The sequence below is a fragment of the Scardinius erythrophthalmus genome (genome assembly GCF_964197995.2).
Source record: "Scardinius erythrophthalmus genome assembly, chromosome: 16".
Classification (NCBI taxonomy): Eukaryota; Metazoa; Chordata; class Actinopteri; order Cypriniformes; family Leuciscidae; genus Scardinius; species Scardinius erythrophthalmus.
Window position 1 is genome coordinate 39,748,668 of NC_138236.1, and position 72,089 is coordinate 39,820,756.

The 72,089-nt window shown below is 40.5% G+C and overlaps 3 protein-coding genes across 4 annotated transcripts in view; all 3 read right to left on the reverse strand.

The window, feature by feature from the left end:
* Window positions 1–13,306, reverse strand: part of popdc1 (popeye domain cAMP effector 1) — a 19,014-nt gene extending 5,708 nt beyond the window's left edge. For both annotated transcript variants that reach the window (XM_081388262.1, XM_081388263.1), the window contains exons 1-7: window positions 12,690–13,306; window positions 11,608–11,824; window positions 9,076–9,200; window positions 8,528–8,715; window positions 8,330–8,438; window positions 6,970–7,137; window positions 5,826–5,967 (exon numbers count right to left, since the gene is read on the reverse strand). In XM_081388262.1, coding sequence (XP_081244388.1) covers window positions 5,826–5,967; window positions 6,970–7,137; window positions 8,330–8,438; window positions 8,528–8,715; window positions 9,076–9,200; window positions 11,608–11,824; window positions 12,690–12,800 — 1,060 coding nt within the window. In that variant the 5' untranslated portion in view covers window positions 12,801–13,306. The remainder of the gene's footprint in view (window positions 1–5,825; window positions 5,968–6,969; window positions 7,138–8,329; window positions 8,439–8,527; window positions 8,716–9,075; window positions 9,201–11,607; window positions 11,825–12,689) is intronic.
* Window positions 13,307–13,444: 138 nt separating this feature from the next.
* On the reverse strand, window positions 13,445–19,127 carry popdc3 (popeye domain cAMP effector 3). Its single transcript, XM_081388264.1, has 3 exons — window positions 18,422–19,127; window positions 13,941–14,049; window positions 13,445–13,865 (listed from the first exon to the last, which is right to left on the reverse strand). Exons 1-3 carry the CDS (start codon window positions 18,913–18,915, stop codon window positions 13,617–13,619), a joined length of 852 nt encoding a protein of 283 aa, XP_081244390.1. The 5' UTR covers window positions 18,916–19,127; the 3' UTR covers window positions 13,445–13,616.
* A 13,322-nt stretch (window positions 19,128–32,449) lies between these two features.
* Window positions 32,450–46,317, reverse strand: stx12l (syntaxin 12, like). The gene is made up of 10 exons (XM_081388901.1): window positions 46,269–46,317; window positions 45,813–45,917; window positions 45,476–45,545; window positions 43,997–44,096; window positions 43,014–43,147; window positions 42,881–42,949; window positions 42,311–42,407; window positions 32,822–32,894; window positions 32,646–32,728; window positions 32,450–32,555 (listed from the first exon to the last, which is right to left on the reverse strand). The coding sequence occupies exons 2-10, from the start codon at window positions 45,910–45,912 to the stop codon at window positions 32,463–32,465; spliced, it is 819 nt and encodes a 272-aa protein (XP_081245027.1). The 5' UTR covers window positions 45,913–45,917; window positions 46,269–46,317; the 3' UTR covers window positions 32,450–32,462.
* Between the last annotated feature and the right edge of the window lie 25,772 nt (window positions 46,318–72,089).

Consider the following 72,089-nt stretch of genomic DNA (forward strand, 5'->3'; position numbering starts at 1 on the left):
CAGAGGAGATGAGGAACGAGCGTTAGAGAGGTTTAGGACAGAGATGAGTGCTGTGTTGTATATCAGCGTGTGTGGGCATGAGGGGTCTAAGGTCAGGGCACACAGTGGTTAGTAGGGTTGGGTATCGCTTCAATTTTAACGATTCCAATTCCAATAAGGTAGGAAAACAACAACTTCGATATCATTCACATTTAGTCTTATTGCAAAACATTTAATTGTAGCTGATTATCATGAACACAAATCTTCAGGCTAGAGAACACTTACATACGGATTTAAAAATACCACAGAAGAACAACTAGCCGAACTAATATAAATATCAAGCATTATTTTCCGGACTATAAGTCACACTTTTTTTCAGAGTTTGGCTGGTTCTGCAACTTGTATATCAAAATGAATTCATACTGACTGACATGAAGTGAGAGAAAACATGGCCGTCTACAGCCGCCAGAGGGCGCTCTATGCACTCCTGTAGCCTAACCCTGAACAGTGTTACTGAAAACAACTGAAAACTGAAAAACTGTTGAGAGACTGAACTGAGAAAGACTGAAAACAAACAAAATGCCCCCAAAAAGAAAATCCCATCCTTGTTCAGAAGCGACCCCGAGGATGGAGAATTCAGTGAATTCAGTGATGAGGAGTGAGATCGGGAGCTTGGTGAACTTGCTTACCGGGAACTTGCTTGTTGGACTCGCTGGCTTATGTTAATTTAGGCTATTCATCCTCCCAGGTATGTTCTTTATGCTATTGTGTAGCTGAACAACTGTTAATGTGTTACGTTAACATACCGGTCACCCATTCAGCCTGTTGTTCTGTGTGCTGTTGTGTAGCTGAATAACTTGCCGTTTCAGATTAAATGTCTGTTCTTGGTCTTGGATTTTGTGAAATAAATGTATTAATAAATGCGAATAATACTCCGGAGCGACTTATAGTCCGGAAAATACGGTAAACACTAAGTAATTAAAGTAAGTAAAAAATTAGCAATCGCAACAAATAGATACAACTGAACAAAGATATACGATTGAAATAAACAGTGTTTTAAGATTTTCAGGTAGAAACTGGAATCAAATGTAAAATAACACTGCAGTTTATAAATAAAATATATATTACAAATATAGTTACAAAAGTTATTCAGTGAAAAATGAGTGAATTTTGTCTTGTGTTGTTTGATTAGTGTTATAGAGACGGCAACAGGAATATTAGGCTGCTGTCACTTTAAGTCAAGTCAAGTCAAGTCAAGTCAAGTTTATTTATATAGCGCTTTTCACAACACAGGTTGTATCAAAGCAGCTTCACAGCAATAAATTAGAACAATACATCAATGTTTGTTTCTAGTGGAACGTCTACGTTTGGTAATGCTGATCAATAGTATAGTTGATTGATTAATTAAATTAAATATCCCCAAATATCCCCAACTGAGCAAGCCAAAGGCAACAGTGGCAAGGAACCGAAAAACTCCATCAGGTGACCTAATGGAGAAAAAAAAACCTTGGGAGAACCCAGGCTCAGTCGGGGGCCAGTTCTCCTCTGGCGTTTATGAGCTAGAGGTCGGATTTAACTGTAGGATTAAAAGTATTATATGAATGCCTGGCTGAAGAGATGCGTCTTTAATCTAGTTTTAAACTGGGAGAGCGAGTCTGAGCAACGAACAGTATCCGGAAGACTATTCCAGAGTTTTGGTGCTAAATGTGAAAATGCTTTCCCTCCTTTGGTGGACCTAGATATCCTAGGTATGACCAAAAGCCTCGAATTTAGTGACCTTAAAGAGCGCGATGGATTATAGGGCGATAGAAGATCCGTTAAATAGACTGGAGCTAAGCCGTTTAGGGCTTTATAAGTCAGTAGCAATACCTTGTAATTAATACGGAACTTTATAGGTAACCAATGTAGGGATGATAAAATCGGTGTTATATGATCATATTTTCTTGATCTAGTTAGAACTCTAGCGGCGGCATTTTGGACTAACTGTAGCTTGTTTATTGAGGATGCAGGACAACCGGCTAATAACGCATTACAGTAATCTAGTCTCGAAGTCATGAATGCATGAACTAACTTTTCTGCGTCAGAAACTGATAGCATATTACGTAGCTTAGCAATGTTTCTAAGGTGGAAAAAGGCTGTTCTTGTAACATATGAAATATGATTTTCAAAAGACAGGTTGCAGTCTAATATAACACCCAGGTCTTTTACTGTAGAGGATGAAGTAACAGGGCATCCTACTATGTTAAAGTTGTATTGTGAGAGGTTTTGTGGGTGGTTTTTTAAACCGATGATTAGTACCTCTGTCTTGTCTGGATTTAATAAAAGAAAATTACGCGTCATCCAATCTTTTATATCTTTAACACACTCTGTCAATTTGGATAATTTAGCGTATTCATCCGGCCGTGATGAAATATAGATTTGAGTGTCATCAGCATAACAATGGAAACTAATTCCATGTTTCCTTATAATATTTCCAAGTGGCAGCATATATATTGAGAATAATAGAGGGCCTAACACAGATCCCTGCGGCACTCCATAGTTTACTGGAGTTATGATAGATTTTTCTCCATTTAAATAAACAAAATGGTAGCGGTCAGATAAATACGATCTAAACCAGCTTAATGCTTGTCCTTGAACACCAGTATAATTTTGTAGTCGATCTAAGAGTATTGTATGATCTATAGTATCGAACGCAGCACTAAGATCAAGTAAACTAGTATTGAGATACAGCCTTGGTCAGAAGCTAAGAGTAAATCATTTGTGATTTTAACGAGCGCAGTTTCAGTGCTATGGTGCGGCCTGAACCCAGACTGAAACTTTTCATAGATGTCATTTTCTTGTAAGAAAGAGCCCAGTTGAGCGGACACAACTTTTTCTAGTATTTTAGACATAAAAGGTAGATTTGAAATGGGTCTATAATTTACTAGATTATTCGGATCTAATTGTGGTTTCTTAATGAGAGGTTTTATAACTGCCAGTTTAAATGTTCTTGGAACATAACCTAAAGATAAAGACGAGTTAATAATATTGAGGAGAGGCTCTTCCACTACAGGTAACACTTCTTTCAATAGTTTAGTTGGTATGGGATCTAGTAAACATGTTGTTGTTTTAGATGAAGTAAAAAGTTTATTTAACTCTTTTTGTTCTATAGTTGTAAAGCACTGTAATTGTTCTTGCGGGGTGATAATTGAGGCTGAATTATAAGGCGCGATTGAAGATTGAACGTTTACAATTGTGGTTCTGATGTTTTCTATTTTCTCAGTGAAGAACTTCATGAAATCATTACTACTAAACTGTAACGGAATATTTTGTTCAGGTGACGCTTGTTTATTTGTTAGTCTAGCCACGGTGTTAAATAAGAACTTTTTGTTATGGCTGTTTTCTATTAGTTTGTGGAGATGCTCAGCCCTGGCCGCTTTTAGGGCCTTTTTATAACGTGACATACTGTCTTTCCATGCGATTCTAAAGACCTCTAAGTTAGTTTGTTTCCATTTACGCTCTAAATTACGGGTTTCTCTCTTTAGAACATGCGTAGTATTGTTGTACCTGTTGTAATGGTGCTTTACTTTTCTCTCTGACCTTTTTTAGTCTAATGGGTGCAACAATATCCAATGATCCAGAGAGAATGGTGCTCATAGTGCTAGTTAATTCCTCAAGTTCATCTGTTTGTTTGGGTTCACTGAGCAGCTGAGACAGATCCGATAAGCTGTTTGAAAAATTATCTATGGTGGATGGAAGGATTGTTCTGCCTAATCGATAACGCGGCGCAGCATGATATATTACAGGAGTACGTAATATGCAAGTTACCATGTAATGGTCAGTGACATCGTCACTTTGTGGAATGATATCTATTAGGGTTGGGCGATGTCCCCTAAATTGGCAGTTGACGATGTTTACAGTAAAACATCGCGATGGACGATGATATCGTCGGGGGGGGGGTGCTGACGATCACGAAGAGACAGGGATAGTGCACATTAAGAGACAGGGATAGTGCACATTGTAGCTACTTACATCTACTGTGTTTACGCCACGGGAATACTCGGCTTGGCATTTTGAAATATTTCTATGTTTATTTGGCCGTTCAGGCGCGCAACCGAAGACAAAGACTACTTGACCATGTTGCGCTCGGAGCGCGCGCGCACCATCCTGTCAGTAGAATTCAGTTCTCTTTCGCGACTTATCGTGCTTTTAATATTTCTTTTCAATAGCACATCCTGCTCTTTTCTTTCTCATTAATGTTTTGTTATGAACTTTACATAATCGTCAACTGAAATCTGTGCGGATTATCAACGATACATTTATGACATAAAGGTCTCTGCGGCAAAAGTGAAAGTACCAGCGGCCAACGGGTGAAATGTTTCTCTTTGCACAGCAAAGCACCCGTTTCAATAAAAGGATATATTAAAGTTTATAAAGCCTACTTTTACATTTTCATTGCTGTTTTAAAATGAATTTCGCCATCACCTTAAACAAGCTGTTCTGCTTGAATCCCAGTGCAGGAGCTGTAACTGTTAGGTTACCACAGAAACGTAAGCGTTTGGTTGATTACTGTGGTGACTCGTGACACTCGCGAACAGCACTGAACACACACGTCTTCATTTTTTTTATCGTTTGTTGGTAAAGGGTGAGAGACCTTGCGAGCCACACGAGCCATAGGTTCCCAACCACTGGTGTACACACGAAAACGAACTGCCGTGAGACTGGGCTGGTCTGACAGGGTGGGGGGCGTGGCATCACGATAGTGGCTCTCCATCGTGATGTCGGTCAGCCATCACGATGGACGATGATATCGTCCATCGGCACAACCCTAATATCTATATCGGTTGGATCGGTTCCATGTGATATAATTAAATCGAGTGTATGATTAAATCGATGAGTCGGTCCGGTAATGTTTTGCTTGACCCCAAAGGAGTTTAATAAATCTGTAAACGCAGCCCCTAACGCATCATTTTGATTATCTACATGGATATTAAAGTCTCCAACAATTAATGCTTTATCGAAGTTAACTAATAGGTCTGAGAGAAGATCTGCAAACTCTTTTAGGAAATCAGCGTAAGGCCCAGGCGGTCTATATACGGTAGCCAAGGCTAGAGATAATAGGGATGTTTTTCGAACATCTAAGAGCGTAACATTTAGTACAAGTACTTCAAATGAAATAAACTTATAACCCGTTTTCTGAGTAACATTGAGAAAATCTCTATAGATTGTTGCAACACCGCCGCCACGACCAATCAGACGGGGCTCGTGCTTATAGGAGTATCCTGATGGAGTAGACTCATTTAAACCAAAATAATCATTTGGTTTAAGCCAGGTTTCAGTAAGGCAAAGTACATCAAAGCTATTATCTGTGACTATTTCATTTACAATAACTGCCTTAGGTGTGAGTGATCTAATGTTTAGAAGACCTAGCTTTAAAAATTGTTTTTGATTACCAATAGCAACATTTTCTGGTTTAATAACAATTAGATTTTTTCTAGATCCTGCAGTAGATTTATGATTTGATATCACTAAACGAGGAATAGACACAGTTTCTATGCAATGTTCTACACTATTTATATCAGTTAAATTGGTGCAGCAGAGACTATGATTTGGACTTTTGTTTACTAGTCAAAAGGTATTTAACATTTTGGAGATGTTATCTGACAGAAGACTTTAAGAGCTGCACAGATCCAGTATACTGATACACAGCACAGAAAACAGAGTCTCGTGCACTTAAATTATTTAAAGTCATATTGAAATGCGCACAAAGGAATTGATAAGAGGAATCAAAATTTCGATCCCCAACCCTCGTGGTTAGTGCTTGAAATCCGGCGGTTAGTGATGATCCTGTAGCGCGAGAGACTTACGTAGTGAGGATCCGGTGGACCCGCCTCGCAGGATCTGGTTGAGCACATCGTCGGTGTCGCTGGTGCTCGCCATACTGTTCCTCATCTGCATCATGGAGAGCTGAGAGCACAGGCTGGGCTGGCGGTCCATCTTCTTCACAGCCTACGGTACAGTCAGCATCACTTCAGTTAAACCCAGCTGACACACACACACAAACCCAGCTGACACACACACCAACCCAGACAGCAACATAAGCCGCGTTTCCACCGCAGGAACTTTCCCAGGAACTAGGCACTTTGGGCTGCTTCTCGGTGTGTGTACACCACAGGGTCTAAATGAAGTTCTGGGTAAACATTTCCACCCCTGAAAGTTGAGCTTGTGAGGTAGTACTTTTTCAAAGTTCAGGAAGTTTCAGGGGTGGGGCTTGGGCGCTGAACATGCTGATTGGTTGAGCTCATGCCGCATTTTGATTGGTTGACTCCACGCAGCATTTTATTTCAACCACCATTTTTTTTAATCTGTTGCGGCGCGTAAAGTAGCAGTCCAATGTCACCGGACTAATTTGCCTAATCTTCCAGGTACTTTAGACCGCGGTGGAAACGCAGACAGCGACAGTTCTGGGGAAAAACAGTTCCTGGGACAAACTGTTCCGGGTAATTTCGGTGGAAACGCGGCTATATTGTCGGCCCATGCATGCCGGATCTGGGCCGACACTATGATGCTGTCTGTGTAACAAGTATGCATTGAAAACATTTTATGAAAACGCTATTTCTGAATGTTCTCTGAAAACCAGTTCTTTGAAAATGAGGGACCTAGGGATGCTAGGGAACGATATGAACATTTATTTCCGATGTATTGGCCAATAAATCTAAGTTCAGATTTTTATGTAATTTTTGAGCGCCTGATTACAAAAACAAAAGTCTCACCATTTAAAGCCATGACCCAAACACACAATTATATATATAATGTTCTCATTATAATTGTATGTAGCTGATATGACATATAAAACAGCTGTTTTACTTTTTTACATGTATATACTTTAACATTTTTACTGTATTTTTTATCAAATAAATCAGAAGAAGAGACCTTTTTAAAAAAAAGTTTTTTTAAAAACATCTGTATTATGCCAAAGGTTTGACCAGTGGAATGTCGCTGAATCCTGACCTTGTCGCTCAGGGTTGGGTCATTGAGCGAGTAGAGCTTGTTGGTGATGTCTTTGCCGATGAGGTACCGGAAAACCTCGTTCAGGAACGACTCGGACTCCAGGAAGTACGTCAGACGCTCCCTCGACCAGCACAGGATCTTGCAGTTTTCCTCAGCACTGATCGTCACCTGGATAGTCACGCGACAGATCATTATAGAGACTCGAGAGTGTGTATTACAGGGTTCGTACAAGGTGCTTGATTTTGACTTTTTGAAATTGAAGTCCTGGAAAACCCTTGAAAACAACTATATTTATAAAAAAAGGTACTTAAAAAGTGCTTGAATTATTTAAAGACAATATGTATAATTAGTGTTTAATTAATAAAACATACTTTTCACGCTAAATTAACACTGGAGCCCGTCTGATATAGATATAGAGGCATTTCACATGGCTATGAGTGTGATATTGCTCATAAATATCCAAGTATATGATTCAGCTTTCATTCTTCAGGTCAATCATATATCCATGCGGAAAAAATGAATCTGTTGCACTTTATTTGTACCATTTTGTTTTATTAGTTTATTTTTATTTATCCATTTACCTTTTTTCATAATTTGAAAGATAATAAAGATATTATTTAATAAGTGACATCTCTGATTGTAATCCTGTAAAACCCAAAAAGTAGTTCTTGAAAAGTCCTTGAAAGTCCAGGAATTGTATTTTACAGCATCTGTACGAACACTGGTATTAGTTTCCTCTTCCTCAAAATGACCAGAAATGTCAGGAATGTGATATTGTCACATATCTAACATACTATATATATAGTGTCGGCCCACATCTGGAACACTTCTCACATTATCAGTTTATTCGCTATAGTTTATAAAATGGTAATAAAATATGAGCAGAACTCAGTTGATATTTGACTGGTTTTGTCCGTCCTTCTGTTAGACTGTCTCACACATGAATTATGTTGAATGTCTGTCAGCTGTTAAATTTAACTACACAATTAGATAATACCAGTTTAGCTCAACCAATCACCAAGCAATGCTTCATTGTGTTAAGTCTGTGTGTAAAAAGAGCATTAGCAATTAAAGAAAACACACTTCAGCAAAACATGATCAGCTCAAAGTGTCCGAATCACTTCTGGTCCCAGATGTGTATAAATGTCACTGGTAGTCTCTGAATGAAGAGTGTTTGGGTATAATATCTCACAGTTTACTGTATTTTGCTCTCCTCACAGAAATGAATATAGTGTCCTGATCACACTAGTAAAACAAATATAACAAATTATCAATAATTTTTGGTTTTACTGTAACTATGCCAAATGTTGTGGTAATAACAAGAAGCACATATTCAATGAATATTAAATATCACTCTTACCTGAAACCTCTCACCCCTGTTCAACTGCGTGGACCTGAACTCAGGAGAGTCGATGAAGGCATTGGTGTAAATGTTATGCAAGAAATGACCGCGGTACGAAACCTTCATCCTGTGTGTCGAGCGCATAAACGTGGTCATGAGTCATGCAACACACAGTATAACAGGAGATCTCCACTCGTGGGGAAGTAAAGCACGTACTTTCCCTTGAGGAGAATGCTGAGGCGCTCGTCCACAGACGTCTTGTCCTCCGCCGCGTAGATCTGGCTCTTCTTCAGGGTCTGGATGGTGCAGAACTGGCCCGTGAGTCTCTGGAACAGAGCTTCTCGTACGTGTAGAGGCTCGAACATGCGCTTGTACACCGACTTCAGCTCCCTGTCGATCTTAATCTGGAGTTAAACAGCACAAACACTCAACTCACATTTATGTATCGCGCTTTTCACAATACACATCGTTTCAAGACAGCTTTACAGAAAATACAGTCCACTTTACAATTTACAGTGATCTGTTATCAGAGGAAACTGTATAAGTTATGTATTTCAGAAATGTACTATACTACTAAGTGTAATAGTGAAAAGTGAGTAATTCTAGCAGTGAACGCATGCACTCTCAATGTCCGATGTCAAAACAGTGTTAACAGGATGAATACTGAGGGTTTAAGCTTTCGAATAATACCTCATTTATGAATAAATATAATGTGATAGGATAAAGAGGCGCGAGTGTATGGGTGATATCCAGCCTGAACTCACCGGTCTGCGTTTATAAAGCAGAAAGAAGAAGTGCATGAAGTTGACCAGCAGGAAAACCACGTTCCACACCATCACATCCAGTGTGCATCTGTACAGCGCGGCCCAGGCGATGAGCAGAGAACAGCCTGAGGTCACAGATCACATGATCAGAGAACAGCCTGAGGTCACAGATCACATGATCAGAGAACAGCCTGAGGTCACAGATCACATGATCAGAGAACATCTCAACCCGCCACATGTGCTCTGAGAAACCTGGGAAAAGCTGTGGTGTGAACTCTGCTATTCTTTCATATTGAGAACGATTTTTAGAACTACAGTATATCTTCATCGTTATCTTCATCGTTATCTTAATCGTTATCGTCCTTGGTGTGCACGGGCCTTTACAACATTTTATTTCTAAATAATACAATTGTTTCAGTAGACTGCGTATGTTCGTTTGGCCGGAAGTTATAATTTTACTTTGTAACGTGTTGATATTTGTCTTACAAAAACCCATCGCTTTGCTTCAGAAGGCCTTTATTAATCCATTTATCATGAATAGATGCACTTTTATGATGGACAGATGATGGATAAATGCACTTTTATGATGGATAGATGCACTTTTATGATGGATAGATGCACTTTTATGATGGACAGATGCACTTTTATCATGGATAGATGCACTTTTATGATGGATAGATGCACTTTTATGATGGATAGATGCACTTTTATCATGGATAGATGCACTTTTATGATGGATAGATGCACTTTTATCATGGATAGATGCACTTTTATGATGGATAGATGCACTTTTATCATGGATAGATGCACTTTTATGATGGACAGATGCACTTTTATGATGGACAGATGCACTTTTATGATGGATAGATGCACTTTTATGATGGATAGATGCACTTTTATGATGGATAGATGCACTTTTACGATGGACAGATGCACTTTTATGATGGATAGATGATGGATAAATGCACTTTTATGATGGACAGATGCACTTTTATGATGGATAGATGCACTTTTATGATGGACAGATGCACTTTTATGATGGATAGATGCACTTTTATCATGGATAGATGCACTTTTATGATGGATAGATGATGGATAAATGCACTTTTATGATGGACAGATGCACTTTTATGATGGATAGATGATGGATAAATGCACTTTTATGATGGACAGATGCACTTTTATGATGGATAGATGATGGATAAATGCACTTTTATGATGGACAGATGCACTTTTATGATGGACAGATGCACTTTTATGATGGACAGATGCACTTTTATGATGGATAGATGCACTTTTATGATGGACAGATGCACTTTTACGATGGATAGATGCACTTTTACGATGGACAGATGCACTTTTACGATGGATAGATGCACTTTTACGATGGACAGATGCACTTTTATGATGGATAGATGATGGATAAATGCACTTTTATGATGGACAGATGCACTTTTATGATGGATAGATGCACTTTTATGATGGACAGATGCACTTTTATGATGGATAGATGCACTTTTATCATGGATAGATGCACTTTTATGATGGATAGATGATGGATAAATGCACTTTTATGATGGACAGATGCACTTTTATGATGGACAGATGCACTTTTATGATGGATAGATGCACTTTTACGATGGATAGATGCACTTTTATCATGGACAGATGCACTTTTATGATGGACAGATGCACTTTTATGATGGACAGATGCACTTTTATGATGGACAGATGCACTTTTATGATGGATAGATGCACTTTTATGATGGATAGATGCACTTTTACGATGGATAGATGCACTTTTATGATGGACAGATGCACTTTTATGATGGATAGATGATGGATAAATGCACTTTTATGATGGACAGATGCACTTTTATGATGGATAGATGCACTTTTATGATGGACAGATGCACTTTTATGATGGATAGATGCACTTTTACGATGGATAGATGATGGATAAATGCACTTTTATGATGGACAGATGCACTTTTATGATGGATAGATGCACTTTTATCATGGATAGATGCACTTTTATGATGGATAGATGATGGATAAATGCACTTTTATGATGGACAGATGCACTTTTATGATGGACAGATGCACTTTTATGATGGATAGATGCACTTTTATGATGGACAGATGCACTTTTATGATGGATAGATGCACTTTTACGATGGATAGATGCACTTTTATCATGGATAGATGCACTTTTATGATGGATAGATGACGGATAAATGCACTTTTATGATGGACAGATGCACTTTGATGATGGATAGGTGCACTTTTATGATGGATAGATGCACTTTTACGATGGATAGATGCACTTTTATGATGGATAGATGCACTTTTATCATGGATAGATGCACTTTTATCATGGATAGATGCACTTTTGTCATGGATAGATGCACTTTTATCATGGATAGATGCACTTTTGTCATGGATAGATGCACTTTTGTCATGGATAGATGCACGGGTGCGGGCAGTTGAAACTGCAGTGTTGTAGTGTGTGTGCACGAGCGTGCGCTGTACCCGTGATCAGCAGCAGTCTGAGCAGGATCATGTGCAGTGTGAGGGTGGTGGGGATCAGCAGACCCACTCCGAGGCTCAGGTGGGCCAGGTGGAACAGCAGGTGATGAGACTGGTCCCAGTCCTGGCATGACGTGGCGTTCGCATCATCGGGGAGCACGGGCACGCTGGAGAGCAGTGGAGATGAAGTGTAGGACAGAGACACGGACATTCTCTCGAGCTGAAGAGGAGATGCAGGAAAACTGTTACAGCTCACACACGCATACAGCTCAAAACACGCAGTTCCTTTCAGAAGAGGCTTTATGCTGCATTTTATTACATAAGAGTGTGTGTTTCATGTCAAATGGTTCTCGTTGCTTGATCTAAACTGATTCAACTTCACAAACATTTATCTTACATGAAAAACACATATATACTCATATTTACAACTGACACATTCATAAAGCAAAAAACATGACAGAATGGTTCTTACAGAAGAGGTTTTGTTGCATGTGCTACTTTTATTCAACTCAATTCACATTTATTTGTATCGCGCTTTTCACAACATCATTTCAAAGCAGCTTTACAGAAAATGCATGGGTCCACTTTACAATTTACATCTGTTATCAGAGGAAACTGAAAAACTACGAAGTTATGTATTTCAGAAATGTACAAAATCACAGTTAGCTAAAAATGTAAACAATGTAATCATTTAAGGCAGAAACAATGAGCTGATTGAAGTAGCCTAATGAATATTATACAAGAGTGTGCGTTTCATGTTAAATTGTTCATGTTGTTTGATCTAAATTGATTAAACTTCGCCAACATTTATCTTACATGAATAACACACACATATGCTATAAATGTCAGTCTGCGCTGCGCAATAGTTAGTGACGTGAAAACACTGAAAAGTCACAAACCGAGAACGCGCACAGAACTATCCTGGAGATTTGAGGTCAGTCAGTGACCTCCAGTCAACTTTCTACGGACACACACATGCATCTGCTATACTCCGTGTGAATCTCACACAGCTCCAGTTAAAAAATATATCGATGGCACTTTAAAATACGTTATTATAGATATTAATTACAGTATTGTCTACTCACCGGAGTTGTCGGTTGAAGCTGTAATGTGCGCAGTCTGGAGGAATGTCCAGCAGAAGATAACAGACTCTGTGTGTGTGTGTGTATGTGTGTGAGGAGCGCAATGACAGGCATTGACTTAAAATGGGCACAAACCAAGCGGCCACTCCTCTGCGCGTGCACGCGACTCCACCGCTAGAGGGCGCCTGTTTTTCCTCAATAGACTATAATAGGTTTATCTAATCTAATTTACACACACACACACACACACACACACACATACTACTAACCCCCACACACTCCCCCAGAAACAGAACAATCTCAGGTCAATAACAGTGTTCTGTTTCATATGACGGACGTTAGATGATGTAGTGATAATACAGAGGAAATTAATATGAGAGCTTATAATATATATTCAGCTAAATGCTGAAAGTGAATCTCTCATCCATCCAAACACAGCGTTTCCACAGACAAACGTGATGGTTCGTGATGGTTCAAACTTTGATTTCTGATCATACAATTAAATAAGACAAGGACAATATTTTTTGTGCATCCCACAAAACTCATCTTTGATCACCAGAATGACATATTTAAAGTTTTTTCCATAAAAAACAATTCTTCATCCGTTAAAATAGAGATAAAAGGATGCGTGTCAGGTCTGTGTAATGTGTGTCAGGTCTTAAAGTGACAGCAGCCTAATTAACTTGCTGTTGTGTGTGTCATTAATGTTAATTAAAGTACAAAGACAAAGAGAAAATCACTCACTGCTTTTGACTGAATCACTTTTGTAGCTTTAAAGGTGCAGTAAATGATTTCTGAGAAACAATCTAAACAGTAAACAACAAGGACAAGATTTTTTTGGGAAAACATCCCAAGTGCATTCAAGATTAAAAAACAAAACGCTTCTCATGAGTCTCTCTCCGCCGGTTTGGCTTCACTCTCTTCCAGCACTCAACAGGATTCGCTGGTGTTTTCTCCTCCCGGCTCTGGCGCGTGACAGAAGCTCGGTAACCGCAGATCATAGCGGAACCCGCGCTCGTCGAAAGCCCTGTCGTTCAGAGAGAAGAGTTTCTCCGCGATGTCGTTGCGCACGAGCAGTGCGAAGATCTTGGCGATGTAGCGGTGGCGCGCGAACAGCAGGTAGAGCTTCTTCCTTCGCCACGACACGAACCTGGAGCGCGTGTCCGCGCGCAGCGTCACCTGAACAACACAACACGGCCCGTTACAAACCACACATTGGGAACGCATAATATGAGCTATTTAATAATCATTCACCTGGAAAAATCCTTCTTCTGAGGGCCTGAGGGAATCCCACTCTGGAGAGTCCAGGAACTGAAATGGATGGATGAAGTGCAAAAACTCCCCGTTCACCGTCACCCGCATCCTATTGTAGAGAGAGATATACGATATATATCGTCTACTATAATATGCTGATAGTTGTTTTAACGATGAGCGATGTGACATTAGCGAGTATGTATACTTTACAGAAACACACCTAGAGCCCGCACACATACACTACATGATAGTATAGTTTTGTTCTTGCGCATTTAGAGTGCACGCTTTCACTGCACGATTTAGTCTATTAAAATGCATTTAAATGCACACAATATTCAAGATAAGGGGGCAAAAATAGCTCTGTATTTTATATAGTGAATCAACATCACAAAAAGAGTGCCGGTTTTTCTCCACATAGTATCAGCATGATTAATGTGACATTAATTTTATCCATAAGTTCAATAAACAAGAAGTTACTATTATTAGTGATTTACATTCTAGACACAATATCGCCTGTTTTTGCTCTATTTCACCAACGAAAATAGTTCCACACAAAGACACAGCAATGTTTTGTGTCTCTGTTTCATTACTGAATGAACGATTCAATGACTCACTCTTTAAGACAAATGCTTTGTTCCTGAATGATTCAGCCGTGGTTTGAAACTTAATGACTCCCATCTACTGGCGGGTTTAATTTCACTTTTATAGTATTATTTTATTTTTATTTTTTTGACCTTTTCAATACATCAATATTCAACTTTTTATGTTTTAAGGTGCTCTAAGCGATGTCACACGTTTTTTAGGCCAAAACATTTTTTGTCACATCCAGCAAACATCTCCTCACCATCCGCTAGCTGCCTGTCCCCTGAACACACTGTAAAGACACGTGGTGTCTGTAGCCAGCCCAGGCTCTACAAACGGCAACAAAAACAAACTGGCCCAGCCTGGACCACGAAACATAACAGTGTTCCAGCCGATAACTGACAAGAATGATGTGGGGGTGGGGGGTTAGTGCGCGTGCACATGAAGGGGGGTGTGGGGGGGTGGAGGAGAGAGAAGCATGAAGAGGGAAGTTAGCTATAGGAGAGATGTCCTAACATGACTAATGTTAAAATTGCATATTCTTGAGAATTTTGATATGGCCGACACATGACCAAAGAGACGACGTTCCGATAAATAAATAAAAAAGAAAAGGGAAAAGGATAAGGAACGAGAAGTCCCGAATTTACTCCGCCGGCAGAAGGGCTTCCAATCCGACATTCAGGAGGCTCTGTTTCTGCTGGACAGGTATGTAAATCCAGTTTGGTTTTTCTAAATGGTTCATGACTGTTTCAGGAAGCACGGAAGGGAGGGGAAGGGGACGGGATGAGGAGGAGGGAGGGTCGAGCTAGCCTCCGTTTTGTTTGACAATACTTCGAACGTCAACAAGAAGTGACTTCACCCAACATCGCTTAGAGCAGCTTTAAAACATCAAAACATTATTTATGCATGTGTAACTGCAGGTGAAATGCATTCATGTTCCTCTGAGCGGCATTAAACAGTCTGTGGAAATGCTTCTGTGCATTGCCAAGATGAATTTTGTTGATACTTATTTAATTTCCCAGACAGCAACATAGTGTTGGCCCAGATCCGGGCCACATCTGGACACTATGTTGCTGTCTGGGTTGACTGGTAACAGTCCTATTGTTTCTTAGCTGATTAACTGTAAGAATTTGACACAAAATATGATGCATACTTTTAAATAAGTTAAAAGAAATGTCTTTAAAACGTTGTTTTTTTTTAATCCTATAAAAGGTAAAAAAGCGATTTAAACTTGTTGGAGAAGATCATTTCTGTCACTGCTCCGACCTGACCACCGCACACAATATGAAGAATATCAAAAACTGTTCACAGCAGTCCTAAACCTGCCAAAGTACCAATACAATAAACACACTCAGCAAAATATAGTCTAATTATTGTTATCGATAAAATCCCAGAAAATATGAAGATATCATTTTTTGTCAATATCAAACACCCCTACATACAGTCAGAAGCATCTTAAAGGAGTATTTCACTTTAAAATTAGCCCATGATTTACTCACCCTTAACTCATCCTAGGTGTATTTCATATTCTTCTATCAGACAAATACAATCAGAGTTAGGCCTATATTAAAAATGTCCTGGTTTTTCCAAGCTTTATAATGGCAGTGAATTGCTGTTTCTGTTTTGAAGTCCATGCGTTTGTGTAAGAAAAATATGAATATTTAAAACTTTATAAAGTAAAATAATTTGCTTCCGGCCAAACGAACATACGGATTCAAGTCTAAAGCGCAACTTATGCGAGTAATGCAACGTACTGCTGATATTTACGCTACGCACTACGCTACTTCTGATGTCATGAGTTGCGTAAGTTGCACTTTAAGCGTAAAGTAGACTGTGTATGTTCATTTGGCTGGAAGCTAGACTTTTACTTTGTAACATGTAGGGTTGCAAAATTCTAGGAATTTTCAAAGATGGAAACTTTCCATGGGAATTAATGGGAATTTAAGGGAATTAACAGGAATTTATGGGAATAAACGGGAATAAACTGGGAATTTTCAAAGTTGAGGGTTGGCTCTTCATAGGGAGATTAAATATAGTTGAGGAAAGTATATTTTAGCATAATCTTGACTAAAACAAACAGATGCCATTCAAATACACTTGAATATCCATGCCATTCCTCAATCACATGCACACTGCACACTGCTTACTGCATGGCTATTGAGACCACACCCCCTACTGGCACTTTGCATGCCTCCATCACATGTACAGAAGCCCAAAGCACAAGACTATTGAAGGCACACATTTGAGCCTGTGGACTAAAGAAAGTGAAGGAAGTTTTGATGATATTATGGGGAAATATATTTATTAAATGTTTAAATTGCAAATATCACATACAAATGTATTCATCTAGTAGATAGCAAGCTGATAAGTTAGATGCTAAATAAGCTAGCATAACTTTATTTACCACCTAAGTAGGGCTGGGCGGTATGACGGTATATATCGTTACCGCAGAAGAAAATGTCAACCGTAACATATTTTTTTATTCCGTGTATACCGCAACATGTAAATAAGTAGGCGTGGTTAACTCACGTGCAGCGTGCGTGAGACTGAGACACTGATATTTGTCAAAGAAACATGAAGAAAGACCAAGAGGATCCACAAAAGGAATTATGTTTTCAAAATTAACGTGATATTTTCAGGGGGAAGGCGCAGAAGTCAAGTAGAGCAGTGCAGCACACTGAAAGTTTAGAGAACACAACGAGGCTTACTTGACAACAAGTTCATATATCAATATTCTAACGAATAGAAATAACCTTAAAAAATGTATCTATCCATCTCTTGCGGTTGTCGTGGTAATAAATATTTCCAAAATTCCCCAGCTTAACTTCCCATGGAAATTTACCGAAAATTTTTCGCCCCTTTGCAACCCTAGTAACGTGTTCGATATGGATATTTTTCTTACACAAACGCATGACTTCAGAAGGCCTTTATTAAACCCCCAGAGCCTGTGGAGCACTTTATTGATGGAGAGATGCACTTTTATGATGGATAGATGCACTTTTATGATGGATAGATGCACTTTTATGATGGATAGATGCACTTTTATGATGGATAGATGCACTTTTATATGATGGATAGATGCACTTTTATGATGGATAGATGCACTTTTATGAAGGACAGATGCACTTTTATCATGGATAGATGCACTTTTATGATGGATAGATGCACTTTTATGATGGACAGATGCACTTTTATGATGATGGATAGATGCACTTTTATGATGATAGATGCACTTTTATGAAGGACAGATGCACTTTTATCATGGATAGATGCACTTTTATGATGGACAGATGCACTTTTATGATGGACAGATGCACTTTTATGATGGACAGATGCACTTTTATGATGATGGATAGATGCACTTTTATGATGATAGATGCACTTTTATGAAGGACAGATGCACTTTTATCATGGATAGATGCACTTTTATCATGGATAGATGCACTTTTATGATGGACAGATGCACTTTTATGATGGACAGATGCACTTTTATCATGGATAGATGCACTTTTATGATGGATAGATGCACTTTTATGATGGACAGATGCACTTTTATGATGATGGATAGATGCACTTTTATGATGGATAGATGCACTTTTATATGATGGATAGATGCACTTTTATGATGGATAGATGCACTTTTATGAAGGACAGATGCACTTTTATCATGGATAGATGCACTTTTATGATGGATAGATGCACTTTTTTGAGCTTCAATCTGATGGTTGCAATGGTTGCAATGGTTGCAATCCACTGCCGTTATAAAGCTTGGAAGCGTCAGGGTGTTTATTAATATAACTCTGATTGTATTCATCTGAAAGAAGAATATCATATACTTGAGGGTGAGTAAATCATGGGCTAATTTTAATTTTACAGTGAACTACTCCTTTAATACTCACCTGCCTGAGAGCAGAACTGAGAGTTTGTCGATCGGGGTTTTGCCCTCGATGGCGAAGCATTGCTCTTTATCTATAGTGTGGATATCGCCGTCACAACACTCAACGATCTTCCCATAGTGAGTTAAGGACACCCCCAGCTTTTTGAACATGTAATCGTAGAGATCTTGGAACTCCTTCTCGAAAGTGACTTTTCTCAGTCGGTAAGACACGTGCACGAGCTGCGCGAGACTGAGGGCGAAGAGCGCGAAGGCCCACGAGAACGAGTCGCTCGTGCACGGGTCGGACCACGACCAGATCGAGTAGCACAAAAACCCCAGCGACAAGAAGCAGAACATGTAGAGTAATCCATAAAAGCCACTGCCTCCCATGAACCCTAAAACCAGCAGGATATGAGCGAGATGAAACATTGATCCTTCGGGATCTTCCTTCCATTCTGCGCACACTGGATATTCCAGAGACTTGGTCGCGTTTTTGAAATTAGACAAAGGATCCATGATGGGAAAGAAGAATCAACACGCACGCTGTATATTCCTCTCTCTCTCTCTCTCTCTCTCTCTCTCTCTCTCTCTCTCTCTCTCTCTCTCATGTGATCTGCTGTGAACACACACACACACACACACACACACACACACACACACACACACACATACATACACACACACATAGAAACCCGAGCCTGCAGACACACACAGGACAGTTTTACTGCGCACAGATTTGGAAACGTAATGGACTTCAAGTTCTCAGTTGTCATTAGTTCGAGTGTGTATGTGACTCTGTCTGGGATGTGTTTCTCCTGAAATCCCTGCTTGAGATCTAGGCTAAGTTGTGAATACTTTTGGAATATTAGATCTAATTTTAGTATGATGGCATGATTTAAATCATCTGAAGTATATGTTAAATCACTGTCTATTTCTGTTATTATGTAGCAGTGAATGAAGTTATAGGGCTGTCAAAAATAACTTGTTTTTTCTTTGCAATTAATATTTTCAGTTTAACACGTTAAAAATAATGGTAACAAAAGGTTCAGTTTGTTAACATTAGTCAACATGAACATGAAAAAATATTCTAAAGCATTTGTTCATCTTAGCTAATATTAGTGATGTAGTAGGCTACTCGAGTCCGGTCTCGAGACCGATTTCTGCTTTCTCGGACTCGACTCGGACTTGTTCCTTCAAAGACTCGGTCTTGACTCGGACTCGGCATAGGCGGTCTCGTCCCCATCACTAGTCCACTAGAATACATACCACTAGAAAATTTTTATTTGCTCTGCATGTCCTAACTATGATTAAAAAAGTCAGGATGGGCTTAACATGTTGATGACAGAGCAGCACTGTTGAAGCAGTTTAGAAAAATAGGCAGAAGATGATGCATGTGGTAGGGATTTTTTTAATGATAGTAAAAGCATAGTCCATATTAAGACGTTAAGACTGCTCCTCTAAACAATTCCCAATAGGACAGCGCTTAAACCAACCAGAGCGTTTTCCCAACAGCCGAGCTAGTTGATAGATTCAACTTTTGCCATATCTGGCTGGCAAAACGACGAACACATCTTCCTTTTTTTAAGAATGACTTAAGTGCCGTTCTTTGCTCTTTTCTCAAAGAAAAGCTTAACTCCAAGTCCTCCAGAGTCGCGGCCAAAGCCGATTCGAAAGACCGTTGTTCTCCATCAGCAGCCGCCATTCTTTGTTTTCAAGTGGCAGCAGCCAGGTAACCGTCGCAACTCTGTCGTCATTATGTTAAGCCCGCCCCCGCCTACTCTATACACGACGTGATTGGCCTGACCCAATTTAGGTTTTTGCAGCTAGAAGGTCTATTGAGAGTGTCTAGACCCACCTGGCTGCGAAATACATTTTGCTGCCGCTAGGGTGCGTCTAGATTTCTAGGCTAAACTGGGGTGATATTAAATCATGAATATGAAAACTGACATGTTTTTATGGTCTTGGTCTCGACTTCTAAAGACTCGGTCTCGACTCGGACTTGCTTCCTCAAAGACTCGGTCTTGACTCGGACTTGCTTCCTCAAAGACTCGGTCTTGACTCGGACTCGACTGAATTTGAAAACCAACGGACTCGGTCTCGACTCGGACTCGACCCTTCAAAGACTCAAGCCAATGCCCATCGTTATGCGAATGAATCCGTTGAACGCGACGCGACTATCCAATAGAAGTAGAGCACACGGAGACTGGGCGAATCATGAGCGCTGGCTCAAAACCACGCCCATAGCGGTAAACTTGAGGAATGCCCATCAACGTACGGGAGGCGTCGCAACATCACGTTCAGTTGTGTCGCAAAAGTGGATCCGTACCATCTGTGTCATTATAGTTAAAGAACAAAATACAAAGAGAAAATCACTCACTGCTCTTGACTGAATCACTTTTGTAGCTTTAAAGGTGCAGTATGTGATTTCTGAGAAACAATCCAAACAATCAACCCAAACAAACACACCAGATGTAGATGCTTCCCTGTAGTAGTGGTGACAGAGTTGAGATAATCATGCTTATTTAAAGCCGAGACCTGGAGATGGTAGCGGTACAGTAGCTCTTTCAGGTGAGCGTTGTCGGCCGATGCCCTTCCTGGTTGACTCTGCTCGTCGCTTATCTCCTTTGTTGCCCCTCTTTCTGCATTTTAGCTGAAGGTGAGAGTATGAACTACATGCTTTCATGTAACAGGTATGGCGATGAAGTAAGAAGTGGACGGAAGTTGCCGGCAGACGCAATTGACCTATTGGTAAGCCCCTCCCCTCGAACGCAGATCAGCCAATGGCAGTCGAGTATCAGTTGCACGGGAACTTGGACATCTTTAGGTTTCAGTGCCATAGAGAAACATTGGAAGATCTGAAGCTCTCGTCGGTTTGATGGTGTTTATGCTACAAAAATGGTAAAACGATGTGCGTTGGGTTCTTGTAACACTGATTCCAGGATCCTGAGAGGGTTTTCACGTATTGAATCACCGTACTGTTCGTGTTCACCAGCGCGTTTCAAAATTGTGATAAGATTTGAGCGAACGGACCAATTATCTGCGCATTACGACTGAAGCCGGTTTATTTATATCACTGATGAGGGCGCAGTAACCTGGTTCCCTAAGGATTCAACCCCAATCCCAACAAAGACGAAAACGTTCATTTTCTGGTTGTCACACTCTCATTAAGTTACAATTTAAGTTAGTGAGTCCATGCTAACGTACAAACCTAAATAGCTAACTGTTCTCACGTCATGTACAGTGTAGGTCCAAAACACATAAACAAAGGTCTACATGTCAGTGCCTCATATAAACTGGTTAAATGTAAATTAATTTAATCTAACCCTGCAGTACATGAAGAGTGTTGATCCTGGATGTTGTTCATCTGAGATTGTGAAGAGTGTATCATGAGCTTCTCCCACTTGATCTGTAAACCCTCACTTCCAAATTATTCTTGTTACCCACCATATTTATTTTAAAATCTTTTATATATCCCTCCATGGCATATTTATGTCCCACTTGATGCTCCTCGACGAGAGGTCAACATCTTGGGACGAGGTTTTCACACTGACGGCTGTCATTGTAAGACAGTTAGCAACTCCGTTTGTTTTTCCGAGTTACTACAGCAACAGTAACTAAGGGAGGCGGGGCTTACTGATAGTTCAACTGTAGCTGCGGCTCCTTTCTATCCTTTCTCTGCTGCCTCCTTCAGCACTGTGAGGTGAAGGTGAGAGTGTGTTGTTCATGCTTTCCTGTTACAGGAATATGTTCGAGGTGTTGATAACTAAGCTGAGGATGGTCGCAACTAGGGTTGCCAACTTTGTCACTATGAAACAAGGGACAACAGGTGGCCTGGTTTTGTGTGAATATACAGTGTATGGTTTTAAGCCATTTGTCATAATGATAGCTAACTTAATAAAATATTAATACATAACTCTCATGCCTTGGCAACGTACAGTAGGTTTAATAATAGTTTGTTAATTTACAGCAGCTTTAACCAGTCCTTTAATTGAACCATTGCCTATTACCTTTACTATTTGACTAAGACAAAACACATGTGACTCCTGCACTGTAGGTTATCCCCTTCATGTTAATCTCGCATGTGACAAACTAAAAATAACATAGCTTCTGTATGCTGTAGTTTTGCAGAGGAATCAAACAGGAATCAAACAGCAGACTCAGAACGTGCAACCTCTGTGAACACAAACAGTGGAGGGCAATAAATGCTTCACATTCTTATTCACTCAAACTATAAGTTGGAAAACAAAACTTGACAAAATAAAACATTTAAATGCAAAAGAAGAAAAGAGAGGCATGACTCTGCTCACCAAGTCTACTTTTTCCATGGATATTCTTGGCTGCGTTTGACCGATTCAAGCAGTCTTTTGTCCTTTTGTGCAGCCAGAGAAAAGTCCTTACATGACAGGCCACAGTTCACAGATATTTGACAGGCCACAGTTCACAGATATTTGACAGGCCACAGTTCACAGATATTTGAAGTTCATTTTTGATCAGCTCTGTGCTGCATCTGTTTCTGAGTCTGACCATTCAATGGTCATCAGAGAGAAAATCCTCTCTACAAAGACATTTGAGCCTGGCACACAAATGAGACAATCCTGAACATGTTGATCAAGTTTGCTTTGGTCCATACTCACTGTCTCTGTCATTTTGAGGGAATCACCCCCTGCTCCAGGTCAGGGAAGCAGAGCTCCTCATGTACTGTAGGCCCTCTGGCTTCAGCTCCATCATCACATTTTCTGATGAGAAATCAAACCGTTTGTCAATGTGTGCAATAACAGTCATATAACTTCAGAAAATGCTTTTTCTGCTTTGCTCTCTGACACTTGTTTGTCCATCAGCTGCTTGGACTGGTATCCAAAAAAGCTGTCTTCTTTCCGCTGAAGCATCTTCACTTTAGATTTTCACACCTCCTCGTAAACATCTCGTGTCAAACACACACCCCACGTTGTGGAAAAAGCACAGATAAATCTCAGCAGCTGCAGTTTTCTCTTCGTCCTCAAAAATCCTCCTCAGTGGCACAGGACAGGCCTCCCTAAGGGAGCTGAAGTATGAGGTGAGAGCTGGCCGGCTCTGCAGGAGACGATCAACAGCTGGATGAAGAGACAACCATCGTGTGCAAACGTGACGCAGGATTTCACGCCACTCAATGTCAACAAAGGCAAAAACTGCACGCAGTTCCTCTCTTCTGGAAGCAGAAACTGAGAAGTGGCTGTAGATCTTTAAAGCCAGAGACTCAATATCCACTGAGAGCTGATCACAGGCAGGTGTTATGTGAGCCGGGCAATTAGCTTTCAAAAAGCGCCTGTTGGCACTGCTCAATAACTGGTAAACAGAGTGGTGTTTTTCAAAGTTAACATTGCCATTATCTGCCGCTTAGGCTGTGATGTGTTTTATATCCAGTTTGTACATTTTCAGGCAGTTCATCAGAGCTCAATGAATACCATTTGCAGTTTCATCATTATCTTCGTAAAAGTCAAGTCAAATCAGTTAGGCCCAAAATATGGGACGTCCCGGCTAATATGGCAACCCTAGTCGCAACTGACCCTGTTCTCTTGAAGTTGCCTTGAAGATCTCCCTATAGTGAAGGAACAAGGGAAGACCCTTCTCGGATATCCTTTCCTTTCTGTTCCTGTCATATTTTATGAACTATAGCGAATAAACTGTGATAATGTGAGAAATATTGAAGGTGTCTGAATAAATTTTGGTTTGACTGTATGTAACCCAGTGGCGTGGCGTGGGGAAAATTTCTGAGGAAGCCAATTAAGACATAACCTCTTAGCTGTGTGTTTTAAGGGGTGGGGGCAGAAAATCATACGTTACCATTTATATGTTGCTATTTGGATGAACTATTAGAGCGCCCAGCATCATCTTACCGGGACTTATGCTTGTTTCAATCCAACACTTTGAACACGTAGATACCTAAAATAGGTTGCGCATACAGCTCAACTAACGTGATTGTTATAAAGGTGTTTGAAAAACAAAACACATCCTCTTGCACATATTTGACAATCGGAATATCAGATATATCCTGCTATAGCTAATAAATTTGTGAAATTTTGAATAAAAAAAGGAAATAAAAGCTGATCATTCAGCGCTATTGTGCCTGCGGTGTGACAAGCAATGAAAGACGCGTCTCCATGGGAACCATAAAGTGATACTACGATCAATAACGGTCGCCTTGAAAAACTTACGTGTGAAAAGGTTGTTTGTAAGGCTTACATTTAAATGTGTCTTTGTTTTGTTTTGAGTGTATGGTCAATAAATAAAGGAATTAAAAAGATGGGCACAAAACCACAAATCTTCCGCTATTTCATTCATTCATTCATTGACGATGATAACGTGATGTGATTGGCCTGATGCCAACAAGTTCATGGCTTCCCTTGAAACTGTCCTGACCAATCACAGGGGAGCAGTGTCGTGACAATAGCGTCACCTGATTGGTTAATCATTCTTTTTTTTTTCTATCAAGGGATGCCAACTCAGCCTGGCCTCCTCACAGACACAGGGTGCAGTACCATGTTTTCAACGCTCATTCACCATGTCACTTTTATAGGGGCGCTGTTTTACACATCATAAAACACTCAGTAATGAATGAAGAGAGACGATGAGGAGATGACAGAAGGATTACGTAAACTGTGAAAACAAAAGTGTTTATTAAATGACGATTATATTCTGAAAAAGTGAGGAAGCCTGGCTTCCCTTGGCCTCCGCAAGAAAACGCCACTGATGTAACCCCGGTTCCCTGAGAAGGGAACTCAACGCTGCATTGCTTTGCCATACCGCACACACACCTGTGTGTCTTCCTTCAGACAGTTAGAATCTGATTGTGACTGTTCGTGTGTCTGTTTCTAGTCTCACAAACTCGCTGACCTGTCATCACATGACCACTTCAAAGGCCAGTTTCATTGGTGTGTTGCACACATGCTTCATACACCGGCTCGCGGAGAGGCATTCGCATAGCGTCAATCAGACATGCAAAACCCTTGGATGATTTGTTTGTTGTTGTTTAACAAAGTGCATAAAAAATCATGCTTATGGTTAAGGTTCTAATTTAAAATACACAAAATGACTAGTTCCTCTATTATCTTAATCTTACTGATAGCCAACAACATGGGTTAATTCATTCTTAAAGTCCCCTTGTGGTGAAAATCCAGCTTTTAATATTGTTTCTATGTGGTGTTTTTAATACGCTTTAAGACACACCATGTGTAAATTCAGACACCACTGCTGAGTATTTCCTCCTTAAAACTGCAGTGAACCAAAGACAGTCTCAGAAACACACTTTGAAATCGCTGGTGTTTCTGACGTCACAAACTACCTTGTAACCAATCAGATCAACGTGTGATCGTCAACCAGTGGATCTCTGTTCTGAGTGAGTGAGTGGAGGCGGGGCTCATCTGCATATTCATAGAACCACACATACTAAATGAAGCAAGGGTGTCGAGTTATATTTAAATGATTTAAAATGATTGACTATAGGGGGACTTTAATTTATGTGACTTTAATAAATTCCTTACTCTATTAAAAATAATGGAATATTTCATGCCCATGGTTATTTACATTTCTTTTGGTGTCTATATAAGAAAGATCCATGAGATATTCTTAGAATACAACAAAAACAGTTGTCCCATGCTTAAAACCCCTAATATATTCAGTTTCACGAGTTCACACGGACATGAAATCGAATGTAGAAATTTATGCGTATTGGCGTGCTGTCCGGGAGAAGGCTCCGAGCTCGGAATCTGGCCCGAACCCAGAGTACCCCCCCCCCCCTGACTGGGATAGAAAACCAGCCGAGAGTGAGGTGACGGGTGCTGGAGGGGTGCTGTGAAACTGTCATGGGAAGGGAAGGCTATTTATACCGGCTTCCTCGTGCTGATTGGTTGATTACCTGAACGTGCTCCTCCCGAACTGTGTTACATAAAACTTCATTTAAAACCTTTTCAACTGACTAAAAAACATTTTGTTATTGGTAAGAAGTATTCAACAATTCATCGATTTGGAATGGGATTTACATCACAAAATATTCCCAATTCCCCAAATAGGCTACTTGAGAATAGTAATGAAGTAAATCGAGTGCTTTATACCCCCAAAATTACATACAAAACATATAAACATATTTTTGTTAATAAAGGTTGCATGTACAATCCAACGTTTTTCAAGGACTTTGCTTCAGGTGTAGAGGAGAATGTCAGGCAGTGGCTGAAACATCTCAGTAATGAGGCTTGAGATCAGGACACCGGGACGCTACGTTTCTCCTTGGGACGCAAATCAGGGTGTTTCAGTTTTGTTCTGGTTGAAAATAACTCCTGGTTAACAGCCAATCTCACACACACACACACACACACACACACACACACACACACACACACACACACACACACACACACACACACACACACACACAAACACACACACACACACACACACATCACACTCCACAGTCTGGCAGCTGAAGGTGCCTTTCACATTCTGGGGTAAAACACACTTCACCCGAGGAGGAAATTTAGGACAAACCGTCTCTATGGACTCAGGGATCAGTGGAAGTGCTAATAAACATGGCATCCTTTGAATCTCTGTGCTTTTCCTCTGTATAAACATGGAGATCGTAGTAGAGTGTGTTGACCAGAGCTGAGTGTGTTGTTGAGAGAGTGTGTTAGAGGGTCAGACATGAACTGGCTATCAGACACCAGCACATCTATATATAGATCCACACCCCAGACCCCGGATCCTTGTGTGTGTGTGTGTGTGTGAGAGTGTGTGTGTGTGTGTGTACTTGTACAACTATCTTTGTGAGGACCAGTTTGAGTTTTAGACCATTGGAGTGAGGACAAAGAGAGTAAAGGGAGGACATGTTGGCCGGTCCTCAGTCTCTGAGAGCCTTTAAAGGCCTGTTTGAGGGTCAAGACTTGGTTTTAGGGATCAGGTTATAATGAGGTCAAGGGTCGGTTTAGGGTCAGGGGTCGGGTTAGGCACTTAGTTGTGATGGGTAAGGTTAGGGTAAGCGGCTAGAGATCGCATTGTGTCAATGAATGTCCTCATAAAGATAGATGTGCAAGAATGTGTGTGTGTGTGTGTGTGTGTGTGTGTGTGTGTGTGTGTGTGTGTGTGTGTCTGTGTGTGTGTGTGATTGTGCCCTAGTGTCACATACTCCAGCAGATCTACAGTCCACTCTTAAAGCTGCTGTTCGATACAGCAGGACGGGCTCAGATGTGAATATCAAGAAAGCAGAAGTCCTCTGCCAATGGTCATTGGATCCCCTACAAAAACCTCCAGTATTTACTATCCATGATTCCCCACTCGCCACCGTGCCACACTTCAGATATCTTGCCAGTTATTTTTCTGGTGGTTGTGTGTATCTAGATAGTGATCTAGTGAGCACAGGATCAGTCAGGCTGCATCTTCATCCGGGAGACTGAGGAAAAGAGTGTTCAGGAATCCTGATTTACATCTACACACAGAGATTGCTGTTTATCAGGCAATGTGCCTCACCACTCTCCTGCATGGCTGTGAAACATGGACCATCTACGCTCGACATCAGAAAATGCTGGAATCTTTCCACATTAGATACAGCGCATCCTCAAAGTGACATGGCAAGATCGAGAGCCACATATTGAGATCCTGAAAACAACAGCTGTTGGAGTGTAGAAGCAACCCTAACGCTCCAGCAGCTCAGATGGCTTGGTCATGTTGGTCATGTTGGCCATGTTGGTCATGTTGGCCATGTTGGTCATGTTGGTCATGTTGGTCATGTTGGTCATGTTGGCCATGTTGGTCATGTTGGTCATGTTGGTCATGTTGGTCATGTTGGTCATGTTGTGAGAACGCTGCCAAGTCGCCTTCCACGTAAGATACTCTACGAGCAATTACATCTTGGCTCCTGATTTGTAAGAGGCCAAAAAAAGAGTCTGAAAGACCAACTAAAAGGCTTTCTTAAGAAGTGTGTGATGAAGCCCACATCCCTGGAAACCAGTGCAGCGAATCACACACTCTGGCAGAATGGAGAACAGAGTTACTGAACATCGCCTGACTAAAAGACACCAGAGGACACAGGCCATGCTTGTGTGCGAGTGTGTGTGTGTGCCATGCTTGTGTGCGAGTGTGTGTGCAAGTGTGTATGTGCCATGCTTGTGTGCGAGTGTGTGTGTGCAATGCTTGTGTGCGAGTGTGTGTGTGCAATGCTTGTGTGCGAGTGTGTGTGTGCAATGCTTGTGTGCGAGTGTGTGTGCGAGTGTGTGTGTGCCATGCTTGTTCCCCCTTAAGACCATCAGGAGAAACCCTTATATGCCCTGTCTGTGAAAGACAGTGTGTGTCCCGCATCGGACTATACAGTCATCGAAGAACACACAAATTATAGGAGGAGTCATCAACGGATAACGATGGACTACCCAGGAGAAGAAGTGTGTGTGTGTGTGTGTGTGAGCATAGCAATTGTGGTGTGAGGTCTGCAAAATGTATCCAGAACTTCCATGATAATGAAACACTACGACAGCATGTGTGAGTGTGTGTGTGTGTGTGTGTGTGTGTGTGTGTGTGTGTGTTTCAGTGACAGATGAAGCACCTGTTCGCTCATTAATCTCCAGAACCGCTCTGAGTCTCGGGCCCGAGGACACCTTCGCTGAGAGAGAAACACACACACGCTGAAGCCTGTGCGATCCTCAGAGTCTCTGACAGCGCGAGTGGAGAGTAATAACGCTTTAACACACGCCTGGATCTGACAAAATTAAAAAATCTGTATGGCCTTTGTATGGTATATGTGTTTACAACAGTGTTATTTCAGTGTCATTGAGATACTATTGGTTTCTGTGTATATTATTCATACTGAGATTTTTTTGTGTCTTTTTTAAAATATGTCTATAGTTTTTATTATTATTTTTGTTTCAGTTTTACTTTTAGGTGTTTTAGTACATCAAGTTAGAGAACTGAAAATGAGAAATATTTACGTTTTTTATTTCAATTATGAAATAATAATAATGATCTTTTTACTTAGGCCTAACGATAATAACCCTGGTATACACACATAATGACATTCAATTAGAGATATACTGTGATCATAGACACTGGAAATATATAACAGCGTAATTTAGCTTTATTTACATAATACTGTAATGTTTCCTCAGTCATATTTCCAGTTGTGAAGTTTTGTGTCAGAGTCAGAGACACATGTTGAGTTTAGACTAAAATACCCCACTACCCGTGTGTGTGTGTGTGTGTGTGTGTGTGTGTGTGTGTGTGTGTGTGTGAAACCCACGCTATGGCTCTTCATGACACATGATCTCAGGCAGATGAGAAACACACTTCAGACGGCCGTTACTAATGAGTGAATCCTGCGTATTCATACAGTGATACACATTATAAAATGACTAACAATATAATTACAAATTAATGGTTTTACTAGCATGCAACTGAGGGGGAAATGTAACGATAAGCCTAGAATAAATACTGCGTATTAATTTTAATTTGTCTCATTTAATGTAACATCGATTTAAAAATCTAAAGTTTTTATTTGGACTCAAAAACCTAATTAAACACACACACACACACACACACACACACACACACACACACACATACACACCCACCCTTTGTTCTCATGTTTTCTGCAAAAATAATCTCTGGAGCAGGAAATGAAAAATACTGAAGGGAAAAGTATAGTCTCATATGAAAAGGAATATGAGAAACAGAACAGCAGAATATCTTTGACACAATGATGATATTTTATAACTGTGTAAAATGAGGCACAGAAGAGCCTAAGCCAAACCAGTTCCCTATTCCTGGAATCTGATGGCTGGTATAAATGTTGCTCCAGGGCCAACAAGGATCCTTCTCGGTGAAACAATGGTCAGTGATCATTTTTAAAATAATTTTACATAAAATTAAGGACATTTGTGCACTTGTGATGTATCAAACTAAGGCTTGAGCTGAGAAACAATGCAGAGTCTCCAACTCCTACACACTCGCTCTACACACACTTCAGCCGCTGCAATCATAATCAAGACTGTCCCAGAATGCCGAGTGCAGTGTGATGTGTGTGAGGTGTGTGAGGGTCAGTGGTGTTAATCAGTGGAGGACAGCGGGGGTGTTCGGACTTCTGATCATGCATATTATTAATGACGCACAAGAACCACTCGAACATCCTTCAACAGGCTCTTCAACTCAGCATTACCTCCAGTCATTATTATAATGTGTGATGCTGAGACAGACCTGAGCAACAGAGCACAACCTGGAGTATTCCGCACCGTGACCTTTGACCCCGGAGGAGCGGTCACTGATGTTTATTGTGCGCCTCCTGCTGGCCGAACAGTTATATGGCGCTTTGCTCTCCTACTTAAAACAGTTTATTCCTAAGAATATAGGACCAAGACATGATTTATTATTATTTATCATGTAAATAATATTTTTTTTAATAAAGCCATTACAAGTAAAACCTATATTTGAAGGATATAACCTGCACTACTTTTCAAAAGTGAGATGTTTGAAAGAGTCTCTTCTGCTCTCCAAAGCTGCATTTATTTAATCACAAATACTGTAAATATAGTGAAATATTATTCCAGTGTAAATCAGCTGTTTTCTATGTGAATATATAGTAAAGTGTAATTTATTCCTGTGATCAAAGCTGATGTTCAGCATCATTACTCCAGTCTTCAGTGTCACATGATCCTTCAGAAATCACTCTAATATGATGATTTGATGATCAATAAACATTTATGATTATTATCAGTGTTGAAAACAGTTCATATTTTTTGTGGAAACTGTGATACATTTTATTTTTCAGGATTCTTTGATGAACAGAAAGTTCAAAAGAACACCATCTTGATGAATAAAAGTATGTATATATATATATTTCTGACCCCAAACTTTTGAATGGTCTATTGTATAATTAACAGTTTATTTATTTAGTTTCTACTTTATAATGGCACTTTTGGAGTGTAAAGTCTTAATCACGATCATAAACAACATTTCTTTCTCTAATCTACTGAAATACAAATAAGTAGATAAGAAGAGCTGAAGAACAATGTATTACAACGTACTTGATCTTTATTATACTACCAAGAAATACATTTACTTGTGAGAATCAAAGCACTGTGCATCAAATCATACACAACTTTAAAACATTTTATTTGAGTTAATTTAAAGAAATAAATATTTCTTAAGATATGTATTTTGCATAATTTCAGAGAAAGATGTACCAAGACCTGCAACAAAATACAAGTTGTAAAAGGAATTACATTCATGCAAACTGAACTCTTGTTTTAATGCTGTACTGTATTTGCTCCAGATAATTCACAGACAAACATATTATATAGAAACTATTCTCTTACTATCAGTGTTTGACACATGAGTGCAGATTTACACACAATTTATATTTCACACACACACACACACACACACACACACACACACACACACACACACACACACACACACACACACACACACACACACACACACACTCTCTCACTTTCACACAGACACACACTCAACAGATACACTCTCTCACACACACACACACACACACACACACACACACACACACACACACACACATACACAGAGACACACACTCACAGATACACATACTCTCACACACACAGATACACACGCACACACTCTCACTTTCACACAGACACACACACACACAGACACACACACACACACACACACACACACACACACACACACACACACACACACACACACACACACACACACACACACACACAGATACACTCACAGACACAGACACACACTCACTCACACACACACACACACACACACACACACACACACACACACACACATACACACATACACAGAGACACACACTCACAGATACACATACTCTCACACACACAGATACACACACACACACACACACACACACACACACACACACACACACACACACACATACACAGAGACACACACTCACAGATACACATACTCTCACACACACAGATACACACACACACACACACACACACACACACACACACACACACACACACACACACTCAACACCGGAGCAGGATCCAGTACTCCTGTCAGCTTCAGCTCTCATCTTATCTGATTGCTTGCCAAATGATTATAGCAAAGATGGTTGCCACTAGCGACATGACAAGAGCCAGAATACACATCCTCTTGTGGGATTTTCTCTTAAAAGGAAAAAAAAACAATCATGAACAGTCTCTGCCAGCACTGAGACGTTAGCATCTGTCACAGGTGTGCAGGTGTGATGGTCATACCTGATAGTAAGCGGCGTGTTGGATCTGCTCGGTCCCTCGCTCCACATGCACCTCTGCGCTCTCCACGTTAGCTTCAATGCTATCTGTGCATGATGACATAAGGAAAGCAGGCTTTAACATGTGTGAACGACTGAACCTGTGCAGAAAAATGAAGAGAGAGAGCTAGTCTGACCCACCTATCATGTCACCTTGGTCATGGATCATGACTGCGAGATCCTTGAAGATCTGGTTCACATCCATGATGTCTGACTGAATCAAGAGCAGAAGGCGGTTGAGACACTATACAATAACTCATCACTCAATTACCATTATCAATAAGTGATGACAATGTATTAAAGTGTGCGTTAAAATAACACCAGGTTATATCTAACTTAAGCTTGCCCAGACGGCAACATGCATAGTGACGGCCCAGATCCGGGCCACATCTGGGACATGCGGATTCCACGCGTACCAGATGTGGGCCAGGTCTGGGCCGACTCTATGTTGCTGTCTGGGTGGGGTCTTCATTTATTTTTAATTTGTAGCTGCTGCTTGGTAAATTGACTAATTTACTATTTTTTTATTTACAGTAGTTGTACGGTAGTTGCTAGATTATCAGCGAGAGCAGTTCAAACTGTTATCACGTAAATAACGTCTCTATGCTGATTGGCTGATCAGTGTTGCCAACTATTTTCAATGGAGAGTAGCTAAAGCCTGCTCAAAAAGTCGTTAAATGTCTCTAGATGATGCAGTGCAGCAGCCGTTTTCTCTGCTAATCCGTGCTCATATACTGTATTTTAATATTATAGCCGAGTCAACAAAAATGCTTTTCTCATTTGCATATTTTCTGTCAGATAATGGAACAAGTATGATATAGTGACTGACTACATGTTAACCAGAAGTTCAAAATGTTGCTAGATTTGACGTTTCCCAGACAGTGTCGGACTTTAAACAAATTTTTTTTTAGCAACATAGTGTTGGCCCACATCCGGCACGTGTGGAATCCACATATACCAGATCTGGGCCGACACTATGTTGCTGTCTGGGTAGTCGCTTAAAAAAAAAAAAAAAGTCACTAAAGGGGACTGAAAAGTTGCTAAGTTGGTAGTTTATATACCTGTCACAAACTGCTCAGAGACACACGGGTTGAGGATCCAAATGCCGCTGTTTATTGGGGCAATCCAGAATCATAATCCAAAACACAGGCACATTTTCAAAACCATAAGGCAAACAATCCAGATAACAACAGGGTAGAAAACACAGGCAAACAGGAAAATCCAGAAAACCAGACAGAAAATCAAAAACCATGACACAGGAAACCAGAGCGATCACTCAGACATGCAGTGACCCTAACAAGACTTTGCAATGAATGAGAGAAAACATGAGGATACATAGGCAGAGCTGAACAATATAATGAGACACAGCTGAACTTAATCACAACATAAGTCCAAGCAATGGGTAATGGAAATTGAAGTTCATGATGAGATAGCCCAGGAGTCTAGAGGAGTGCCCTATGGTGGAGATTATGGACACTCCAACCGGTGGATGAGACATAGCCACACCTTAATGAGAGTATTCCAGACGCTCCTCAAACATTGACAGAAATCCAAGAGGGAGGTGGAGCGGAGGGGGCCCGAGGGCAGGATGGAGGGCCAGGTACATGGGACTGGTGAATACCAAGGTGGAGCAGATGACCACCACAGCAGAGTAGATGTGACTGCGATTCTAACAGCAGAGCAGGACACCAGCACAGCAGAGTAGACGACCACCATGGTGGAGCAGGTGGAGGTGGCGACCACTACAGCAGAGCTGGCGGTTCAGAACTCTAGCCTGGCATCCATAACGGCTGAAGACTCTGGCCCGGTGTCCATAACGGTTGAGAACTCTGGCCTGGCATCCATGACGGCTGTAGACTCTGGCCTGGCGTCCATGATGGCTGAAGACGCTGGCCTGGCGTCCATGACGGTTGAGAACTCTGGCCTGGCATTCATGACGGTTGCGAACTCTGGCCTGGCATCCATGACGGTTTAAACTCTGGCCTGGCATCCATGACGGTTGAGAACTCTGGCCTGGCGTCCATGATGGCTGAGAACTCTGGCCTGGCATCCATGATGGTTGAGAACTCTGGCCTGGCATCCATGATGGTTGAGAACTCTGGCCTGGCATCCATGACGGTTGAGAACTCTGGAGTGGCGTCCATGATGGCTGAAGACTCTGGCCTGGCATCCATGACGGTTGAGAACTCTGGAGTGGCGTCCATGATGGCTGAAGACTCTGGCCTGGCATCCATGACGGTTGAGAACTCTGGCCTGGCATCCATGACGGTTGAGAACTCTGGAGTGGCGTCCATGACGGTTGAGAACTCTGGCCTGGCATCCATGATGGCTGAAGACTCTGGCCTAGCATCCATGACGGTTGAGAACTCTGGCCTGGCATCCATGATGGTTGAGAACTCTGGCCTGGCGTCCATGATGGTTCAGAACTCTGGCCTGGCGTCCATGACGGTTGAGAACTCTGGAGTGGCGTCCATGATGGCTGAAGACTCTGGCCTGGCATCCATGACGGTTGAGAACTCTGGCCTGGCATCCATGATGGTTGAGAAATCTGGCCTGGCATCCATGACGCTTGAGAACTCTGGAGTGGCGTCCATGATGGCTGAAGACTCTGGCCCGGTGTCCATAACGGTTGAGAACTCTGGCCTGGCATCCATGACGGCTGTAGACTCTGGCCTGGCGTCCATGATGGCTGAAGACGCTGGCCTGGCGTCCATGACGGTTGAGAACTCTGGCCTGGCATCCATGACGGTTGCGAACTCTGGCCTGGCATCCATGACGGTTTAAACTCTGGCCTGGCATCCATGACGGTTGAGAACTCTGGCCTGGCATCCATGACGGTTGAGAACTCTGGCCTGGCATCCATGACGGTTGAGAACTCTGGAGTGGCGTCCATGATGGCTGAAGACTCTGGCCTGGCATCCATGACGGTTGAGAACTCTGGCCTGGCATCCATGACGGTTGAGAACTCTGGAGTGGCGTCCATGACGGTTGAGAACTCTGGCCTGGCATCCATGATGGCTGAAGACTCTGGCCTAGCATCCATGACGGTTGAGAACTCTGGCCTGGCATCCATGATGGTTGAGAACTCTGGCCTGGCGTCCATGATGGTTCAGAACTCTGGCCTGGCGTCCATGACGGTTGAGAACTCTGGAGTGGCGTCCATGATGGCTGAAGACTCTGGCCTGGCATCCATGACGGTTGAGAACTCTGGCCTGGCATCCATGATGGTTGAGAACTCTGGAATGGCGTCCATGACGGTTGAGAACTCTGGCCTGGCATCCATGATGGCTGAAGACTCTGGCCTAGCATCCATGACGGTTGAGAACTCTGGCCTGGCATCCATGATGGTTGAGAACTCTGGCCTGGCGTCCATGATGGTTCAGAACTCTGGCCTGGCGTCCATGACGGTTGAGAACTCTGGAGTGGCGTCCATGATGGCTGAAGACTCTGGCCTGGCATCCATGACGGTTGAGAACTCTGGCCTGGCATCCATGATTGTTGAGAACTCTGGCCTGGCATCCATGACGCTTGAGAACTCTGGAGTGGCGTCCATGATGGCTGAAGACTCTGGCCCGGTGTCCATAACGGTTGAGAACTCTGGCCTGGCATCCATGACGGCTGTAGACTCTGGCCTGGCGTCCATGATGGCTGAAGACGCTGGCCTGGCGTCCATGACGGTTCAGAACTCTGGCCTGGCATCCATGACGGTTGCGAACTCTGGCCTGGCATCCATGACGGTTTAAACTCTGGCCTGGCATCCATGACGGTTGAGAACTCTGGCCTGGCATCCATGACGGTTGAGAACTCTGGCCTGGCATCCATGACGGTTGAGAACTCTGGAGTGGCGTCCATGATGGCTGAAGACTCTGGCCTGGCATCCATGACGGTTGAGAACTCTGGAGTGGCGTCCATGACGGTTGAGAACTCTGGCCTGGCATCCATGATGGCTGAAAACTCTGGCCTAGCATCCATGACGGTTGAGAACTCTGGCCTGGCATCCATGATGGTTGAGAACTCTGGCCTGGCGTCCATGATGGTTCAGAACTCTGGCCTGGCGTCCATGACGGTTGAGAACTCTGGAGTGGCGTCCATGATGGCTGAAGACTCTGGCCTGGCATCCATGACGGTTGAGAACTCTGGCCTGGCATCCATGATGGTTGAGAACTCTGGCCTGGCATCCATGACGCTTGAGAACTCTGGAGTGGCGTCCATGATGGCTGAAGACTCTGGCCTGGCATCCATGACTAGGCTTGGGAATCGGTTCCAGGTTCCGGTTTGGAACCGGTTCCAAACATTCCGATCCATCGGAATCGTACACGTCCACACGTTAACGATTCCACTAACGATTCCGAACGTTCCGTTCCGTTCCGTCCATTCCCGCGTCGCGGCACGACGTCACAGTATGTGACTGGATTTTTAAATCCCCCAAAAGCGCCATTCCCGCGTGCAATATTTTTTTCCCCCAGTATGGTAGGAGAAGGTACCACCTTTTTCACCTCTGCTTGGCTAGAAGGGCTCTCCTCCGATTGTTTATTTGATTTGGCCGTGAAACGTCATCTCTGATGAGAGAGAGAGAGAGAGAGAGAGAGATGGTAGTGGTGGTGATGCTGTCGGCTCGTGCGCTAGTCTGTTTTGATCTTCTTTACCGCCAACAGAAGTAAACAAAGTCAATCCAACAGTGTGATAAGTGCGTGCCGTCAGATTTATATTCCAAGTTCACATTTTCATAGCTGTTTAGATCGAATCCATGAACCGCATTATTACACCGTTTTCTAAGGCTACGCGATCTATTTAAAACAAGTTACAATCATAAAATAGCAGAGTGCTATCATGAAATCGTAAAGGCTGTGATATGCGCAAAAAAGATATGCGCTGTTTTTTTTTTACATAGAAGCACGAGGCTTTAATTATTTATATATGTGCAGATCAGCTCCGTTCATAGTAAACGCTGCCCCACATATACTCAGTCTCCTCATGTGCTGTTTGTTTAGGTTTCCGATAATGTACGTTTGGGAACGCAAAACCTCGGACGCATATTTCATATAACTGTCATCATTTATGCGTGTCAGCATCTCAGGGGGGAGCACAACAAATATGCTCAAACATTTAAATAACATCCATGGCATTAAATACCAGGAGTGCACTATATTTGACAGCCTGCGCTCCACAAACAATGGTAGGTTGGCTTATAAATTATATCAAAACATTAATGCTAGATGTAAGTAACCAATGATCAGCCTGGAGAGATCAAGGATCCTCCCAGAAAAAGCAGACATGCTTGTTTTTCTGCACAAGAACTGCTAGAAATTTTTAAATGTTAAATGATTAATTGAAGTTTTTGTGAAAACAATAAAAGTTAAAGTTAAAATGTAAACCATGATGCGTTGTTTACTCTTTTATAGTTTAGCACACAGGACTAAGTGTGTTTACAATACAAAGCTTTGTTTTAGAAATGTTTACTTTTTTTAGAAATGTCAAAGCATTCAACTTCTGTATTGATATTGCACACTTGGTTTTCATTCTCTAAAACCACTTTAAATTAGACATTCAAAGGCAACAACTCTCAAAGCCATCCTGTAAGTGTGCAGCAAATGGTACAGGAATCGATATGGGAATCGATAAGGAATCGCATCGATAAGCAGACTTGACAATGGCATCGATATCGATAATTTCTTAACGATGCCCATCCCTATCCATGACGGTTGAGAACTCTGGTCTGGCGTCCATGACAGTTCAGAACTCTGGCCTGGCGTCCATGACGGTTGAGAACTCTGGAGTGGCGTCCATGATGGCTGAAGACTCTGGCCTGGCATCCATGACGGTTGAGAACTCTGGTCTGGCGTCCATGATGGCTGAAGACTCTGGCCTGGCATCCATGACGGTTCAGAACTCTGGCCTGGCGTCCATGACGGTTGAGAACTCTGGCCTGGCGTCCATGATGGCTGAAGACTCTGGCCTGGCATCCATGACGGTTCAGAACTCTGGCCTGGCGTCCATGATGGTTGAGAAATCTGGCCTGGCGTCCATGACGGTTCAGAACTCTGGCCTGGCGTCCATGATGGTTGAGAACTCTGGAGTGGCGTCCATGATGGCTGAAGACTCTGGCCTGGCGTCCATGACGGTTGAGAACTCTGGAGTGGCGTCCATGACGGCTTTAGACTCTGGCCTGGCGTCCATGATGGCTGAAGACGCTGGCCTGGCGTCCATGACGGTTGAGAACTCTGGCCTGGCATTCATGACGGTTGCGAACTCTGGCCTGGCATTCATGATGGTTTAAAACTCTGGCCTGGCATCCATGACGGTTGAAAACTCTGGCCTGGCATTCATGACGGTTGAGAACTCTGGCCTGGCATCCATGACGGTTGAGAACTCTGGCCTGGCATCCATGACGGTTGAAAACTCTGGCCTGGCATCCATGACGGTTGAGAACTCTGGCCTGGCGTCTATGATGGTTGAGAACTCTGGAGTGGCGTCCATGATGGCTGAAGACTCTGGCCTGGCATCCATGACGGTTGAGAACTCTGGCCTGGCATCCATGATGGCTGAAGACTCTGGCCTGGCGTCCATGATGGTTGAGAACTCTGGCCTGGCGTCCATGACGGTTCAGAACTCTGGCCTGGCGTCCATGACGGTTGAGAACTCTGGCCTGGCATCCATGATGGTTGAGAACTCTGGCCTGGCGTCCATGACGGTTGAGAACTCTGGAGTGGCGTCCATGATGGCTGAAGACTCTGGCCTGGCATCCATGACGGTTGAGAACTCTGGCCTGGCATCCATGATGGCTGAAGACTCTGGCCTGGCATCCACGATGGTTGAGAACTCTGGCCTGGCGTCCATGACGGTTCAGAACTCTGGACTGGTGTCCATGATGGCTGAAGACTCTGGCCTGGCATCCATGACGGTTGAGAACTCTGGAGTGGCGTCCATGATGGCTGAAGACTCTGGCCTGGCGTCCATGATGGTTGGAAACTCTGGCATGGCATCCATTACGGTTGAGAACTCTAGAATGACGGCCATGACGGCTGAAGACTCTGTCCTGGCATCCATGACGGTTGAGAACTCTGGTCTGGTATCCATGATGGCTGAAGACTCTGGCCTGGCATCCATGACGGTTGAGAACTCCGGCCTGGCATCCATGACAGTTGAGAACTCTGGCCTGGCATCCATGACGGTTGAGAACTCTGGCCTGTTATCCATGATGGCTGAAGACTCTGGCCTGGCATCCATGATGGCTGAAGACTCTGGCCTGGCATCCATGACGGTTGAGAACTCTGGCCTGGCATCCATGACGGTTGACAACTCTGGCCTGGCATCCATGACAGTTGAGAACTCTGGCCTGGCATCCATGATGGCTGAAGACTCTGGCCTGGCATCCATGATGGTTGAGAACTCTGGCCTGGCGTCCATGATGGCTGAAGACTCTGGCCTGGCGTCCATGATGGTTGGAAACTCTGGCATGGCATCCATTACGGTTGAGAACTCTAGAATGATGGCCATGACGGCTGAAGACTCTGTCCTGGCATCCATGACGGTTGAGAACTCTGGCCTGGTATCCATGATGGCTGAGAACTCTGGCCTGGCATCCATGACGGTTGAGAACTCTGGCCTGGCATCTATGACAGTTGAGAACTCTGGCCTGGCATCCATGACGGTTGAGAACTCTGGCTTGGCGTCCATGACGGTTGAGAACTCTGGCCTGGCATCCATGACAGTTGAGAACTCTGGCCTGGCATCCATGATGGCTGAAGACTCTGGCCTGTTATCCATGATGGCTGAAGACTCTGGCCTGGCATCCATGATGGCTGAAGACTCTGGCCTGGCATTCATGACGGTTGAGAACTCTGGCTTGGCATCCATGACGGTTGAGAACTCTGGCCTGGCATCCATGACAGTTGAGAACTCTGGCCTGGCATCCATGATGGCTGAAGACTCTGGCCTGTTATCCATGATGGCTGAAGACTCTGGCCTGTTATCCATGATGGCTGAAGACTCTGGCCTGGCATCCATGATGGCTGAAGACTCTGGCCTGGCATTCATGACGGTTGAGAACTCTGGCTTGGCATCCATGACGGTTGAGAACTCTGGCCTGGCATCCATGACAGTTGAGAACTCTGGCCTGGCATCCATGATGGCTGAAGACTCTGGCCTGGAATCCATGATGGTTGAGAACTCTGGCCTGGTATCCATGATGGCTGAAGACTCTGGCCTGGCATCCATGATGGCTGAAGACTCTGGCCTGGCATCCATGATGGTTGAGAACTCTGGCCTGGCATCCATGACGGTTGAGAACTCTGGCCTGGCATCCATGATGGCTGAAGAGTCTGGCCTGGTATCCATGACGGTTGAGAACTCTGGCCTGGCATCCATGATGGTTGAGAACTCTGGCCTGGCATCCATGATGGCTGAAGAGTCTGGCCTGGTATCCATGACGGTTGAGAACTCTGGCCTGGCATCCATGATGGTTGAGAACTCTGGCCTGGCATCCATGATGGCTGAAGACTCTGGCCTGGCATCCATGATGGCTGAAGACTCTGGCCTGGCATCCTAGACTACTGAAGAGTCTGGCCTGGCATCCATGAAGGTTGAGAACTCTGGCCTGGCGTCCATGACGGTTGAAAACTCTGGCCTGGCATCACAGATCAGCGTAGATTGTAACGGCTTGTTAAATCCATAGCAGACATAATCAATGAGAGCAAAGTCTGGGAAGTCAGTGAAATTAGCAATGTCCAGAAAGTCCAGGATGTGGTCCTTGAGCGATTTGCTTGGCGAAGGCGGACTAGAGTGACTGCTGGATCCATTTGTGGCAAAGTCTTCTGTCACAAACTTCTGTCTTCAACTGAGACACACAGGTTCAGGATCCAAATGCAGCTGTTTATTGGGGCAATCCAGAATCCAAAAGACAGGCAAATGATCAAAACCATAAGGTAGAGATGTTTCAGCAGAATTCATGGTGAAAAACTACATTGCCCATGATGCAGCACAGAAAATTTCACTAATCAGAGAGTCGAAACAAGCAAAACGTGTCAAAAGAGCTCTTTAGCTCCACCCACTCCCATGAAACAATGCAAATGGCGTAATCGAGTCTCCCTACGCTCTCAAAAGTTCACAGTCTTGTATCTTTGTATTTTTATCAGATTTTTTAATACTTGTTTTGCTTCAAATCAAAGTTTGTAATGTTGTGATTCTCCTCTTAGATAGCTTTTTTAATCCCTATGGGAGAAATTATGGAAAAAAATACTTCGGGCAATAATCTATACTCGACAGTGATTGGCTATTATCATTTTTTACCAATGGAGGGAAAAGGATCTGGCTATTGATTTTGAGTCCTGTCCTCTTCTCTATTCACTCAGACTCGCCGTATAGAATAGTTTTCCGAACGGTTGTAATTATATCGGCATATCTGACACGATCACAGTAAAGAGTAATTCAGTAACATTTTATGGTGTTACAATTACAAACAAGAATTACACATTCTGAGACATGAAATGAATAGATAGGAACACCCATTTTCCAAATAAGTGTTGGGTACGCTGTGCCACTGATTTTATACCAGATTAGCTTGAATACACATGGGTCTTGAAGAATAGATAATTTTGGTACGCTGATGTCATACAGGAAGTGCTCACTCACCTCCAGCTGACGGATATTGGTCTCTCTCTCTTTAATAAGCTCCAGGTCCTCTTCAGTGACAGGCTCCTCATCTGTCTGCATTCGCCACCCTTCATTTCTTTTCAAATAAACATTTCTGCAATCAGATCTCTAACCAGACCCACATTGTTCAGATTTGATTCATATCATCAGCGTTAGTACACCCCAAAAATGAAAATTATGTCATAATTTACTCACTTTCATGTCAATTTAAAGAGTGAAAACAAACCTCATTGTTTCTTGCACAAGTTCAAATGTGTTCAGATCTTTGATGCCAAATATCAGAGCCACAAAGAACTAAGTTTGACACAAATCAAATATTTCCCCTTAGTACAGGCCCGTTCACATCATTATTTTCTAAATGCTTTAAGGTTTTGTCAAAGGGCTTTTAGCAACCCAGACAGCAACATAATGTACTTAGTTGCTGTCTGGGATGTGGGCGAGTAAATGATGACAGAATTTCCACTTTTGGGTGAAACTCTTCTCACACAGATTTGAACACTACAACAGAGACTCAATGAAGTCATGCCTCCATGAATATGTTGAACCTACTTTTCAAACGTCACAAGCTGTTCATCTTGATTGAGCTCATCAACCTGCAAGATTAAAGGCTTGTTTTTACTAAGGTAATGACACATAAAAAAATAAGCAGTAGATAATGATCAAATGTGTGTTATTTTCCTGCAGTCTGGATCCGGCTCGCGCCCGGGCCACGGACTCGCGCTCCCTCTCCGCGGCTCGGCGCTGAACCACCTGGAAGTTGTTGAGCGCGGCGGAGAAGTCGTTCATCAGACGGTCCTTCTGGATCCGCTGCTGGCGCTGTGAGAAGACTAGCATTAGCATGAGCGTGTGGGGTCGAGCGGATTTATCCGAGTGTGGGATAAATTCCCTACATATGATATCTCTTGTTTATTACACGGCTCTGTGGAATACTTGATTCTGATTGGTCGATTGCTTCATCCAGTGGTATGATATTCCTCGATAACAACAACTGAGAACAGAAACACAGGCTCATCCGGGTCTCTGAAGTCAGCAGCGCTATATACTCGCTGGGAATGTTTTTTCTTTGAGGAAGTGAGCTAATTAAGTATTAAAACTCAGTCAAATCAATATTTTGTGTACAGTTATTTAATTATGCCATCCAGTATCATGGACTTGCTCTCTCTTGTTTCCTATAAACGCAGTGGCGGCCATTTTGTGACTATTGTTTTGTAAACTGTTGGATTATAAGATACAAACAGGTATGATTTTAAAACAGTTAAATTTTAAACCAATATATCTTATCCCCATAATTATTTATGTGGTGAAATGCTGTGTAATAAGTGTTATAACTATATGCCGTATCTCTTAAATGTCTGTCTAGTTTGATCTTGCCACTGAAACTGCTCTCTCCGCTGAAGCTTTGCGTTTAAAGACCTAATAAAATATTTCAACTCAGATCAATATTTTGTGTCTAATTGTTCACTTATGTGGCAAGTAGCCGTGTAATAAGCAGAATAATGTACATCCAGCCGGTTGTTATCTCAGAATAAACCCCTTCAGGCTGGTGACGACCCCTCCGCCTCGCGTCCTCATCACCCTGACGGGGGTTATTCTCAGAGAACATCCGGCTGGTTGTACATTATCCCTTATATGCTGATATGATGTGAGCGAGAGCAGTCTACTCACCTGTTCTGAGGGGGAGCGGGGCTGCGGCTGAGAGCCCAGCTCTTTCAGATGTCTGTTGGTCTCTTTTGCTAACTGGTTTGTGTAGTGCTGCATTTGCTGGCTGTGTGCAACAATACAGAGATTTAAACCACCAGTGATTGTTATCATTTATTACACTCTCAAGCAAGCAATTTTGCGTTTAAAAACACATCCCTGACGTCTAGGCTAAAACAAGGCAAAATTTGGGCCGTCAGTGGAAATTTAATAGACTTCTAACCAGAGCCCAAGAATAGACTGGTCATCAATTAGATCACAAAGAAATGAAATGAGGGAAGAAATGAAACCAAACACCTTGTAATCACTGTTGGCTTTGCTTACATAATGGAATATCATACATCTCGCAAGTTATTTTGGCAAAAACGACATGTGACCAAATTCAAGATTATTTTGGCTAAGAGTGTGTTACTCATAGTCGGACTATTTCGGGTCTATAGTTAAATTAGACGGTGAAATGATGGCTATTGCTTGAATTCATTTCAGACCAAAATGAGCTGAAATAGTGTGCCTGGGATCTTCTATACTCAGGGATGGGCAGGTTTAAGATACAGCAGTTTTCCAAGGGGAAAAATGGCGTTATCCAGTCAGTTTGATAGTTAAGCGGTTGTTGTTTTTATCAAGTAGCTAGTCAAACGTGTTTAAGCATTAGTGCTTGTTAGGACTGACTGATATGACGATATATATCATGGAATTGATTAAACTTTTTACGTATCGTTTATATATATCGCTGTATGCAAATATATCCATGTAGCTTTTAGTGGACAGAAGTTATTGACACATTAGAGCGATAAAGAAACATGGACGAATGAGTAATAAAGAGTGGGGAGTGATGTTAAAAACAGTTATTAAAAGTGCAATTTGCCGTAAAGGAGAACTCATATTTAGTATCCGAACACTGACAAGTGGCTAAATGGTCAAATACACACAATTTGTTTTGTTTTTTTAATCTGAGTATTCATGTAAACACAGTCAGTTTATGTCTTGAGTGAAGGGAAACAGATGTGTATCAGTATATTGGGTCTGTGCATAAGCTCTTAAAGTGCCAGCGGGTTTATTTAAATAATTTTTTTTCACACAGTGTTTGGTATTTTATTTTGATTCATTTCATATTTTTTTTTTTAAATAAATATTCATGTATTTATGCTCATCTATGGATATACTCTGGATATAATCTACATTCATTCATGTTGTGATTGATTTTTAACAGTTCACATTTTTTTTTGCTAAAGTTAACACTTCTGAAGAAGCATCTGAACAAGTATTAAATGCTACTAGTATTAGCAATCTCACTTTGGGTAAAGTATTTATTTCAGTATACTGAATGCCTTTTGCTCTGAGAGTGGGATAAATTCCCTACATAACAAACAGTATATAATATCTCTTATATAACAATATAATATGAGTGAGAGCAGCCTAGTCAGTGATGGAGGACACCGGACTCACAGTCTGTCCTGAAGCTCCGGTGTGTCCGGTCTGGTACCCAGTTGGAACAGCATGCTCTTGATTTGGCCAGCTATGCACAGAAAACACACATAGTGAGACATTATAACACTGCATTATGGGAAAAGACTGCAGGAATATGCTATTACAACCCAGACAGCAACATAGTTTCGTCCCAGATCCGGCCCACATCTGGTACGTGTGGAATCCACAGGGAATCCACATGTCCCTCCCAGATATGGCCCGGATCTGGGCTGACACTATATGTTGCTGTCTGGGAATTGAGTTTTATTAGAACATTTACGACAAACATAATCTTCTCTGTAAGTGAAATACTCACTGTTCTGTGTGATTTTCTGGATGTTTGAGCTGCATGTTTGAGTGAGATTGTTGAAATCTCTCGGCTGTGAGTGACAGCTGTCAATCATTCCGTAAGACATGATGACTGAAAACAACACAGCTGTTTACTTCAGATGCCATCCAGTTGATGATATAAATGTGCTTTGCCATTTTCGCAACATTATAACGGACAATTGGCATTATAGATTACATGCTTTCTGATATTAAAAGATTGAAAAAAACGTAAATCATTAAGGCTGAGAACATCTGAAAATACTGCGCATGCAATGCAATAAGACATTTCATATGGGTTCGGGCTGAACAGGCCTTTCGCCATGATCAAATATTTACTATTTTTAATGTTATATGTCATCATATATAATACAGTAACACTTTCAGCTATGTCAGCATAGCGAACAGTTTAAAAAAAGAAAGCGTGAGAGAATGAATCGCGTACCTGTGATGCTCAGATGCGGGAACGCGCTGCTCTTCTCTCATAGAAATACAGCAAACGCTAGAATGGCGAACACAAACACATGAACGGTACAGTGAGTGGGCGGGGCTTATCGGGAAGTTTCGACGGGTCTAAATAATAATTATTATATATTAGTCTATTCGCTTTGTTCAATATCTATTAAAGTTATCAGAACGCAAAAATAAAGTCTATAACCTTGCTGAAGCAGAAAAAGCGCAGTGTTGTCATGTGTTCTTCGTTCCCTTTCTCAGCGCTTATCAAGGAGGACCAATCACAGGCGTTTGTGAATTCTGGACAGGCCATTGTATTTAATAATTGTATAGAGTTTTCTAGGTCATATTTCCGGTTATATGTAAGTTTCCAATCTTTGGTGGAAAAATAAACCTAAAAGATTACCCGTTTCGAGCACAAAATGTCTCTAACAAACATAAACATCAGTGTGTGTGAACGAATGACTGTGTTTTGAGCCACCGCGCGCCATCTTGAGGATTTATATGGTTTTGTTTCTGTTAGAAGTCACTTTTCTCCTCTAGAATGAAGGATGAATTAGACTCTATGTCTCCTCTTTTCTCATTTATGCCCTCATAAAGGGCCACTTTATGCCACTTGATTTTTTTTTTTTTTTTCAGCGCTCTGCACTTATAAACAGCCGCAAATAATAGGCCTTACTTAATATACTATTTAAGTTGTGTTTTAATATTGAGTGCCTGCTGTGTCTCGCTCTGTCAGAGTAAGGTCTCATGACTTTCACAGGACAATAATCTCTCATGATCACATGACTGCAGTCAAACTAAAGATTAGACTGTGAAAGAAGAAAATAATAATCAAAGCGCATGTCTTGAAGAAAATCAGAAGGTAATAACGACAGTTGGACATGAGTATAACATGTTCTGTTGTTGTGTTATTATTAGTTTATGGTATATTCAATTATTCTCACTCTAAGAAGGTTAACACAGAGGATTGTTCTTATTTTCTACTCGTATCGCTCTTATTCCTTTCCTTCTCTATCATCAAGAGTATCACTGTGATATCTAGGCCTATAATGCTAAATAAATATTCTATTGTTATATGCATTATAAAGTATATAGTATAGAGTGTATCAGCTGCAACTAATCAATATGGATAATATCAATATCAGTGTATCAATATGGATGTATCCATGTTGTTTAGAATTTGCAACAATAAATATTAGGCTATTACATTTATGTGATTGAATGTAAATGTAATATAGGCTAACAGTCAAGTCCAATAGAAATACTTTCAAATCAGTTTCAGAATATTTAATAAAGATTTTAATGTTAAACTGTTTTAAGGATGTAGGCCACTGTTGTAATCTGTTAATATCTATAATATTACAGCTAATAATAATATTATACCTAAAGTGTGATATCATTCTTCACTATGGGTTGTAATACTGTTTTTTCCTCGCATAATTTCCTTAAGTTATTTGAATGAGATAGATTTAATGTAATATTTAATATCGCCACTGGAGGGCGAGTGAACATCAGGACAAACTCGCTCTTTAAAATACTGTAATTACATAAGTGTTAGAAACTAAAATAATATACTATTGCATATATATATATATATATATATATATATATATATATATATATATATATATATATATACATTCCCTGGAATTGATTCGCTGACAATGACTTATTATCTGAAAATGCCTATTTAAATGTGTCTGTTTCTCTCTCTCTCTCTCTCTCTCTCTCTCTCTCTCTTCAGCATCATTACTCATAAATCAGTATAATATGATGATTTGATGATCAAGAAACATGTATAATTATTATCAGTGTTGAAACAGTTGTAAAAGGTTTTTTTTTTACGACCAATCTCACAATTTAATGCATCCTTGCTGAATAAAAATAATATATATTTTTTAAAAACCTGTTTTGAACACAACTGGATAATTTAATACATTTAATTTAATATAATGCAACACTTAAAGACATTATTATCAGATAGAGCGTTTAAAACTCTTTTGCGCTCTTCAAAAGAAAGCTCTTCATAGACAGACAATGAGCAGAGGAGCGTTACATAATGTGTTAATGGAGGTTCAGAGGATAATAAATGTATTATTATTATTATTGTTAATCTTTCATGATCAGGTCATTTAAACAGTCTGGCGAGCGCTTGCCTCTGTTTGTTCCTCACTGAGGTCAAAGGTCATAGTGCATTCCCACTTTTCCTCATTGTGTCATTCATTGATAAAACATCTCTCCTCAGTTACCATCTCTCTCTCTCGCTCTCTCTTATCATTCCAGGTCGTTCATCACCTCTCTTTCTCTTTCAAAGTTCCTTCCTCTGTCATCAATACGACCTTAGCATCTCCCGTTTGACCTCTGACCCCTCTCCCTCTCCCTGTCCTTCCTCAGACACTCGTCCGCGTCGATCAAACCTCTCACAGAGAGTCTCATACGTGCACATGCACGTCACTCGAGATTGGCCACACCGGACATTGACTAACTTCATTGGGAAAGATGGTGTGTGTGTGTGTGTGTGTGGAAAGTACCCTGAAGAGCTCATAAATCCCAGTGAGTGTGTGCAGGATTCCTTGTGGGATTGCTATAAAGAATACGCACTTATATTCCTGATCTACCTGTTCTTGGAAATGCCTCTTACACAATAAAGGCACTTGGGCAAGAGAGTGTTTTCCGTGTAAATGTCTTTAAGTGACTCAGTGAGAAGGCGTCCCGTGTTCAGATGACCCCCGCTGGCTCCAGAACCGTGCTCGATACACCCCTGGGTTTTTAACCGGTGGGTCGTGACCCGAAGAGGCTCTTGTGATGAGATTACGACAGAGAAGATAGACTTATTTTAACCCCTTCAGGGAGGCTCTCCACATCTCCTGATGTTGATGTGTGTGTGATGACTCTGTGTGTGAGCATTACTCTGTCTGTCACTTCAGGAACTCTCTCAGGAACGGGAACGTAAAGTCCACACTCGAGGCTCAGTAACTACTGAAGATCCTCACTCACTCTGTGTGCTTTATTCAGCGGTGTTTAACCCTCTATGGTACGCAATATGATATAAATGAGGAAATGATTATTTGTGGTGTTTTTCCTGCTTAAAATTGGACACTATAAAAATATCAATAAACATTTTTTAATTTATTTGATTTGTAAAAGTTTGAGGCAACATTTGACGTTTTCACGTAGAAAAAAAGAAATATATTTATTGAAAAAAATCTATTTCTTTTACCAGACACTTGAACAAACACATTTATCCAGTTTATAATGTATCACAAATTTCATATTTAATACAAAGTAACATTTCATATCCAGCTGTTGCTCTCAGTGTACCGTAGTGGAACACAAGCATTACCAAACCATCAAGTTATCATATCAAGTTATCATATATATAAATATATAAAATACTCTTTTAAGTTTTGAAGGACACTACAACACAAGGGCCTGTCTTCCACAACTGCAATATTTTGATTATATTTTAAAATAAGGTTCAGTTTTTTCAGTCAGTACTTTAGACATCTCGAATTAGCAGTGAACAAAATAATTTATTATACTTTATTATATTTTACAGAACTTATTAAGCTATGTTAAGGTTAAATACATAAGTTGTTTATTGTTGCTTCATGTTTAAAAATAATTAATGTAAACTGTAGGTAATTTGTACAAACTTGACGGTGTTATAGATGTTATTACAGATATGCCGAATAAAGGGCTATCAGGTGTGTTACAAATTTTATAATGTTAAATGTTAATAATATAATATAATATAATATAATATAATATAATATATCACAATATAATATAATATAACAATATAATATAATATAATATATCACAATATAATATAATATAACAATATAATATAATATAATATAATATATCACAATATAATATAATATAATATAATATAATATAATATAATATAATATAATATAATATAATATAATATAATATAATATAATATAATATAATATTAATTTCCATGTGTATATTTTGAGTGTGTGTGTCTAATGTTTTGGGTTTCACTCATTTTAAGAACAGTTCTGTTACGTTAGTATGATCAGCAGTTTTGGTGTTGTTTAAAATCTGTGTGTTGAAGCAAATGAAGTTCAGATCCACTGATAAATGACTTCAGTAGACACTGAGAAAAAAGGAAAAGGGAAGCTCGTGGCCGGTGGACTAGCGAAGCAAACCCTCACACTGAGGCGGAGAGGAGGCTTTAGGAGGATTCGGATGTTTGCAGAAACACACCTTTGGACAAACGGAGTCAGTGCTTTCCTGAAGCGGGATCGTTTTTCAGAGGACAGAGGGTCAGATGGCAGCGATTATCACCCCCCCCCCACACACACACACACACACACACGCGGTCCTGCCGGTCAGCGGTGGGCGACGGCTCAGACTATAGGAGCCACCATCACTCTTCCTCATGGCAGATCGGGCCCCTGAGGGCCCATCTAACCTATACACTTCTCCCTCTGTTTTCTTTATCTCCTGCTAATTGTTTGTGTGAGGACACGATGTGGCTCGGGTCTATCAGACGGGTCTTGGCATTGTTCTGTAGTGTAATGTGTGCATCAGTGTGTGTCCAGTGCGGATCTGATCGGTCAGTTGTGCTGAAATACACAGTCCGGTCCTGATTCTCAGTGGATCTGCGTTTCAAGAGCGATGAAGTTTAGTCACAGTTTGAGTTGGTTTCACTCGTCTGTGTGTGTGCAGCGCAGCGCAGAGCGTCAGTGTGTGTATATGAGCAGGGGATGCCGCCACAGAATAAGAAATAAAAAGGTAATTCTGACTTTTTATCTCAAAATTGCGTGATATACAGTCAGAATTGTGAGATGTAAACTTGCAATTGCAAGTTATAAAGTCAGAATTGTGTGTTATAAAGTCGCAACTGTGTTATAAAGTCAGAATTGTGTTATAAAGTCAGAATTGTGTGTTATAAAGTCAGAATTGTGTTATAAAATCAGAATTGTGTGTTATAAAGTCAGAATTGTGTGTTATAAAGTCAAAATTGTGTTATAAATTCGCAACTGTGTGTTATAAAGTCAGAATTGTGTGTTATAAAGTCAGAATTGTGTGTTATAAAGTCAAAATTGTGTTATAAATTCGCAACTGTGTGTTATAAAGTCAGAATTGTGAGATGTAAACTCGCAACTGTGTTATAAAGTCGCAACTGTGTTATAAAGTCAGAATTGTGTGTTATAAAGTCAGAATTGTGTGTTATAAAGTCAGAATTGTGTTATAAAGTCAGTATTGTGTGTTATAAAGTCAGAATTGTGTTATAAAGTCGCAACTGTGTGTTATAAAGTCAGTATTGTGTGTTATAAAGTCAGAATTGTGTTATAAAGTCGCAACTGTGTGTTATAAAGTCAGTATTGTGTGTTATAAAGTCAGAATTGTGTTATAAAGTCGAAACTGTGTATTATAAAGTCAGTATTGTGTGTTATAAAGTCAGAATTGTGAGATGTAAACTCGCAACTGTGTTATAAAGTCGCAACTGTGTTATAAAGTCAGAATTGTGTGTTATAAAGTCAGAATTGTGTTATAAAGTCGCAACTGTGTTATAAAGTCAGAATTGTGTGTTATAAAGTCAGAATTGTGTTATAAAGTCGCAACTGTGTGTTATAAAGTCAGAATTGTGTGTTATAAAGTCAGAATTGTGTTATAAAGTCGAAACTGTGTTATAAAGTCAGAATTGTGTGTTATAAAGTCAGAATTATGTTATAAAGTCGCAACTGTGTGTTATAAAGTCAGTATTGTGTGTTATAAAGTCAGAATTGTGTTATAAAGTCGAAACTGTGTTATAAAGTCAGAATTGTGTGTTATAAAGTCAGAATTGTGTTATAAAGTCGCAACTGTGTTATAAAGTCAGAATTGTGTGTTATAAAGTCAGAATTGTGTGTTATAAAGTCAGAATTGTGTTATAAAGTCGCAACTGTGTTATAAAGTCAGTATTGTGTGTTATAAAGTCAGAATTGTGAGATGTAAACTCGCAACTGTGTTATAAAGTCGCAACTGTGTTATAAAGTCAGTATTGTGTGTTATAAAGTCAGAATTGTGTTATAAAGTCGCAACTGTGTTATAAAGTCAGTATTGTGTGTTATAAAGTCAGAATTGTGAGATGTAAACTCGCAACTGTGTTATAAAGTCGCAACTGTGTTATAAAGTCAGAATTGTGTGTTATAAAGTCAGAATTGTGTTATAAAGTCGCAACTGTGTTATAAAGTCAGTATTGTGTGTTATAAAGTCAGAATTGTGAGATGTAAACTCGCAACTGTGTTATAAAGTCGCAACTGTGTGTTATAAAGTCAGTATTGTGTTATAAAGTCAGAATTGTGAGATGTAAACTCGCAACTGTGTTATAAAGTCGCAACTGTGTGTTATAAAGTCAGAATTGCGATAAATAAACGTACAATTCTGACTTTTTTTCTCTTGCATGTTTATATCACGCAGTTCTGACTTTATAACATGCAAGTGGGAGATATAAAGTCAGAATTGCATGATATAAAGTCGCAGTTATCTTTTCAAATGTTGTATCCTGTGGTGGACACCAGCTCCTGTATAGTTCAGTGCCTCTCTGTGCAGTTTATATTGTTCCGCCAGTAGGTGGTGCACTTCTTTATGAGTGAGTCGTTGTATTATTCACTCGACTGGTTTCTTCAAAAACACTGACTCATTCAGAAGCTTAACTCTACTAATATTGTGTACGTTATATGTTGCTTTCCGCCCTCGTCTCCCAGTCTGCACAGCATCACTGAGTTTAGGACATAAATAACTTCTTTAACACTCTAGAATGTGTCTTTAAAGAAACGAAAAACACTGTGTTAAACACACTCATGGCCAGAGCAGCTTGAAAAGAAATAAGAGTACACATGCGTTGTAAACCCCCTTTATTCACAATATAAAATTGCTTTAAATCCCTAAATGCTATGCCTGTATTTTAGAGGAATAGTTCATGTAACTTTATTTACTCATTGTCGTGTTTTTCTATGGAGGAAGACAAATGCTATTATCCATTCCACACACAGCTGTAACCTCCACACACACTGAGGAACACAGTCCCCTCCAATCGTCACAAATGGACAGGTTTCTAAAATATCAGCATTTTTAGGCTGGTCCGCCTCAGATGACGGAGACAGCCAATCAGATCAAAGGAGGCGGGGCTTAATCTTCACAGCACTCCCACACAACGCTCTAGTTTTACAGTGAAAGATTGCGTGGTGAGATGAGAGGAGATAAACATTTCATATTTGATAGCTGTTTTACCAAAGAAATGATAAACGACAGACTAATATACAGTGATGAAAACCACTCAACTTCAGTTTTGAATTGAAAATATGCCATAATTTAGCCTACGTGATTCATGTAATTCATTACTGAATTTGACGAGACAAGGAAAGTTTTGTGTTTTCGACATATGTGAATAAGAGGGAATGTGTGCATATTTTAAAATAATAAATAAGCCCTTTTTATTTATTCCCTTAAATCCCTTTTAATTATTTAATTATTTACTTCGCCTACAGAAAAAATGTTGAATATGAAGAAAATGACCTGCTCAATCTTGAAGCCGCGAGAAGCTTTTGCATTTTACCGTTAATTCCATCAAACTCATTTCTGGATTTAATGTGTGCGAACATTATATTTTAGTGCTTGAGCTGAGAGCGATAATGCTTGAAATTCATTCTGTTTGTCATTCAAAGCTATTGTGTGGTTTCAGAGGACTTTTATGATGCTTTTTAACTTTATTACTTTTATTATAGATTTATGTTGATTGAGTGATGTTTTCTGACCTTGATTAATTGACCAAACCTGCTGTTTAAATTAATACATATATTCTGGGAATGTCAAATTACGGGGTTTCACTGTAAATTATTAGATATTCTCTTTTACTTCCAAAAACTGTAGGCAACATTTAACCGTATTTAGTATTTACTGTAATATTCCATTAAAATGTCCCAGTATGTCCAGTCTTTCACCATATATAGTACGGGAACGTTCGGATAAGGTTTGACTAGTGCACGTTTACAGTCTTTTACCGTTAAAATTACAATAATAAGTTTACAGTGTATAGCATATTTTTCTATATGAAAAGGAGATGCGTATTAAACATTCTACATAAACATGTCTTTTTTCTGCATACATGTTTGGAAAAACATGAGGATGAGTAAGAAATGACAGAGTTTGTGTATTTTTGTTGAACTATTCATGTATTCAATACTACAATTTCTAAATGTCACAATCATTTGTAAACAAACATGTGTTCATTACTTCAATCAGCTCATTGTTTCTGCCTTAAATTATTACATTGTTTAAATTCATACATTTTTATCTAACTACATTTCTGAAATACATAACTTGATAACTCTGTTACCTCTGATAACAGATCACTGTAAATTGTAATGTGGACTCATGCATTTTCTGTAAAGCTGCTTTGAAATGTATTGTGAAATACAAATATGAATTAAAGGAAATTATTCAAAGATCAAACTGGGCTTAAATTTGAGCTCATTAACTACAAGCATGCTGATGAATCTAATTTTTTTCATTGTCAATGACACTTTTTAAAATCGTATCACTAATTAAACACAAAAAACGAGACACATGCTGTTGCATATTATATGTACTGAACTCCTGAGTGTTGTGTGATCGGCTGGAAGAGTGAAGGACCGAGAGTAAAGTCTAACCCAGCCTGACCTTTGACCCCACGCTTTAATCTGATCAGGGGTCAAGGAGGGGTCAGGCCGATCGTAATGACTTCCTTCCAATAACAGTGTGATATACGCAGAGTTTATCAGCGCAGTCGTGATTTCAGCACTGAATCCTGTCAGAAGTGATCAGCACTTTAATCTGCTTTAATCAGTGACAGCGTCTGATGAAGCTCAAACACAAGCTGATATACAGCATGATACTTGCCAGAGGTGTAAATCATAATGAGGAGTCATATGATTTCATATTGGGGTGAAGTAACTAAATCACTAATCACTAAAAAGCACATTTTGACCTCCAAAATATACTCCAATGTTACTCGACCCTCAATAGAGCCACTAAATTGGCCAGTTATCTATTTATTAAACATTTTAAAGAAAGACAAATCCTCTTCAAATACAGATTAAGTGACCATGATCTAGAGATAGAGAGAGGAAGACATAGACTAACATGGACAGAGAGAGAGCAGAGGATCTGTAGTAGACACTGTGACCTACAGCACATCGAGGATGAGTGTGTGTGTGTGTGTGTGTGTGTGTGTGGACAGAGAGAGAGCAGAGGATCTGTAGTAGACACTGTGACCTACAGCACATCGAGGATGAGTGTGTGTGTGTGTGTGTGTGTGTGTGTGGACAGAGAGAGAGCAGAGGATCTGTAGTAGACACTGTGACCTACAGCACATCGAGGATGAGTGTGTGTGTGTGTGTGTGTGTGTGGACAGAGAGAGAGCAGAGGATCTGTAGTAGACACTGTGACCTACAGCACATCGAGGATGAGTGTGTGTGTGTGTGTGTGTGTGTAGACACTGTGACCTACAGATTGTGTGTGTGGACAGAGAGAGAGCAGAGGATCTGTAGACACTGTGACCTACAGCACATCGAGGAGGAGTGTGTGTGTGTGTGTGTGAGTGTGTGTGTGTGTGTGTGTGTGTGTGTGGACAGAGAGAGAGCAGAGGATCTGTAGACACTGTGACCTACAGCACATCGAGGATGAGGAACACTTTCTGCTCTTCTGTTCCAGATACTCCAGTTTAAGAGAAATCTGCCCAGATTTGAAACCTTGATTCCATCGTTCTTTGAACTGAGTGACGCTGAGAAAATGTTCTTCTTACTGGGAGAAGATGATAGTACAGCTGCACTCGCGGCTAAATATGTGTTAGCTATTCACAACGCCAGAGTCAGCTAATTCTCTAGAGAGACCCACTGTATTTATTCATTTATTAGGATAGATTGTGTTTATTTATCTATTTATTTATATTTACTATGCTACATATGACATGATCTATACATATATGTTTTGTTTTATTATTTATATATAATATGTTGATGCTTTGGGAACATTGTGTTACACAGTCATGCTAATAAAGCTCATTGAAATTGAGAGAGAGAGAGAGAGAGAGAGAGAGAGAGAGAGAGAGAGAGTTGTTCAAGCTTATAACTCTCCAGTAGGGGGCGACAGTTATTGTCATTAGTTATGACTATTGTCTTGTAGTTCTGGTGCAGATCATGAAGTGTCTTGGTCACAGCCGTGACTGATGATGGTTTCTCAGTGTCATGCACACGTGTGTCTTTACACACACTCCACAGCTGCGAATAAAACACTGTTATTCTCCGGTTCCGTTGTTTGAGAAACAATAAGCGCTCTCCAAACGTGTGAGAATGAATCAACAGCTCCAGCTGGAAGGAACAAGTGAATGAGACGGAGCGGAAGAGAGAGAGAGGAAGAGAGAGAGAGAGAGAGAGAGAGAGGGAGAGAGACACACAGAGAGAGAGAGAGGTCATCTGTTTCCTCTCTCTGTTACACACACACACACACACACACACACACACCTGTAGAGAACAAACACAGTTTCTCTGTCCTGTGGGAAAACACTTTCCATGTGTTCAGGAGTTCAGTTCAGTTCCCATCATCATATTTCACAATGCTTTACTGCACATTTAAGATTTAGATTTCATCTTTATATTTTCTGTTTTCATTTTAATTTCAGTTGTTTTACCCATTTTGCAAAAAGTTTTATAAATAGCTTTTATTAATTTTTATTTCAGTTTTAGTTTATTTTGGTACATCAAGTTAAACTAAATGGAAGATGTTTCTTCATTTAAGGGCTCCTGCACCGAATGGGTGACATTTGCTTGTTGTAACTCTTCTAATTTAAACTTTATTTTTTGTATATTTTTACAAGGTTTCTAAGCAGAGGACGGGTGCATGTTTCCTCAGTCCTGTTACCAAAACTCATGTGCCATTAAAAAGCATGTCAATTAATTCCTTTGTTTTCCCCAGTGAACTGTTAATTTTACATACATTGTTGGTTATATGTTCAAATAATTGATATTTGTGACAAAACCAATCACTATATTATAATTTTAATACTATATTTTACTATATTTTAATAAAAAACACAAAGCCATTTTTTCATTTCAAAGAAGACCGAAGCCTCAAGTTTATCATTTTCTTTTTAAATAATTTAAGATTTTATATAAAACTTGAATGACCCTACAAGTTTGACTGAAACCATCAAAATATGAGGACAATATTTTAGATTTTTCAAATAATTTAAATATGATGAAAGAACAAAACACTAAACTTGGTTAAGATATTTATCTGGCAGAATTATTAAGTCAAACTACAGCAACAGGTTTTATTTTACTATGCAAAAACAGCAACATGCACAGAAAAAGTAAACACTGATTACAACACAAGCAGTTATTAATATTTGGTTGGTCCTCTCTTGTTTTTATATGTGTATACATGTGCATTTCTTTGTATGACAGTCTGGACAAAGATTATATTGCACAATATGTCATGTTTCATTGTGTTATTATCACAAATACAACAATCGACTCCAAGCAGAAATATGATTACCACATCTTTAATAATATTTGAATAAAAGGTGAAGATGTCAATATTCCTGTGCCGGACGTCACTTGTTTGTACACAACAAGTAATGTGTCCGCCAGCAAACCTTCCCATGATGCAGTGCGGCGCCACACAGCCGAGTAAGAGAAGCTGGCCTGATATTCCTGCAGTTTCTGGGAGAGGAGCGAGCGAGAGGGAAACAGGGAAGAGGAAGGGGGTATAAACGCATGTGTTTGTTCTCCTCACACACTTTTCTTCCGGTCTCAGATGGATTTAGACTTCCTCTTTCACTGGGGCTATTTCAGGCCTGTTGTTTTCCAGACAACGTGTGTTCGTAAGCCAGAGAAAAGCCGCTGATATAATAGAAGTCGCATCGTCTGAGGAGAGATTGAGAACTGAAATGGAGACTAATAACTGATTCGAGAAATGATTGAAAGAGTTGTTGGTAGGCGGCTGACTCACATTATTCACACACTCAGTATTTCACACACAGTTTCAGAATGACGCCGTCTCATTAGCATGGCATTTGTATTGCCACAGTCAAAGTTCAGCTGAAAAGAACAAGAACAGCATTCTTACATTGCTTTCATTACACGTTCATTTATCTATGAAGTCGCTGTGTAATAAGTGGAGTGTTTCACCCTGTTGATGTTGTTTTTAACCGACTGACTGTACATTATCTCTAAAATTGTGTTTAAGACAGAGAGAATTACATAAAGGCAACTTTTATTTTCTCTCCCGGTCACTGAGGACATTCCCATACCGTGACACGAGGACATCTTCCTGTGATTCTCACTCTTGATCCATACTATCTCTTTTCCTGTTTATCACAGCGAGTCTGAACCAACATTTAGTCATCAGCCACTGTCGGGCTTCTTCTCAAGTTTTACACAGTATCAGTTATCAGTCTAATCGTGAACATTATTGTGTAAAAAAAAAAAAAAAAAAAAAAAACTCAATGTTGGGAATGGGATGTTTACTTTAGGCATGACTGGAATCTTCACAATATTTCAGCAAAAAATCGCAAAAAAAAAAAAAAAAAGATGCGCTCCAAATGTATACAAGCAGAATGATACAGTTCTTATTAAATCCCTTGTTAAGACGGACGCAAGTAATATTTAAATTAATCATTTCATACAATGCACTTGTGTACATATTTTTACATTCTACTTGTATTTAGAAAATACCCTAATGTTATTACATCTGTTATTAATTTGTGTAATTGCTTCTATAATTACTCTGTTAACCTTCCCTTACCCATTAACCCACGCTTAACCCTAGTCATCCCAGCAGACCTGTCCCTAACCGCACCCATATCCACATACACATTATAGAAATAAAACAAAAACAGAATGTCTGTGCAACATTTGCTTAAGCGGTTATTATAAGGAAGTATAAATATTTCAGTAGAATATCCTGCTATATTCAGAGTAGTGACTATTGCTCCAATATAAAGCTTTATCTGCTTTTATATAAACATGACTTTCAATAAAAACTTTTTTTTTTACTACCAAATAATATTGTATCATCAATATTCAATATTCATTTTCCTTAAAGGGTTCCTTCACTGCTGGCAAACTGGGCTTTCTATAAATCGGTGCTCCTGACTACAGAAAAACTTCCCTTTTGCCAAATATGTAGGAAAACTTCAACACCCATAATGCACTGGGCTATTGCGTCCAAGGCCACGCCCACCAGTCTGCTATGAATACTCTTACCAGAGTCAAATACAGCCTTGCTTTGGTAGGAAATACTTCTTAGCAAACTTTCAGTCCTAATGGGGTCGACTTGTGTTGTTCCTGGTGCAGGAATTCAAAGAGTAAACGTTCAGCGGGAGTGACCCAGATCCGGCCCACATCTGGTACACATGGTTTCCACACGGCCCAGATGTGGGCCAGATCTGGGCCGACACTGTGTTGCTGTCTGGGGAGTTACTGTCGGTTTCCAGTGAAGGATCCAGTGGGCTGTAGGCAGTGGCTAAAGGCTGCAGAGAATCGTAAATATGGAGAGAACGCCGGAATGAAAAATCTGAAAAACCTCTGCGTTTGTAGTCAACATCTCAAACTGGATGACCACGAAGGAAAGAAAATGGAAAGAAACTGCCGTTCCGTCAGCAAAACACCGTACAGGTAAGAAAGCTTAGTGTTTTACCCAAGCGGTCTCTCTCTTAAATCACACACAGAAGTGAGTTAAACTGCAGTTCATGGACTGGCCACTAGAGACTGGCTGCAGAAGAGACTCAGTCCCATGGATCTCCATGTTAAAATGCCCAACTTTACAGCAGAAAAACATATGTTTACAGCCTGGTGTTAAAAGTGTTTTTGGTCTATATAGCTTATTCAGCCCTTCATGAAAACTGTGAGGGGAGTGAATTTTTTTATAACTTAATTATATTAAGCCTTAAAGTTCTGCATAATTAAGGGCGTGGCCACTTGATTGACAGGTGGATTGCCGCTGATGTCACTACTAGCCGTTTGTCTGCTGTCTGTTAGCGTCACGTCACCTCAGATAATCCGCCTCGCTGCACATTTTCGTGTGACGCACGGCCAAGATGGCGTCGGCCGGCTCCGCTCACTTTGGGCTTCAGAAACGCTCTTCAGAAACACTACGGGTGACGTCACGGACACTACACCCATATTTTCTTACAGTCTATGGTTTTGCCGTAATTCAGTTTAAAGAGTTGACAAAGTACGACACAATTTTCAGTGATAAACCTACAGTACCTGTTCTGTTAATAACCCTCTGCTGATCTGACGCTCTGGCGGATAGATCTGTAGTTTTCCCCAAAGCCCTGGAGGACACTTAGGACATGGCAGTCAAGTGAAAGACTTTAAACTGTCCTTTTTAAAGAGTGTAGGATGAAGTGTTGAGTTTCATAATTGCAGACAGTCTGGACAGATGTTTGTGACGGACCATTTTCTGCATCGTTTCAGGGGATGCATTCTTTATTCGAGAGCATTTGTGGCAAACCCCAACAAATGAAAGCATGTCCCACTAAACCCACTGTATGAAGCCTATGGCCCAGCTCACATCATGTGTCTCTCACCCTCGCTGACTCTCAGTGTCCCTCGTCTCCCACCCAACAGACACTAATTACTGCCCTACATGTTTGTGTGTCTGCAGGATCTTCCGTCGACAAAACAAAAAACCACAACAAACATTTTCCACTGTTTTTACAAAGCTCTGATGTTATTTATAGGGCTGTTTATTAGTCACTATGAGACAGAGAGAGACAGAAGGAACGCAGCATGAACTGACAGCGTTCGAAAATGATGTACATGTGGAAATAATCATGCTAGATTCTTGCTTTTGGTGTCATTGTTAGACTGACAAATCTCCGTCTGTGATATTCAGCAGGTTTATTGCCATCTGTGACTCTGCTTCAGTTGCTTATTTTAAAGTCTCAAGGTTGCTGAGAGCCTGTCATCAAACACTTTTGTTTTGAAGGCAAAAAACTGGAAGGAAGCGTTTTGCCCAGGGAAGAATGGACAATACTCACACATTACAACAATGAGTTGTAACAAGGTCCCATAGTTAATGTACTTACTAACAATGAGCAATGCATTTTTAATCTTTGTTAATATTAGTTAATAAAAATACAACTATTCATGTCAGCTCAGGTCCATTAAATAATTTGAAAAAGTACAACTTTTCATTTTAATAATGTATTAGAAAATTTTGAAATTAACATAAAGTAACTAATTAATAAACATGCTTTATAAGGATTTTTCATTGTTAGTTCATGTTAACTAATGTGAACAAATGAAATCTATTGTAGAGTGTTTCTCACACAGTTTTCCATGCTAGATTTTGACATTATTGACATCTCTGATTGGGTATTTTCTGTCTAATAATTATTCTTCAGTATTCTGGGTTAAATGTGGAGGCCTGCAAATGAGACGAAAGAGAAATAAATATTGCTGCCACGATTTACTAAAACGAGGGAACAAATTAATAAATAATGGAACTGAATTCCTAATTCGTGGCCATGATATTTTGTGTTTTTGTCTTGCATGTCATGAGTGGCTCCATACATTACAATTATTAGTGATACATTAATAACAAAATGTGTTCACAAAGTTGCTCTTAGTGAGATGTTTTCAAAACACTTAAACACTTTTGATATACATTATTATTGTAACGATCACCAGTGAGAGTGATCGGGATAACCATCAGAGGGCACTCCAACCTGGTCCATGACCACACATCCACAAACTAAATTTCCCATAATCCTTTGCCCAGACCAATCAGCCATGATCACATTCACCTGTATGTCATTACCTTGTTTAGCTCACTCCACATAAGCCTGGTTTTACATTCATTCATTCCAAGTCTTGTTAGTTGTTTACACTGTACTCTGTTATTCCCGTGTTCTTGGCTTTGATATCTGCCTGTGTCCTGGTTTTCCCGTTCCTGTCTCACCCTCTGGATTTGTTAGTTTGACTGGACTGATTTACTGTGCTCTTACCTCTTGCTTGTTTCCGACTACGATTGTGGATTACCCTTTCAATAAAACTGCATTTGGATCCTCAACCTTCTTGTCTCAGAGCAGTTATGGAGCTCCGCACATGACGTGTGTGAAAACATATGCATATCGTGGCCACAAAATTAACAATCCGTTCACACAACTTACTAATACGTCAGCACGTTTTTCTAATTCGTTCCCTCGTTTTACTAAATCGTGGCCACATTGTAATAATTCGTTCCCTTGTTTTAGTTCAATCAGATCGAGGGAACATACTGTATATTAGTTCAACGTGGCCACAATTGACCAAAACAAGGGAATGCAATAATAACTCTGGGAATAAATTCATAATTCGTGGCCACAAAATGCAGGGCTCCGTAATTTGTAATGATACATTTGTATAATAAAAAGGAATGGTTTTAGTTAAGTCTCTTATTGGGTCTCCATAAAACAAACTCTACAATTTTATAAAATAGCCAAGACACTTTATATTCAATGGTATTAGCTAATCTTTTTAATCCATTTAATAGATTACACTCTCTATAAAACATTTCTATTTGGTTTTTATTGCATTTACACTGCTCTGACCAGCAGGCATTACCAGCGTTTCGTAATTTTACGATACAATTAGTTAAATTGATTCAAAGTTTTGAAAATCTTTGTTTCTCCCATCACTAGTTGCTCTTGCTGTCCTGAATAGACCTAAAAAGAACTTTAAAGGTGAAGTGTGTAATTTTTGTGGAATTACAAAATAGTGTGTTTTCAAACAGGTTTTGTATTGGTCAGATAGTCATGACATAGTCACTGTAGCTTGGGAAACTCAAATAAACACAGCAATATTTTTAAAACGTCTAGTCATGTCATTGTTTACAGTTGTCAGTGCACTCATCCTTCCAGTGGCTTATTTATAATTGACTCATTAACCCGGGAGAGGAGAAAGTATTTTAGCATCCAAAAAATGACACACATCATTTACACAGCTTTAACAGTTCTTCATGCTCGTTTCTTGATTGTCTATTTTCCTCAAGTACGTGTGTGTGTGTATCATGAGTGGATGTCTGGTATCATGTTTGTATCCCCATGGACTGGAATAGGAATGGACCCCTCTTTTGACATTCCTTGAATTTATTAATCTTGTGCTGACATGTTTCCACATACCCGGAAACATGGATTACTCATCAGTGAGCACTCATGCCGGACCCTGGGTGGCTCCTTTCCCTCCAAACGAACAAACATGTGACCACAAACACAAGTGTAGACCAAACATCAGATGAGCTGGAAATGGTCAGTGTTTACGCTGTCAGAGAGAGGAATGACGCTCTGAGACTGTTTACTGTTGATGTTGAAAAACATGTAATTAATCAGTGCCTGTTATTATTTGTTGAAACGTGCCCACTGCAGCGTACTGTTAATCAAGGGCCATCGCTCTCAGAGAGATGGACGGAAGTTGCTTTGGATTTATTTGGAAACCGTGAGGTCACAGCTGTTCCAGGGAATCTCGTTGTATTGAAAAGTGTTTTTGCGTTTGTCCTTGATTCTTCTCTGGAAACATTGTACTGTTTCTTCTTCGTGTTTATCTGGTATCTCGGACCATCTGGATGGGTGCAGAAATTATACACAATTAGTGGTTTTCGTGAAGGTAAACATCCCCATCACTGTTGCTCATGGTGTAGGTTACTTTGATGCAAATGCTTTATGCGATGAAAGTGCATCAAATTGCGCTGCTTGTTGAGGAAAGGTGTGCAATTATTTAAGTTTTTCAACTGGCAGATGATAAAATGTGCAGCATCTCATAGACTTACATTGGCTGTGTTGACATGCATCCTCAGGCCTGCTGCACATGAGCTGAGCGTTGCTGATGGAAAAGCATTGCGATAGAGCGTTATGGTAGAGTGTTACAGTAGAGCGTTACGGTAGGGCGTTGTGGTAGAGCGTTAAGGTGGAGTGTTGCGGTATAGCGTTGCAGTAGGGTGTTACAGTAGGGCCATATGGAAGAGTGTTACAGTAGAGCGTTACGGTAGGGCGTTGTGGTAGAGGGTTACGCTAGGGCGTTATGGAAGAGCTTTATGGAAAAGCATTGCGATAGAGCATTATGGTAGAGCGTTACGGTAAGGCGTTATGGTAGAACGTTATGGTAGGGCATTACAGTAGAGTGTTATGGTAGAGTGTTACAGTAGAGCGTTACGGTAGGGTGTTACAGTAGAGTGTTATGGTAGGGCGTTACAGTAGCGGCGTTAGGGTAGAGCGTTACGGTAGGGAGTTATGGTAGAGCGTTACGGTAGGGAGTTATGGTAGAGCGTTACGGTAGGGAGTTACAGTAGGGTGTTACAGTAGGGTGTTACAGTAGAGCGTTACGGCTGGGAGTTACAGTAGGGAGTTATGGTAGGGTGTTACAGTAGAGTGTTACGGTAGGGCGTTGCGGTAGAGGGTTACAGTAGGGCGTTATGGAAGAGCTTTATGGAAAAGCATTGCGACAGCATTATGGTAGAGCGTTACGGTAAGGCGCTATGGTAGAGCGTTACAGTAGAGTGTTATGGTAGAGTGTTACAGTAGAGTGTTATGGTAGGGCGTTACAGTAGGGTGTTACAGTAGAGCATTACGGTAGGGAGTTACAGTAGAGCGTTACGGTAGGGAGTTATGGTAGAGCGTTACAGTAGGGTGTTACAGTAGGGCGTTACAGTAGGGTGTTACAGTAGGGTGTTACAGTAGAGCGTTACGGCAGGGAGTTACAGTAGGGAGTTATGGTAGGGTGTTACAGTAGAGTGTTACGGTAGGGCGTTGCGGTAGAGGGTTACAGTAGGGCGTTATGGAAGAGCTTTATGGAAAAGCATTGCGACAGAGCATTATGGTAGAGCGTTACGGTAAGGCGCTATGGTAGAGTGTTACAGTAGAGTGTTATGGTAGAGTGTTACAGTAGAGTGTTATGGTAGGGCGTTACAGTAGGGAGTTACAGTAGAGCATTACGTTAGGGAGTTGGGGATAGAGCGTTACAGTAGGGCGTTATGGTAGAGCATTAAAGTTGGAGCATTGCGGTATAGCGTTATGGTAGGGTGTTACAGTAGAGCTTTATGGAACTGTAACTGTAGGGTGTAACTGTAGGGCAGGGATGGGCAACTTCGGTCCTGGAGGTAGAGTTCTCAACGGGTCGGGTCGGCCCGACAAACCCGACGGGACCCGCGGGTTCGGGCCGGGTTCGGGTCGAAAATATAATCAAATGACTCGGGTCGGGTCTCGGGCTTAATCTTTTCCGCTCAAAAAATAAATAAAACATTTATTAATCATCGCTGCTGTTGACCGTAAAGAAAGTCTGGCTGCTGCGTGTAACGTGCATCATGGAGAGGGGCGGGGCAGACCACATTCTCTGGGCAGACCTGACACCGCTGCGTGCACGCCTTTAGTCTGGAGAAGAAGATGGAGTGAGGAGTAAACTTGCCGCAGGTGAATTCACCGCCGCTACTACAGCCTATTTATATATTTAAAGTTTATTGTTTCAGTTGTTTGTATTGTTTGTATTGTTAAAAGGTGTGAACATTAAAGGTTGATTTGAATTCCCATCTGCTGGTCATGATAATACGTTTATGAGAGAAAAAAAAAATCCGACGCGGCGTCGGGCCGCGGGTCGGGTTCGGGCAGATAATTCATGTTTATGTGTCGGGTTACATCGGGTCCGGGCTTTAAAAGCCACGGGCCGGGTCGGGTCGGGTTGTAATTTTTAGGCCCGTTGAGAACTCTACCTGGAGGGCCACTGTCCTACAGAGTTTAGCTCCAACCCTAATCAAACACACCTGAACAAGCTAATCGAGGTCCTCAGGATTACTAGAAAGTTACAGGCAGGTGATTTTTTTCAGGGTTGGAGCTAAACCCTGTACGACAGTGGCCCTATAGGACCGAAGTTGCCCATCCCTGCTGTAGGGTGTTATGGTTGGGCGTAACAGCGGCTCAGTGGGATCCACTGTTTCCTCACAGAAAGGTTGCTGGTTCGAGCCCCGGCTGAGACTGAGGTCTCTCTGTCTGCTGTTTGCATGTGTTCACCATGTCTGTGTGGCTTCCCTCTGGTTTCCTCCACAATCTAAAATCAGCAGGGGATTGGAGACACTACATTGTCCATAGATGTGAATGTGTGTGTAACTGCGATGGATGGTTCAGCGACCCTGCAGAGGACAAAGTTGTTTTGATTATTTGCAGTTAAAAAACACCACAATTTTAATAATAAACATATTTTTTCAACATAAATCAAAGAACAAGTTTACAGATTTTCAACCAGATTAGAGACGTCCGGCCTCGGAAACTTTCCATCCTCACCCTTTATTCAAATCTTATTAAAGATGTAATCATTTTTGAGCTTGGAGTCGACTGTTTTATTTGTGATAAAAACGCAATGAAACATGACAAATTGTGCAACATCATTTTTGTCCAGGCTTAAAAAATTATTAATCAAAAGTACAAAGATTTGACAATATACTTTTCACATGAATTACTGCCAGTATATTTAGTGTACATTTATTTATTTGATCTACTGTAAGTGATGTACAGTACTAAAGCAACACTTTAAGAAGAAGTCAAATCAGAAAATGAAACCTACAGAAATGACTAATGACACACCTTTTGATAAATATTGCAGCATGTGTTGCTTCAGTTCTGATCATACAGGTAAGTGTGATATGTGCGCAGCGACTGAAACGTTACTCATCTTCTATTGTGAAATAAAGCTACTGCAACACATATGTGAATTTCCTCAGAAAGCCTGACATCCGAGAGGAGCACACACACACACACACACACACACACACACGCACACACACACACACACACACACACGCACGCGCACGCACGCACGCACGCACGCACGCACACACACACACAAAGCCTTTCCCAAGCTCATTGTGTATAAAAATCTCACCACATTTGTTTCCTGTAAGTGCATTATTATTGATTTCCGCTGCTTGCACCGGTTTAACATCTATAAATATATTTGGTTCCATTTTGCAGCGCTCGGGGCGTTTTACACATGGTATGTGGCTGGAATGTGCAATTATTACCTGACATAATCCAACAATGACACGCAGACAGTTGCAACATGCGGGACTAATGCGTCTTAAGACCAAGATTAACCTGAAACTGAAAAAAAGTTAAACAAAACAAAAGTCTTAAAGCAGTTTCATTCAAACAGTGTAAATGGTTTGCCAAACATAGGCGTGTGTTTGAGAAAGAGTTATGCAGCAACACTCATGAACCGTGTCTGATACTACAGTAAATACAGTGTAAATAAGAGCCAAGTCTGAAACACAGAGAGGACTTACTGAATGGAAAACTAAGACAATTTAGAAAACAAGAAAACCTTCTTTACTACCTTCACAATGCAACACTGGGAAAAGTGACAATGTCATTTATTCAAAGTGCGTCCAAATCAAAACAATCATGGTTTCCGGTTGAAACCTGTTTTGTTCAGTTTCTCTAAAAGTGAATGACACTCATCACAGAAAACAATGAAAGAAACTATTTTGTTTATATAGTATTAACTCTTGATGTGCAGAGCACATACTGACTTTACTGACTGCAGACTTTATTTTGAGTTTTATTCACTGTTTAATTTGGTCTCTTTTCTTTTAGTGCATAACAGAAAAGATGATTTTAAAAAGACATAATAATAAACATTAATGTGTTTTGGAGAGAATATTCCTGTTTATTCATTTATAGTAAATGTTTTGGTTCTGTCTTAAGTGAAACTTTCATATGATATGAAATTAAGATGTGAAAAAGACAGAAAAATTATATTGACCTACATTATACAGTGTGTACAGTAGAGGTCAGAGGTGACGTCTGGCCCAGGAATATTGCCATCTTCACCCTTTATTTAAATATTATTATAAATGAGTTCAAGATTTTGTAGTCATATTGCATAGATGAGCTTGGACTCGATTGTTTTATTTATAATTTTTGTCCAGGCTGTCATACAAAGAAATGATGAACACATGCAAAACAAGAGAGGAACAAACAAATATGAATAACTGATTGTGTTGTAGTCAATGTTTGCTTTTTCCTGTCAGATTTTTTTGTGTGTATGTGTGTGTGTGTGTGTGTGTGTGTGTGTGCGTGTGTGTGTGTGTGCATTTTTTTGTTTGCATAGCAAAATAGAACTTGTTTTTGCTAGATTTTGACTTTATTTGCCAAATAATTTTTTTTCAAATAAATACCTTAACCAAGTTTAGTGTTTTGTTCTTCCCTCATATTTAAAATATTTACAAAATATAAAATATTGTCCTCATATTTTGATGGTTTAATCGGACTTATGGTCATCAAAAACAAATATCCCCTCCGGACATCATCACTTCTGGACAATATATATATACACACACACACACACACATATATATATATATAAATGGGTGGTTGGGTGGTTGCCAGGGCGTTGCTATGTGATTAGCAGTAGTAATAATGACGCTTGCCTTATGAAACAGCACTGATGGTTCTGTGCAGACAGACACACTGTTTTTGTGCGTCGAATTAAAACATTTTACGACTGACCGACATCCAGCTCATTTCCATAAGAAAGGCTGAGGAGGGACGAGTGTCTGTCCAGACCTTTAATTTACTGGTGTAATAGTTACGGGAGAGGCACATTAAAGCTCCGAGTAATGACAGGAGAGAGAGGAATCCTCCTCAGTGAATCAGGTGAACTGAGTCACGCTCATAAATGTGCTTTTAAACATCCAGCCTCGGGACGTGTTGCATTAACCCGATAAAAGCATATCAATCAGTCTTATCTCTGAATCTGGAAATCAGTTCTCATCACTTCTTCTTTTGGCTTTGACTCTCAGGAAGCAGTTTGTGTGAGCGAGGGCTGAAGAAAGCTGATGTTCGTTTAATAACAGGCTGTGACACAATCCCATTGAAGTTACTCTGAGATCATGTCAACATGTTAACAAAGGGAACACTGGCTGGGTTAGACACTTGACGCTGGTCTAGACATGTGAGGACGAACACCTGACAAACAACAACACCATATCCCACAGCAGATGAACACTAGTTTGAGGAACACAGGAGTCATGTGACCAGAGCGCTTCTCAAACCTCAGATCTCAGATCAGACTGAGTCAAAGTCATGAGAGTCGATGAGCTTCAGCAGAACAACTGTGGCAAGAGGATCACATTTACTGTTAAACCTCAAGAAAATGTAAAAACCCCACCAGGGCAGTCAGTGTTCATGCCTGCATAACTGCTTTACGGAAATATGTGGATTATTCTTAGTAAATTAGGGCCCTATGAAAATCGTTTTATTTTTTCCCAAATTCCGTTTTATAAAGTCCTTTTTTTTAGTTAAAAATTTTCTGGATTCCATTTTTTTTTGTACTCCATTTTAATAGTTAAATTAAATGTTACTAATCAAAAAGCATGTCTAATCAATTGAAATCATAAAACTTATACAAATTAACAACAATTTTTGCAATTTTTAACAACAATTTCAAGGCCCTGTGAAATAAATTGTGATTATTATTTTTTTCTCAAATTAATTTTTATTTCGAACAAATTCTGTATTCTCTGTTTTAAGTTTTCTGAATTCCATTTTAATGATTAAATTACATTTTAATAAAATAAATGTTTACATTTAATAATAAATATTAAAGGGTTAGTTCACCCAAAAATGAAAATTGTGTCAGTAATTACTCACCCTCATGTTGTTCCAACCGCGTAAGACCTTCGTTCATCTTCGGAACACAAATTAAGATATTTTTGATGAAATCTGAGCCATGTCTCACTCCTCCATAGGCTGCTATGTGACCGAAACTTGCTGGCCCAGAAAAGTTATTAAAAAGATCGTTAATATAGTCCAAGTAACTCCAGTGGCTCAATCTTAAGTATATCAAGCGACGAGAATACTTTTTGTGCGCAAAAACAAACAAAAATAACGACTTTATTCCACTTTTCATTTCCTTCTCTCTGGGCCTCGTAGTGTTTTTGCGCTGCGCGTCTATGTTGCACGTCATCACGCATCACACACATGACCGGCGTCGGCCAATAGTTAGCCTACGTGGTAACGTGTAACACAGACGCGCTGCGCAAAAACACTACGCGAACCAACTAGAGGTCCAGAGAGAAGGAAATGAATAGTGGAATAAAGTCGTTATTTTTGTTTGTTTTTGCGCACAAAAAGTATTCTCGTCGCTTGATATACTTAAGATTGAGCCACTGGCGTCACTTGGACTATATTAACGATCTCTTTAATAACTTTTCTGGGCCAGCAAGTTTCGGTCACATAGCAGCCTATGGAGGAGTGAGACATGGCTCAGATTTCATCAAAAATATCTTAATTTGTGTTCCGAAGATGAACGAAGGTCTTACGCAGTTGGAACAACATGAGGGTGAGTAATTACTGACAGAATTTTCATTTTTGGGTGAACTAACCCTTTAACAAAAAACATTTCATAGAAATGAACAAATTAATAAATTGTTTGTTGTTTTTATGAATTCAATTAATTAGACTTGCTTTTTATGTTTTTTTTTTGTTTGTTTGTTTTGTTTTTTTGAAAATTTCTGGCAATCAAATAAAGCCATAAAACATTCATCATGAAATTAAACTTTTATGTTAAACAAAGTTCTGCACAACAGGTAAAGGTGTGATCATTGCTCAAGAATAAACTTTTAATAATAATTTATTATTATTATTATTATTCTACTTTACAACAGTAATATATTTTTGTTACAATTTCTTCAAGTTAAACCAAACTTTTATTTTGACGGGTTGCTGTGAAGACCTTTGAGTTTTTATGACTGGATTATCACGTATTTTAGTAATCATGTAATTTATGGAAGAATATAAAAAGTTATTGTAACTTTTTTTATCGCACATTGCGAGTGTACAGTCACAATTATCTCAGAGTTGTAAGATATAAACTTGAGAATTAAAGTCACAACTCTGAGCGAAAAAAGTCAGAATTGCTGTTGGAAACACAAAATTCAGAAATGAGACATTGCTTTATCATGGGACTTTAAAACATGGGACTTTTTTACTTTAAAACCTGTTAGGGACCGTTCGGTATTTATGGAAGGGGCCACTGGAGGAAAATAGGGGAGGGTCATGTCTTTTTATTCTTTGTTGAGGGGAGGGTCATCCAACTTTTTTTAGTCTAGGGGGAGGGTCACCCAACTTTTATATTCACGAAAACAGCAACATTTCAAAGTGGCTTGTTTGGTGCTTTTTTTTTTTTTTAATTTAGCTCCATGTTGATCTCGTGTTATCAGCCCCCCTTCGATATCAGATGGGTCTGACCCAACAAAAATCCAGTTTGGCGCTGTTTGACAGTGCGTGCGCACTTCAGTTCGTGCATCAAAAGTGCATCATGTCAGAACAGAATGCCAAAGAAATGTTTACCCGGCAAAGCTTTAAAGCACGAGCAAATAATGAACTTTTGTGATTGCGAATAAGTGCACAGTGTCCTGTGAGTGTAACTCTACCGCTGCATTAACATGTGATGTGAACGTACGTCGAGTTTTACAATATTGGGACTGAGGCGCCAGAACTGCAGCTGATAGAATGTGCACTGTAGCGCGATACTACCATATTTTAGTTTCCATTCTTATTTTGTTTCCACGATGTGTAATATGTATGGCTACCACATCTTTAAATTACTATTAGTATTATTTAAGTTAACATAATAAAATACGTAGACCTACAAAACAAAAACTAGTTGAGGATAAATTCGTTACAATTGGGCGATTCCAGTGTTATGGACGTGACATTTGCAGTCAAAACTTGAAATATAAATTCTCAGAAAATGCATTTAATACCAATATTTTG

Coding starts and splice junctions, on each gene's coding strand:
- popdc3 (XM_081388264.1), bottom strand. CDS start 18,915: ATGGATCCTTTGTCTAATTTCAAAAACGCGACCAAGTCTCTGGAATAT. Junction 14,050..18,421: donor TCAGTTCTGCTCTCAGGCAG/GTGAGTATTAAA, acceptor TCTCTACAATAG/GATGCGGGTGACGGTGAACG. Junction 13,866..13,940: donor CAGAAGAAGGATTTTTCCAG/GTGAATGATTAT, acceptor TGTGTTGTTCAG/GTGACGCTGCGCGCGGACAC.
- stx12l (XM_081388901.1), bottom strand. CDS start 45,912: ATGTCTTACGGAATGATTGACAGCTGTCACTCACAGCCGAGAGATTTC. Junction 45,546..45,812: donor CCAGAAAATCACACAGAACA/GTGAGTATTTCA, acceptor TTCTGTGCATAG/CTGGCCAAATCAAGAGCATG. Junction 42,408..42,880: donor CAGCTTGTGACGTTTGAAAA/GTAGGTTCAACA, acceptor TTATTTGAAAAG/AAATGAAGGGTGGCGAATGC.